General features: G+C 33.5%; 5 protein-coding genes across 5 annotated transcripts in view; 4 read left to right on the top strand and 1 right to left on the bottom strand.

Annotated features, from left to right (window-relative positions):
* The window catches only part of LOC114746612 (glucuronoxylan 4-O-methyltransferase 3-like), a 1441-nt gene extending 789 nt beyond the window's left edge, over positions 1 to 652 (top strand). The window contains exon 1 of the mRNA XM_028934843.1: positions 1 to 652. This exon is cut by the window's left edge and continues 789 nt beyond it. Within this exon, the coding sequence (XP_028790676.1) occupies positions 1 to 321 (321 nt within the window). The 3' untranslated portion in view covers positions 322 to 652.
* Positions 653 to 16810: 16158 nt separating this feature from the next.
* LOC114746512 (uncharacterized) lies at positions 16811 to 22852 on the top strand. Its single transcript, XM_028934731.1, has 3 exons — positions 16811 to 17199; positions 21529 to 21643; positions 22573 to 22852. Exons 1-3 carry the CDS (start codon positions 16972 to 16974, stop codon positions 22644 to 22646), a joined length of 417 nt encoding a protein of 138 aa, XP_028790564.1. The 5' UTR covers positions 16811 to 16971; the 3' UTR covers positions 22647 to 22852.
* Positions 22853 to 27099: 4247 nt separating this feature from the next.
* On the top strand, positions 27100 to 30290 carry LOC114746637 (GDSL esterase/lipase At1g33811). Its single transcript, XM_028934872.1, has 5 exons — positions 27100 to 27365; positions 27836 to 27960; positions 28354 to 28602; positions 29017 to 29281; positions 30073 to 30290. Exons 1-5 carry the CDS (start codon positions 27101 to 27103, stop codon positions 30288 to 30290), a joined length of 1122 nt encoding a protein of 373 aa, XP_028790705.1. The 5' UTR covers position 27100.
* A 3883-nt stretch (positions 30291 to 34173) lies between these two features.
* LOC114746596 (MDIS1-interacting receptor like kinase 2-like) lies at positions 34174 to 37176 on the top strand. The gene is made up of 3 exons (XM_028934826.1): positions 34174 to 34444; positions 34532 to 36460; positions 36650 to 37176. Exons 1-3 carry the CDS (start codon positions 34174 to 34176, stop codon positions 36955 to 36957), a joined length of 2508 nt encoding a protein of 835 aa, XP_028790659.1. The 3' UTR covers positions 36958 to 37176.
* A 10289-nt stretch (positions 37177 to 47465) lies between these two features.
* Positions 47466 to 56799, bottom strand: LOC114746603 (uncharacterized). Its single transcript, XM_028934833.1, has 7 exons — positions 56769 to 56799; positions 56558 to 56672; positions 56284 to 56459; positions 55659 to 55938; positions 49611 to 49688; positions 49216 to 49379; positions 47466 to 47545 (listed from the first exon to the last, which is right to left on the bottom strand). Exons 1-7 carry the CDS (start codon positions 56797 to 56799, stop codon positions 47466 to 47468), a joined length of 924 nt encoding a protein of 307 aa, XP_028790666.1.
* Positions 56800 to 72089: the final 15290 nt, after the last annotated feature.

Below are 72089 nucleotides of genomic sequence, written 5' to 3' on the forward strand. Positions count from 1 at the left end.
AAATTGGCTCTAAAGGGGTTTCCGAGCGAGATATACGATATTGACTGGGATGTGATAATGGTGGACGCGCCGACGGGGTACTTCGACGGAGCTCCGGGGAGGATGACCGCGATTTACACGGCGGGGCTGATGGCAAGGAACAGAGAAGAAGGTGAGACTGACGTGTTTGTTCATGATGTGGATAGAGTCGTGGAAGATAAGTTTTCCAGAGGATTTCTGTGTGAAGGGTATTTGAGGGAACAAGAAGGAAGAATCAGGCACTTCACTATTCCAAGCCACAGGGCTCGCCTGGGTAGACCATTTTGCCCTCAGAAGAGGTAAGAAATTCCAGTTAAGAGGAGAGAGAGAAAGGTGGGACCCGTTTCAATACCTAGTCAAGATTTTTTATGTGTAAATTCAGTGGAGAGAGAAAGAGGAAGACAGAAGAAAGGTTGGCCTATTATTTTACTGTGTTTGGTTCTGATCTTAAGCGGACATGTGATTCACTTATTAGGTGGGGTCCACTAATCTTTTATGTTTCTTTCCTCATATTATATTATTACGGTGAGCGTCTGAGGTTTGGATCGAATGGGAATGGGAATGGGAATGGAGCTATCTATGTTTTAATACAATCTCTCCGCTCATTTAAGCGTTTGAACTTTGAACAAGTAGATTTCATTTACATATATGGGATTCATGTCTCATTGTCATTTCTTTCTGTAAAATACATAATTTGTCACCATGGTTCCTTGACAAATAAATTCATTTATTTCTCTTTTTGTATCTTCCCTTCAATGCTTCAATATATAGAAAAAAGGGTAAAAATGTATCCAATGCACTCATTTTATTTTTAATGCATCTAGCACTTCAAATATTAGGATATTGAATTTAACTAAAAAATAACGTCGGGTATACATTAGAAAAAATAAGATTAGACGTGATGAGGTTGGCTATCCAGATGCTGCATCAATTCCAACCCCTTATTGGCGTCATTCTGGAATGCCAGAATTGAGAATCTGACCAGAAAAACCAACAGAAGCTCATTCTTCGCTCCTTCAGACAATCTCCCCTCTCATTTAAGTGTTTGAAGTTTGAACAAGTAGATTTCATTTATATGTATATGGGATTCATATCTCATTCTCATTTCTTTCTGTGAAATACATATCAAGATTCTGATTATTTGTCACCACGGGTCTTTTGACAAGTAAATTCATTTATTTCTCTTTCTGTATCTTTCCTTCAATGCATGGATGGATACATTAAAAAAATAAGATTAGAATATTAAATATAGCATGACATGGCTGCATCAATTCCATCCCCTGAGTGGCGTCATCCCCAATAGAAGCTTATCCTTCGCTCCTTCAAACAATCTGGAGCTGCACATATATTCTGCACAAGATGGCACGCATGCCCTGCAATCAAGCTATGATTTTAGTTGTTAAGAATATTCATACTCTGCAATACTAAAAAATATTACATTTAATTGCGGAGTCATCATTTAAATTCGTTGAGTAGTTAGCATCTTCTGTAGTAAGATTAACCTTACTAATATTAATGAACTCAAAGTGTGTTTCGTTTGAGTGGAGGTCAGGAAAGGTGTTTTTAAATAGGAAAATTTGATAAAAATTATCTGTTTAAAAATTTTATTGGTTAAAAAAATGCAATTTTTTTTTGGTTGTGCGCAACATATCTTTAGCCATGACTTCTATTTTGATTACTTTTGCACATAATTAACATACAGTTAAAGAAACGTTATGCTTGCTTAAATTGAGGTCCTTTAAGCCAACAAAATTTTCACCCTCAAAGTTAATTCCTAGGAAAAAAGATGCAAATTCTCCAAAATAGGAATCCTAAATGCAAGGTAAAGTGAAATGATCCTCATTGCTAAACTCGTTGCTGGACTAAATTGTCATCTTATATAAATAAATAAGTCTGTTAAACATTTTTCAAAACAACACTAAATTGGAAAAACTGCATATACGGATGGTATGCATCACAAAACCCTTAAAATTCTACTAAAAATAATATTTTTCTACGAATAGCTCATGTATATTTTTGCCCAGAAAACATTTCAACAGGACAACAGTAAATGGAAAAACTACATAAACGGATGGAAGACTCAATACCTCACTGTTTCATGTTATCACCTTTTCTAGCTATTAATTTTATTCTTACTTTTTATTTTCTTTTTTTTCCCAATCAAAAGCCTTTTAATTTTATTTAGATAGGAACGTCAGGGGAAATCAAAGCCAATAGGTACAAAATGTGGTCTAAACATATATATATATATAGGGTTAATTTTCATCAAAAACTAATGCTTGTAGTTGCCCAATTTGAGTAGATTAAAAAATTAATTAAATTAATTATTTGTAATAAATATGTATTGTTTTTTTTTAAATATCCTTGCTAATCATGTGTATTAATTACATTTAATAAAATCCTTAACATGTGTAACTATTATAAAGACTTTTTTTTTTTGGTAGTAGTGTCATACGCAATAAGCAAATTAAACCATGATACAGGGATTGAAGTGGGAAATGGCATCAATGTGAAAACTTCCACTGCTATATCAAATGAAACTATCAATCAGCGAAGATAATTTCTTTTGCTATTGTGCTTCACATCTTTCTTTGACCCCAACCAAAAGATAGTTCCATTAGAAATGAATCCATTTTTCCCCATAACCCTTTGGTTAATGCATACACTTTGACTTGATTAACCAATTGCAAATAACCTCCAGAATCGAAACAGTTCACCATCTTGTAATCATTAACAACTGGGCTGAACCCAAATGCTATAGAAAAACACAAAGACTTATAATTAAGACATTTGGGCACTTGTCGGATTTCTCTAGTAGCCGGATTCCACAACCAAAAGGAATGTTGATTTTTCTTAAAGATTTCGACCCAAATCAAGCCAATGGACAATCCTCCTTGAAACCATTAAGGAATCATTATTGACGGGTGGATTCTGAAATTCAAGGAATTGTTTCTCAAGAGTCATCAAACGGAAGTGACAATGATTATTATATCCGAAGATATTATGACTATTCATGATTGCAATGGGCAAGAAGAAAAGGGTTTTGCTGAGTAGAACGGAGGAGGTGTTCTGCAATAAAAGCACTACAAAAAAAAAACTTTAGATGACGACTTTTTGTGGTGACAAAAAAAGCCACCGCTAAAAGTCCACTTTCAGTACACGACATTAAAAAGTCACTCTTAAAAGTAATAGTTTTAGTAGCGACAATCTTACTTTTAGCGGCAACAAAAATGTCACCACTAAATATAAGACCTTAAGTGGTGATGTCACCACTAAAGGGCTTACTTTCAATGGCAACTTTCTAGGACTACCACTGAAAGTAAACTTTCAGCAGCGACATTCTAGTATCATCGCTGAAAGTTGACTTTCAGTAGCAACTAAGGCTGCACAAAGACTGGACTGGACCGGGTTTGGTACCAGTCTGAAGTCTGGTCTGAAAAATGATCAAGTTGGACTTTTTGGTCCGTAGTCCTGTCCGGTCCGGTAAGACCCGGGACCAAGACCGGGTTGGACTTGGTCCACCGGGTTACTGGACCAGTCCAGGTTGATTCTACTTTTTTTTTAAAAAAATTAATACGTATTTACTCTGCTTTTTTTTAAAAAAAAAAACCTTTGTGACATATTTACTTTGCTGATCTTGTTGTAGATATTCTAAAATTAAACCTTTCCATTAAAGCTTTCCACTAGATAAATATTAACTTATTAATATAATATGACAATAATGTGGTCTGCCCTCTGCATATAAGAAAATAAATATTAAACATGATCATATTTAGGATCCTAGAAGAGACAACATGAGGAGAAAATTAAGGAAAAACAACAAGGAACAAAAGATTTGAATAACCAAACTTGTCTTTAAATTATCATTAGTCAATATTCATTCAACCTACATATCAAAATATGTCCTTAACCTGTAGGAGTTAAAAGGTCCGTTGCCTGTACAAAAATCCAGGTGAGTCAAGCTATACACCAATCCTAATTAGCTGGACAAGCCATTCATACAAAGTCACTGTCAAGCACTAATTATCATCAGCCAACTATATGGTAATTTTAACTAACTAACCAAAAGATCAACCTGCACAATTAAACCAGTCAAAAAAATCCAGCCATGTAGTCAAAAAACAAACTATCACCATCAAGCAACCAAAAGACTTTATATTCTAAGTCCAAAATATCTGAAACTGAAATGCTGAAAGTCATACATCCTCTCCAACATCAGTAACACTGGAATAATCTGAAAAGTATATAAAACATAAGTAGTCAATGACATTACAATAGTCATGGTAAAAATATGACATTACAATACAACATACACTAAGAAATGATTACAAACAACTGAAATTTATTTGAGCATTTATATAAAATATAAATAATCAATGGTATCACAACACATACCAGTCTTCACCACACCCTCTGTCTCCTGAAAGTTATCAAACTCTTGAAGCATGGATGTAAATTCAGAGAGAGATCTCCCGGGGAGTAGCCAATTTTGGGCACAGATAAGTGCTTCAGTCATTGTTGGTGATAGTGAACTCCTATAAGAGTCCACTATACGTCCTCCAGTGCTAAAGGCTGATTCAGAGGCCACTGTAGACACTGGCACAGCCAAGATATCACGTGCCATCCTAGAAAGTATTTTATATTTACTAGAATTGACTCTCCACCATGCTAATATATCAAAATCATCATCAACAGGGGTATCATCAGCTGAAGAAGATGAAAGATATCTATCTAATTCAGATTATGGGTCTTAGGAGCTTTTTTCTTTCTGGGATGCCAACCATCTGCGACCTGGATCTCCACTGCCTTGGCCTTGTAGCATAGTTGATGTTGATGATCTTGGGGGTACAGAAGAAACATTGCTTGAAGTACTACTAGTTGCTTGCCCCACAGAATACTCATCAAACATGCGATACAAAACATCTCTAATCTTAATTTTCATGGCCATACAAACTTCCACATCATGAAAAAGCTGATCAAAAATATGATATACATAAGCAAGCTTGTAGCGAGGATCCAAAATCACAGCAACAATGAGCAAAGGATTCATGTTCTCTGTTTGACCCCAATATTTTTCATATTTACTTCTCATGCTAAGGGACATCTCCATAAGTAAGGGATCGGCATTCACAATGTTCTCTTCCAACAACTCATGAATTAGAGCAATTTGGTGGAAACAAGTGTTAGAAGTGACATCTAGTGAACTTGAAAACATCAGAGTTATGTCATAGAACACCTTCAAGAATTTAAGAAACATCCTTGCCTTATTCCAATCACTAGCTTTAGGAGGGCCTTCATTCCTGGAACCTCTAGCAAAGTATGCGTCATAATCATCATCTTCATCTTCCAACCGTTCAAAAGCCTTTTGAAATTTCAAAGCAGATTCCAACATCAAATATGTTGAATTCCACCGAGTATTAACATCAAGACAAACAAGGCTGGTGGTGTCCACTTTCTCTAATTCAGCAATATTCTTGAACTTTTGGAGACGAGCTGGAGAAGAACGAACATATTTAACTGCATTACGGATTGAATCAAAGCTGTTCTTTAACTCCTTTAACCCATCATTAACCACCAAGTTAAGTATATGTGCAGAACATCTAAGATGAAGGTAGTCATCTCCACAAATCATGCCTTTCCAATTCTTAAGCCGCTTTTTCAGATATGACAAGGCAGTATCATTAGATGATGCATTGTCCATGGTTATGGTAAACACCTTCTCTATTCCCCACTCTAATAGGCACTTCTCAATGGTCTTCCCTATTGTATCGCCCCTATGATTTTCAATCATGCAGAAATTCAATATCCTCTTATGCAACTTCCAATCAGGATCAATAAAATGACAAGTCAAACACAAATAACTAAAGTTTTGAGTGGATGTCCAGCAATCAGTTGTTAAAGAAACACGATGTGCAGACTTTTTCAACACCTCTTTCAAGATCTTGATTTCTCCAAGGTATAGTTGCCAGCAATCTCTAGCAACTGTTGTCCGGGATGGAATTCGAAATCTTGGTTCTAGCTCTTTGACAAAAGTTCTAAACCCATGCTTCTCAACGATCCTAAATGGCATCTCATCACAAATAACAAATTCAGCCAATGCCCTTCTACATCGTTTTTGATTAAAAACGTGAGAGACTAAGCTTCCCCTTTGCCCACTTGGTGTCACATAGTTCAACATTGATTGCTTTGGTATTGTGTCAGCCCTGTTTGGGTTCTTGTGACATTTTGGAAAATGCCTCTTCAAAGATGTTGTGCCATGCTTATTTAGGTCACAAGCATAAATTGCATGACAATATTTGCAAGCAGCCTTAACTTCTCCATTTGTTTCTTCTAAAGGTAACTTCACAAAATGCTCCCAAACTTGTGATTTTGTGCTTTTCTTCTCAGGCTCTTTTCTCTTTCTACTCACATTGTCTCCACCTTCATCTTGTGTAATATTAGAAACAGGATCAGTAGTAGGAGGAGGAGGAGGAGGTACTGGTTCATCAGGAGGGGGCATTTCAGTTTCACCAATCCCCATTAATTGTGTTTGTGTAGACAAGGATTGATCAGTATAGCTGAAGTTTCATCCACCATTTCTAACATGCAAAATAAATAATCATGCATTAAAGATTGAACATATAAGATAATACAACTGGAAGATAATAAAAGTAAGCATATATATCATAACAGGAAGGTCAAAGTAAACTTTGATTGAATAAATGTCTCATAAATATATATATTCAAAGATAGTTGGTGATAATTTGCAAGGATTGTTGAACATCGAACAAGGACAACCCATTGACTAAAGAGGACAAAGAATTAGGCAATTAGCTATATAGTGAGAGGCATTCAGCAAGCACTTATATGAAGATAGCATAGACGGGTAAACATACAGGACCATAATATCATTAAAACTTGCCCTATTGGTGTTCCAAGACCAATGTTATGTAGTACTTACTGGTAGGAATTGAAGATTCAATTTGGAATTTGATTAATGAGTGTTCATATAATAACTATATTTTCAACGCAGAAAAAGTTCATAATTTCATCATTACCAAAAAAAAAATCATCATATACCTACCAAACAAATAAAGAGGGAATCATATAACAGTCATACTTAAATCCTACCTTCATCAGAAGATTAAGGCATTCAAATTATGAGTCTTTATTAGTCATATGCTCCTAATTATCTACTGGTCCCGACTATAATATGAGACCTTAACCTCCCCTTCAATTCACACTATCAATGCTGATTTAAATTAAAGAAACAGCTTATAAATACATATATATATATAAAATACAAATGTAATTTTTTTCACATTAGAATTGAAACTTGGGTTGCAACTTGCGACGTAGGTGAAGGAAATAACGATACAATTGGGGGGATTAATTATGCGTACACAGAGGCAATCACGACTTAAGAATCATAATCAGAAGCGGGAGATGACAAAACTGATTATAAATTGGCCAAACAAAGACAAGTCAAAAGCGAGCAGTTGCGTCCCAAAGAATAGTTTCAAACGAACCTTTTGAGGAGAAAAAGTTACTCTAATGTTGAAGAAGAAGCCAATCGAATGTTGATGGAAGCGAAGATGAACAGCAAGTCGGCAGACCGCAGCAACTATGGAAGCCTCAAAGAAAAAGGAGGAAAGAGCGGCAGAATAGAAAGGTTAGGGCACACAAAAGGGAAATTGAAAACTGAAAAGGGGAAAGACAAAAAGTGTCTTGGATTATTGGATTGGGCACTTGGGCTTGGGCTCATATTTTGCATTCTATTAAGTCATATATATTTGAATATGTAATAAAATTCCACCTGGACCGGGCCAGACTATATGGTCTGATGCATCAGTCTTTAACCCGGTCTTACCCTGTATTTTGTTCTAACCCGATTGGTCTAGTCTGCTCTTCGGGTTGTTTTTTACAGACCGGGTCGGTCCGGGTTCGTCCGGGTTGACCGGGTCCCGGGTTTTTTTGCACAGCCCTAGTAGCAACTATTAGTGTCACTACTTAAAGTCTTTTGGTTCTCAATTCAGTCTCAGACTTTTAGCAGTGACTTTAGAATGTCGCTACTGAAGGTATGACTCTCGGCGGTGACTTTCTAATATCACCATTAAAAGTATAATATAATAATATATATTTTATTTTACAATAATAACAAACAAATTCAATCCAGCTCAATAGGAAGAAAATTAAATACGAAAGGAGGTATTCACGAGTTCGAATCTTGAAGAAGACACATTTAAGGTGAAAATATTTGGACAGTGACATGGCGGGGAAGAGTGATGTGACATGAGAGTGGTGATGTGGTAACGGGGAGGTGGCCAGTGATGACGTGGTGACGGATTATCATCGCTAAAAGTAATTTTTGCAGTGACAAGAAGGTCACTACCAAAAGTATCTTTCAGTAACGACAAATGTTACCGCTGAAACTTATAAAAGTCATTGCTGAAAGTGTCTTTCAGCGACGATTTTTTTTGTCATCACTGAAAGTTTTCAACCACGATTGCTATGGCAATGACTTTTTAGGGGCGACACTTTTAGCAGCGGCTTTTATATTTTCAATGGCAACTTTTTGTCTTACTTGAAAGTCAATTTTTTTGTAATGAAGATTGGGTTTTGATCAAATTCTTCCAATCTTTACACACACATTGAAATCGGATTAGGGATTTCACTGGAAGTCATCCAAGAGTATCTCTGATGACTTCTAGGGGAAGATATGAGTCTCTCTTTCTCCATTAGTATCTGCTCCATGGTCCTCGACTGGGATAAAGGAATCTCACAGATGAATGGCTTCGCAACCAACAAGGACTATTAAGGTTAGGGACTAGAAGATTTTACATACACTTTTAAAACGTTGGAAGTTAGGTTTACACACACACCCACGTTTCTGAGATTTTTATTTTATTATGCATGATTTATATCCATTTTTAATGATTTTTCTTATGTTATAAATTATTTTAAAAATATTAATAACAAACTTCAAATAACAAAATTGGTGGGTGTGTTACTTTTCCGAAAAGAAATATAGAGATATAGCCGAATGAGGAACAAAATTCACTACTGAGTGCTGATTTAGGTATTGGAAAAAAAATCGTCATTGAAAAAATATTTCATCTTAATTATGAAAAATTCCATCTCATCAGAAGCAGCTCGTCCCTAATTGTTGGGATCCGACAGCTCGTCCCTAATTGTTGAAAATTTCCATCTCATCAGAAGTAGGAATATATATTCTATTTTCTAAAATAGAATATATATAAATTTTTAGGGAAAAATTATAGTGGATCAAGTTTTCCTTTTAAATTTATGTTCCAATTTGGTATGAAGTTTTTTTTTCAAAATTCACCTCTTGATTATAATGAAAATTTTTTATTTAATGTCTCTTGATTAGTAACGGACAACTTGAACAAAAAAATATCTCTGTTTCTATTTTCTAATCAATTAACTGAATTGGTATGTGTTGGCAAAAAAAAAGAAAAAAGAATTGATATGTGAAAGAATATAAGTAGTGTGCATTGTAATTGTTGACACCTAACCCTGTGAAAGTCATTTGTAATGCAAAAATGCAAATAGAGATGTAATTTTTGGTTGTTTTTGTGATGAATTAATCACACTAATTAAATCACTTTTCAAGAAACTATAATGAAAATGAAACAATTAATTCAAGCTTGTACAAGTGGTATGTAAGTTGTCCTTGTAAGTCTTGTAACTTTAGGACGTCAATTAAAAAAAAAAAAAACTAAAGCAAATATTGTTACCAAATTGACACAACACAACACCTTGCAGGATGAAAAACTCCTTACAGCATATTTGGCTAGGCTGTTGCCGTTCTTCGGAAACCAGCAAATTCTGTCGGGAAATTTTTAAAAAGAAAAAACTTATGTCAAGTTTTTTTAAATCATTATGTTTATTGTTCCAATTAGATTCTGTAATATTGAATGCTATTTTATTGACTTCAATACCTTCTTTTCAAAATTTCTTGCAATGTAATATATATATGTGTGTACAGTGGTAGAGAAATATCATAAAAAATTAAAAATACTTAATTAAAAAAATATTACAGTTTTTTTAAATATGAGAGCCCAATAAAACACACGAAAAACCCTCATTATTATATCATCTTTAGGGATGGAAATAAGCTAGGCAGCCTGTCAGGAGCTTATGGCCTGGCCTGTAAATGACCTGACCTGGCCTATTTAGATATCAAAACAGACTTAGACTTGTAAAAAGGCCTGTTCACTTTATCAAGCCAGGCTCATGCCTAATAGTAAGCCTGTTAGGCCTGTCAGGCGGCCTGGGCCTGTTATCTTTTTTTTTTTAGGTTAAAATTATAAATTGACAGGAGGGAATCTGTTATTCTAATTGGTTAATTGAGAAAACTCCGCCAACATAAACGTGTTATCTAGAGCCTATTGCATGCTTCATTTCATTTCCATTCTCCATAATAAAAATAATTGATGTATGTATAATGACACATATTTAAATAGAGAAAGAAAATATAAGTGCATTAAAAAAAATAAAAGCATCATTCATTTTTTTTGATCTATGCTTTTCATATTAATCTTATATAGAATATACATATATAGAATTGACCTATTATGTTTTAAACCGTATATATGTGCTCAATCTAATTCTTATTATAATAATTGCTTAATTAATTTAAATAAATAAATAAATAACAATAAATGTAACATTTTTTTTAAAACAACCATGTGTAACAACATGATCAAATATCATTTTGTTAGCAAATTGATTTGAATAAATGATAAATTTAAAATATAAAAAGGATTAAGGATGTTTCATATTTTAAACTAGATCTAGTCATCAACTAATTTTTATACTAAAGATGAGATGAAGTGATATTTTTATATCAGAATGAAATTATGTTTTCTAATAATTTTTCATATTAGATTTTTTTTGGGCCTAAAGGGACATGTTTTACAAATTGTGTTAATTTGATAACTTCATATTTTTTGTTTGTATTTTAGATAAATTAAATTGAATTATTGTAATTTTGAATTAATTTATATATGTTTAAACTTTGTTAAGAAAAACAAGCCATAGGCCAGGCTCAGGCCGATTAAAAGGCCTTTCACAAGCCGCAGGCTAGGCTCAGGCCAACAAGTCTCACCACAGGTCATGCCTGTTAAAGGTAAGACCTACCCTGGTTTGATCTGTTTCCACTCCTAATCATCTTCCATCTCCGACCACATGCTTCGACAGTCCGACAACCCCTTCTCCCTGATATTATTGTCCTCTTCGAACACCCAGCAGCCACTGCCGGCTCCTCTTTTTAAAATCGCATGTCCTCTTCCATCTCAATAATTATTTTACCTGTAAAGAAAAACTCCTTTGTTTCATATTTGTTAATCCCATCATCAGTCTTTGTTCTACGAAGAAAATTTTGGGGACTGTTCACTACTAGCCGTGTTTGAAGGGAAGGAAGAAGATTACAAATATAAAACAAACTACAAACCTTCACAGCATAATCCAAAAGAAAACATAACAGAAATGAAAAACATTGGAGACACTGATAAATTAGAAGCAACAACGCGTAAACGGGAAGAAACTGCTGAAGGGGAAGTGCCATATGAGATTGGGATATTGAAAAATCAGCAAGGCTATTTTTGTTTGGCAAAATATTTCTCTCCACTGCAAAACCCCCCCTTCCCCTGATTTGGGAGGGAAGAGAGATGAGGGGGAGAGGAAAAGCGCAATTTTTTAATGGGGAAATTTCACTGTAGGACCGCAGAAGGCAAATAATTTCAAAGAGCCCCCAAAACTTTCTGAAACCTCACTGCAGGACCAAGGGACCAATCTGATATTAATTTTTAGAGTGAGATTACAATAATACCCCTCCCTTTTTATTTTATTAAAAAATAAATATTTACCGGAGTTACTGTTCCGGCCACCGGAGGTCGGAGGTCCGGCCACCGGCGCTCAGGTGGCCGCCGTCGGGATCCGGTCACCGGTGGCCGGAACAGTAACTCCGGCGGGACCTCCGGTGGCCAGAGTTTTTTTGTTTAAAACAAAGTGGCCAAGGGAGGGTTTGAACCCAGGACCCCTTGGTACACCAAAAGACTTGTAACCACCAAGCCAAGCAACCCATTCAATCATAAAATGCAAATAAAACTACATATAACAAAATAAACGCAACAGTCCAAATGTAAGTGAACAAGTGAAATTAGACGATTTACAAGTGTAATTCAGCAATTTACAACAAAAATTAGACAATTTACAAATAACATAATAGAAGTCATAACCCCAAATGCAAGTGTTTAAGTGCAAATGAGCAAGTGAAATTTGAAGATTTACAATAAAATTTTATGAATTTACAACCCAAATTTGGTAAACACAAGAGAATTCACAACCCAAAATGTAAGTGTTTGAGTGTAAGTGAACAAGTGAAATTAGACGATTTACAAGTGGAATTTAGAAATTTACAACAAAAATTAGGCAATTTACAAATAACATAATAGAAGTCATAACCCCAAATGCAAGTGTTTAAGTGCAAATGAACAAGTGAAATTGTCGAATTTCACTTGTAACTCTATAAACTTTTGTTGTAAATCTTCAAATTTTATTTGTTCATTTACACTTAAACACTTGTATTTGGGATTATGAGTTCCATTATGTTATTTGTAAATTGCCTAATTTTTGTTGTAAATTGCTGAATTCCACTTGTAAATCATCTAATTTCACTTGCTCACTTACACTCAAACACTTACATTTTTTGTTGTGAATTCTCTTGTGTTTACCAAATTTGGGTTGTAAATCCATAAACTTTTATTGTAAATCTTCAAATTTTACTTGCTCATTTGCACTTAAACACTTGCATTTTGGGTTATGACTTCTATTATGTTATTTGTAAATTGCCTAACTTTTGTTGCAAATTTCTGAATTTCACTTGTAAATCGTCTAATTTCACTTGTTTACTTACATTTGGACTGTTGCGTTTATTTTGTTATATGTAGTTTTATTTGCATTTTATGATTGAATGGGTTGCTTGGCTTGGTGGTTACAAGTCTTTTGGTGTGCCAAGGGGTCCTGGGTTCAAACCCTCCCTTGGCCACTTTGTTTTAAACAAAAAAACTCCGGCCACCGGAGGTCCCGCCGGAGTTACTGTTCCGGCCACCGGTGACCGGACCCCGACGGCGGCCACCTGAGCGCCGGTGGCCGGACCTCCGACCTCCGGTGGTCGGAACAGTAACTCCGGTAAATATTTATTTTTTAATAAAATAAAAAGGGAGGGGTATTATTGTAATCTCACTCTAAAAATTAATATCAAATTGGTCCCTTGGTCCTGCAGTGAGGTTTCAGAAAGTTTTGAGGGCTCTTTGATATTTATTGTCTTCTGCGGTCCTACAGTGAAATTTTCCCTTTTTTAATTTCCTTTCTAGACAGAAGAGATATGAGAGGACAGAGGAAAAGGACAAAAATTTTTAATTTCCTTCTTCTCTGACAAACCCCACGCACCTCTTCCCTAAAAAAAAACCAACCACACACCGCCCCAAAAATAAAATGAAGAGACTTGTCAGAGAGAAAAAAGTGGAGAGAGCATTCGAGACGGGTTTGTACACACGGGGATTATCGGAGGTTTGATGGGGGTAGTGGAGTATTTTAAAATTTATATTTTACGATAAGATATTTTGAAATGAGGAAAAGACTTAGGTTAAATTCTTAAAATTCATTATACCAAATTCTTCAAAGAAAAGGACACATGTTTTATGCGATTGGAAAACTTAATATAATGATATAAATAACTTGATGTAAGTATTGCGCTTTGAATAATTATAATTTTTAATATTTTTTCTTATAAATATTATTTTGTCTAGTTCTTTTATTCTACGTTTAAAATTCATTCAGTATTTTGAAATTTTTTTTCATATAGTCCAATACCTCAAGGATGGTTCATTCAGCACTTTGAACTACTTTTCTCAATGCATCCAATGTTCTAAGATATTTAGTACTACCTCCTGTTTTTAATATAAGACCTCATTTGACTTTTATTTTGATCTTAAATATAAGAGTCCAATCCACTTTGTTTCTCATATTTATTCATTTTTTTAAGATAGTCTTTCTAATAATGATAGTTTTAGGCAATAAACTTGATTAGTAAGAATATTTATTTTATAATAAACTAACTTAACTTATTTTCTTAATCTACTCAAATGAGTTAACTAGCTCTTATATTTAAGATTGGAGGTAGTAATTTTTCAGCACCCTAAATTTTTTTTTTAAATGTGCATCCAATGTCATATATCTAAATCCTAAATTCTAAATTAGGGTGCTTAATGCAGCTAATACCTTAAGTTATTGGATGAAAACAAAATACTTTTGAGTGCTGATAATAAAGTCATTTAAAAAATATTTTAGGATATTGAATAAAAAATATATAGACTATTGATCGCACTTAAAAAATAGGGTTAACATAAATTTTAATCCCTTAAATTGGGGCCATTTTGATATTGGTCCCCGAAATTTAAAACCCATGGTATTGGTCCCTCAAATTGTATTTATTTCTGGCCGTTGGTCCCTAGTAGTATTAGGCCGTCAAAATCATCTGAGTTGGCACTAACTCAGTTATATTGATGATGTGTACATAGAAGCTGGCGTGTACGTGGATCTTATATGGAAAAAAGAAAAAAAAAAGTTAAATGCATGTTTTAAAACGTAGCGCAAATGCAAGGGAAATAAGTTACCTGAAGAAATTGACGCACTAGTCATTGAAAAAGAAAAGGGGAAGGGGCTAGGGACTTAGGGTTGAAGGGAAGGCCGTCGGTGACGACAAGAAAGATCCGACACCTACAGATAAGGTGATTAAGGAGAAAGATCCGGCAAAGGAATTTAAGATTAGACGAAGGCCATGAAGATTCGGCAATTGCAGGGAAGGGCAATTGGTATTTGGTAAGTTGTTGGTATAAGTTTTTAATTTTCTGCAACATCTCTCCTATCTCATCTTCTACTTATCTTCAACATCGGATTCAATGTAGGCTGTAGTGAGGTGGAATGGCTTCTAGTAGGAATTCATTGTTGTTAACCATGGGTAAACAGATGGCAAAAAGAGGGTCTAAAAAATGCAAATGTGGGGATGATGTTGTAGTTTGCACTTCATGGACTGAACAAAATTATGGTAGAAGATTTCTTAAGTGCCCAAATAACAAGGTTCATGGCTGATAATTTTTTCCTATCAAATTTGATTGAGTTTCTGGATTGATGAATTTATGTTTTTGTTTAATGGCTTCTGGATGTGCTTGGCTTTTATGAGCAATGGTCATGTAATTATTTTGATTGGATCGATGCACCGGTTGAGAATCCAACATTGGAGGAGTTAAAAAAGATGAAGAAAGACATATTATTTTTTCTTAAATATATATTAGAGAACTAGTCTTTTCAAATAAATATTCGAGAATTGGTCTTCTCAAATACATATTCTAGAACTGGTCTTTGGTCTTTCTTCTTCATATATTCGATCAATTTCTTCTTCATCACTTGACCTTTCCCCTTCAACAATTTCCTCAGACTCATGATCAAATAACAAGCTTAATATATTTCCCCCCCTTATTTCAACCATGTTATTTTGCCCTGTCTCATACATTTGGCACATCACTTACTCCCACATCAATGTATTCTGAGAAATAATCATCATCAATTTGCTCCTCTTTGTTGTTCTTCTCAGACCTTGAGTTCGTTTTACTCCCTCCCTCCCCACTATTTTCACAACTATTACTTCTCTCTTTCTCCCCATCCATATCTAACCTGTAGAGCAAAATAATAATCTAAAATAGAACACATGAACCAGAGCAACATAGCACATAAAGAATTAATGCCATTCCAGTTGATTATGCATAAAACAAAGCATATACATTGTCAACAAAGCAAAAAACCCATCATATTGATCCACAATAACACAATCAAAGCTCAAAGCAATAGGTTAATGCTCCAAAATACAACCACATGAAATAAAAATTCATCTAATCATCATATTGATGTCTTCCCATTCAAGAAATAAGAACAGAGCATATTTGAATACACAGTATGCAAGAACGACAACACCAAACGACTTAATAGGTAAAGATCAAATGCACTACACCTCTCAAATATATAGCAATCGAACAAAAATTAACAAAAACAAAGATGCAGAGCTCACTGAAACACTATCACGACTTTAACAAGCATAACTCGGTGACAAATCAACATTTGTTTTCTCACATTGCACGAGTTACTATCAGAACGCATTAACATATATGATAGATTCTCACCTTTCAACCAGCAAAACTTGTCAAAATTATTGTTACTGTTTCTTCCCCCGACTGTCGTAGATAAATCACGTTCCTCCGATGACGAACACATCACAGTTCTTTGGCGCTTTTTTTCCCATTGTTTATATGTACATGTCAGTAAGCCACATTATCAAACTATTGTCCACCTCATTCTCTTAAGTCTGTCACATCATAAGTTAACAGAGTTAGTTCCAACTTAGATGATTTTGACGGCCTAAAACTACCAGGGACCAACGGCCAGAAACGTATACAATTTGAGGGACCAATACTATAGGTTTTAAATTTCAAGGACCAATACTAAAATAGACCCAAATTTGAGGGACCAAAATTTATATTAACCCTAAAAAAATATTATTTTAATTCTAATTTTTCCTAAAATTATGTTTTTAAAAAGATTGTTTTTTTGGTGAAAATTAAAAAAAATATTTTTTTTTAAAAATTAATATTAACACAATATGTTTCATGGAGTTATTTTTGTAAAATATGAAGAGTCCAAAACCATAATTCCATATTTCCATGTTATCTCCTATGCTATCCGTATTCTATATTCGCTCCAAGGGCGACCAGACTCGACTCAGCAAACGCCCTCACACTGTGACTGCGAGAGTGCAAGGAACCTTATCTCTCACAAAGCCTCGCTTGAGTCTCACTCTGATAATTGAAGCGTTGTAGATTTTGAGCTTCTGGCAAAATGGTGAAGAGTAAGAAGCAACTATTGTCTTCAGCTCCATGGAGGGGCGAAGAAGATGATAAACCACAATTCCCAGACGCAAAGCTCAAAGTTACCAATCAACCCGGCGCCACTCCAACGATGCATGTCCCTAGCAAGAAGCCCAAGCGTGATAACGACTTCGATGACGACGATGAATCCCTTGAGCTTGATCCGGAGCTACGCTACAGCTTTCAGCGCAATTTCAAGGTTACCCTTGGCCTAACTTATTTGGATAAACATTATTTTCTTTGAACGATTCTGGGTTTCATACCCATATCTTCTTTTCTTTTATTATTTAAATTAATTGTCCATTGCTAGCATGGTTATCATGCTCTCCCTTTACAGGACAAGATTGTTCTATTAGTTTTACCGTTGCTTACTAAATCATCGCTTCCAGTATGATTTGTACAAATTCATTAACTTTTGTTTTTCTGCCTTGTAACTTGTGAAAGCTCGCTGATTTAGTGGTATTTTGGGATCATTTTGCAGTTTGCTCTGTATTCGCGTTTTGTGTAATTTGTACCTTTAGTTAAATTACTGACAATTGATATTTATTGTTCATCCGAAGAAAACTCTTCATGAATATATATTTTTCAATTAGCATCTCGAGTCAATTATCCTGTGCTTGCATAGCTATCCTGCTCTGTCCATTTTCAGATGGTTCTTGCTTGGTGCTCATGTATTTATCGAATGATATTGTTCCGTTAGTTCTCCCATTGGTTTTTCGTGGTGGTATTTCTTTATTTTGATGAACCGAATTATTTCTTCCTGAATGATTTTCACAAGTTCATTAATTTGTGTCTCTACCTTTATAGATAACTTGTGAAAGCTTGATGGTTAGGTGGTATTTTGGAATATTTCGCTGGTTTCATCTTTTCTATTCTCGCTTTGGATTGTCTGGAGTCTGTACTCTTAAATAGGTTACTGAAAAATTAATTTATTTTCTTCTGTAGACAACTTTTCATTTATCTAGATATAAGTTACTTCCCTTGCTTTATATTAACAAAGCTTGGAAAGCAAACCGATCTTCACTTGGGAATTTTATATCAGCACTTGATATTTGGTTTAGACTTAAGTGGATATAAGTATTTTCTTATTCAAGGCAACCTTTTCTTTTCTTTTATCTTTTCCGGTTATAACTTAGTCTATATTATAATGAACAATTAGTTTTGAAGGGGTGACAACTTAGTTTCCTCAGAGCTAGACATGCGGTTTTTATTTTTGGCCAACTTAATCAGTTTCATTTTGTTACCAATTTATATTTTATCCAGTTGGTATTTCTTCCTCTTAGAGGTGCTCGAGGCTTGCTTAAGTTGTGTAGATATGCTTATCTCTGCTCACTTCCCAGGGTCCATTTTAACTCGATTCATTGTTAATATTTGTATTGACTAACCCCATTTTATGCATGTTCCAGTGACAGAGCTTCTTGACTGTCATTTTTTTGTACAAGCATAAGGGAATGGATAAGAAATTGCTTATATTTGCTCTCCACTGAAATAATAATTTACCCAGCAGAAGGATTAAGGCTTGACTAGCTGAGGCTAAAATTTTCTAGATGTATTATGGGTAGAAAATTGTGAGATGATGTTTTACTGTTGGCAGACCTTTAAAGGAAGGAGGGCGTTTTAAATTTGATCATTGATTTCTGGCAGACCATTCTATCCGATCAAATATAGTTCTTGTTGCTTGGTTTCGTAGGGTTTGGATTAAGTTATCAAGAATTCAGACTTCTTTCTATACTATGAGAGCAATATGTAATTCTCGTAACTCTGGAAACACTAATGATGTAGGAGAGGAAAATTGAGAGGGAAGAGAAGAGAGAGATAGAAGGAGATGAATACCAGGGCATAGAGGATTTAGAAAACTGAATAGTACTTACTGGATCAGATTAAAAAGCAATGTGTTAGACCCTTGTGTCTTATTTATATATCCTATAGGCCTGTAACTAATTCTCACCTCCGTAACACTAACTAACTAAACTGCCTTATATTTGTTTATTTTTAATTATTCACATAACAGTTAATCAAAGAAAAGCCAAGCAAGCAAAGTTCTAAATGGAGCTTTATGTTATGCTATGGGCATTGAAACACTATTATCCTAGACCTAGTCATGAAGCTTCGTTGTAACTCTTAGATCTCTTTCAACATGAGTCAAAACTTATTCTTTGAAAATTTAGAAGAAGGTGTAACGTAAGTCTGCAGTAACAAGACAAGAGTGCATAAATCCTGCTGTTATCAGTAACTAAAGAAAAGACATAAAAGACCCAAATCTTAGACCTTGATTTTCTTAAAATGTTACATTGGAAAAAATCTTAACTCTCAACCTAGGTTTTATATTTTTAGTTCTTTGTCATTTGGTTGGCAGAGAAACTGCAAAGAACTTCATAGTGTGTTAAGATTGTGAGAGGTCATCCTTGTTGAAGGTATTGCTGGTAGCGGTGAACTGTTGATTCATAAACACATTCCATTTATATGAATCATGATGAAGATCACTCATTTGCATTTTTGCTTTTTTTTTTTTTTATTGTTGTTCTTTTCCTGGTAATAATGTTTATAGTTTTTTTCTGCGCGTTTTCTGGAGAAATCAGAACTCCTGATTTTAACACGATCACTTTCTGAAAATTCCTTCTCTCACTTATAGCCTGCAAGTTTTGCCATGCTTACTATCATACATGCTCAATCTCATAATTTCCCATGCACTCTGTCTTCGGAATTAAGAGTTTAATTCTACCAATAAAGGTTGGTCTAGTTTGTAAGAATGTAACTCATACCTTATAGGGATATAGATTTGAATCATATTGCCAAAGTGATGACCTTATTAGTGGGTAAGATAAGTACCTCTACAAACTACAAGCGCTCCTTGAACCATGAGAGTTGAGACTAGTCTTAATCTTAGCAAGCCTGCCCTTGGGACCTGATTCATCCAAACTTTTGGTTATAGAAAACAGAAAGGCATTTAGTTTTGATTGTGATGCAACTTTTGCATGTAGATGTAAAGCCAAAACTAGGAAGATAATAATAAATTAGATGATTTGTAGTTTCACAGTCCCATTCATTGATTAGGCAGATGAAACATGACAACAAAAGAAAATGGGGAATAAGAAGTGGCTGCCATATGCTCATCTATGAGTAGATCCCAAACACTTATGTCAATTCTTTCATTGATTTGAGCCTGTCTTTGACTGTCCATTTTGTTCTGAATACTTATTTGAGTCCACAACTGCTGGCTTGTGTGTAAATAGGGTATCCTTCTCCCTCAACTTTCACCCCTTTTTTTCCGTCGAATGGATCAGGCTTTTGCAAATTCAGATAAATTTAACCAACCAGTTCAACTATAGTACAACACTACATGATCTGTTTCCCATTGAAGCCCAACATGTTCTTGCAGCCATCAACAATGATGCATGTTTTTCCTTACTGACTTGACCTGGTTTTATGAAGATCTGGGATGTATAATGCAACTCACTTCGTTCAAGCCATATATCTGACGTAATTCTTTCTCAATGAGAAGTAATTGACGCATAGATCTGATGTAGTTGACTTGACTGATATATGAGTGCTTTATTTAGAACTTTTATCTTTGTCAACTTTAAAGTTTACTGTTCTTGAAATGGAACCATATCTTTTACTTTTGATTGCTCTGGTGAACTAGATAAGTGTTTTATTCATTACTACTTTCTCATCCGTCTTGTAAAATCCACTATTTTATTGACATGTGTATTGTTAGAAAGATAAGGGATTTCCTCTTATATAATGGATGTTATAGCCAACAGGTCTTCCTAATTATCATTTTCTTTCCCTGAGGAATCTTTATTCTTTGGGGTGAGGCCTATCTCTCTCCCGCCCACCTTCAAGATTGTTTCTTAGTTACGCAGAACCTGGTTCCGAGTGAGGTTCCTTAATTGCTTGGTGTTTGGTTTTAATATTCCAATGTTGTTTGTCCTTTCTGTTGGTTAGTTTCATTGCAGATTGGATAGTCGAATACAAGGCAGGCGTGGGGTTTTCGAAAATCATTAGTTGCCTACTGGCCTTCCCTTTATAGTGGTACTTCTATGGACTGTCAAATGATAGCTAGTGTGGTCCCCGGCAAACTGTTGATTTTTATTTGGAATTTTTTGTTTCCTTTGTCAGCTGTGTTTGTTTTAGTTTTTTCCCATGATGCATCTATGTCTGGGAAAGTCTGTTTGTATATTGACTCTGAAAGTTTAGATGATAGCAGAATGTGGTTAATTGTTCTCGTGATAAACTGTTTGGCAGGTGTGGAGCCTTAACTTTTCTAAGCATTCACCATTTAGATCATACATCTTAAATTGTAACACATTAAATTGGCTAACTTTCCCGTGATGAAGTTGTTGCAAAAGTCATGTGTTTGACACACATTGCAATTTGCATTCTTTTCTAACTGCATTATTTATGGCTGCTTTACTTCGTTCACTCTATGATTGCATATCTTTTTACTTTTCTTGGGCAACTAGCGGAGTATCTGCCTTCTTTCTTTCCAAGTTTTTAAATGAATATATATATTTTTTACTTGCAGTTTCTTCAACGAGTGTTTAGCATTGACACACTGGTGAAGCCTCTTCCGCCTGCCATGGCATACAATGCTTCTCGCAACTTGAATTTCTTCACTCGCATTTTTACACAATTCTTTGGTAAGTTGGATTCCTTTCATCTTGTTCCTGAGCGGATTAGTGAATGGTATGTCCAGCTGAGTAATTCTATGGAATTGTTGACCTCTCAGAAGGCTGGGATTTTCATAATTAGAAGCTTCTCAACATTATTGAATTGTAAATTCAAGAATTGACTGCGAATCCCCGGATGCATCCACTGAATTAACTAACTATAGTCAGTGTTCTTGTTTAATAGTTGGCAATTCTGTTTATAGCAACGATGAACATGTCCCAAGTTTATCTTCGATGTAGGAAGATCGGTTTTTCCTCTCTCACTAGTCTACTTTGATATTTACTGCCTTTAAGATATCCAGCATTAGGAGATGATGAACCTGAGTTGTCTGTTTTACAGTGCCGCCAAACTTCTGTTATGCATGCACGGCTAATATCAGTTACAGCAATTTTATTACTCCCTCCTATCCTTTATGTAGGAGCTAGATTACTAATTTATAGAAATTAAAAAAAATTAGTTCTCCGTCATAAATGTATGTTGGTTTCACCAAGGTTTAAATTGTCACTGGGGGAGATGCCCAAATTGTATCCGTCAGTACCTTAAACCTTAGTAAATCATTTGCATTGCAAACCACGCTTGTTAATAAAACAACCTTTAGTATGTTCAGTCAATACGATTGTGAAGGAAAAGACTTGTTAATTTGTGAGACAGATCTAATTAGGGTTGTATATTTAGAATGTTATTAGTAAATCCCTCAACTAGTTTTTACATTTAAAACCGAAGGGTGTATTTTCTGGGCAAATTTTTGTGCATTTGTGTAAATGTTCTAAACTAACACTTTTGAGATATCATATCATGATATTTGAAAACAGTGATGTGTATGGTAGTCAATCTCATTAAGGGCTAAAGTTGTTGCCCTGTATACTTAATATGGTTTCTGTGGTTTGCTACTCTGCAGACCCTGAAGGCATTGCAAATGCCCAGAAATCCCTTGGCATAGGACAGGAAGAGAAAGCCCGCCGTGTTCGGTGAAATACAACCGAGTTGGGGAAGGTGATGAAGAACGGAGAATGATGAAAAGAACGCAATAGTGGCAATGGATCCTGCATTCTGTGACTTATTTTCACTTTATTTTAAGACTTTGTGAACAGTCAAATTAGTTTTGTTTTTGTTAATTCAGTTAATGTAACATTACAAGCTGAGTGGCATTACAATTCGGTTAACCCATTTTCCTTAAAGTGACGCAGTGAGGGAAATATATTATTGCCCAAAGCGTAATGTATGCAATCTTTGGTTGCTGGTTGTTCTGTCAAAGCATTGCACTCCAGGAAACACTCAAGTAAAGGTTCCACTGTTGAAGAATGCTTTCCTGGCCTTGGAAATATCAATCATTATAACAATATGCTTCATCTAAGTTGGTTTTTGGAATTAATATGTAGATAATTTATGGCTATTTTTCTGAGTACTCCTGTTGTAATGATTAAAATTTAATGCAGTAATAAAGGCTTATCTTGTTAAGTGAGGTAGACCGTATGAATCACACAATGTTATTGTGGTCTATTCTCAATGGTCATATTTTCTAGTAGGTTATTAATTGAAAATTTTCACTTGATGTGCAGGGAAAAAGGATGTTCTAAAAGTTAGGGGTATTATGGAATAAAAAGTTTAATATAGGAGACAAGGATGACAAAAAAACAAATATAGGAGACCAAAGGAAATGTGACATTATATTTAGGGCAAAATCAAAATTTTCAAATGAATCTTATATTTATGACAAGACGGAGTAATTAATATATAATTAATAATTATTTTCTTTTAAAGTTATAGTCAATATTTGTTTTCTCCGAAATACAAAGTAGTGGTGCTAACCAAAAACAAAAAAACAGAAGATAAAAAATAAGGCCTCAAAAAGTAGCGGCGATACCACCCCATCCATAATGTAAGCAAAGTGAGCGAACCAATCTGTGAAATTGTATTGTGTCAGTTTCATTTTTGATTTTATTGCTTCAACGACCAATGCATCCAACAGAAAACTTGGAAGCCAATATATATATATATATATATATATATATATATGGGTTAATGTAATTTTCAATCCTTCAAATTTAAATTTAGACCCATTTTGGTATTAGTCTTTGGAATTTTAAATTTATGGTTTTGGTCTTTAAAATTTAGTACTTAGCAAACGTTAGTCCCTTACCGTTAAGATTTGCTAAGATGGCACAGACAGTGTTAGTTTACATGATGTGGATTTTGATTTAGCAACATCATCTCATTACGTGGCATGATGAGCTGACCGGACATATAGTTAAAGGCAAAGAAGCCTTTTCACAAAGCACGCACATGACAGGTTTGAAAGAGAGACGATAAAAACGACGTTGAAGAAAGATAAGAAAAGGGGAAAGGGGCCAGGTTAGAGGAAGAGGACCAGCATCACTGGAAAGATTGATGTGACCGTGGCCAGAGCAATAGGCTTGCCAGGGGCCATCTAGTGAAGAACTTGCACCCAGAAATTTATACAGGTCATTAGTATTTACAGAGAATAGGCTAGATGGAAAGAATGTGTTCCCTATTTATGAAAGAATATGCAAGACAACATGATAGAACATGCAGGATCACATTCAAAAACAAGAGGGAAACATATTGAGTGTTAAGGCATATTAATTTTAACTAGTCTCAAAGAATGCTCTGTTTACCTCTGTTCTTTTAACAAATAACAGAGGTAAACATCATGCTTTTACTGAGGAAACTAGAAAGCAATATATAGGTTAAGAATCTAATACCAAGCTTTGTGACTTCTCCACCATGTGCACAGGTTAAATATGTTAACTGCATATTATATGGAATGATTTTTCTAAAATTAACTTCCTTTTAATAATCTCACAACTTTATTAACTCAATTATCTTTGTCCATGAAGTTCCAACGGCCACCGATGACAAGTTTCTCCTAATCTGACTATCAGTGAATAGCTTTGATGTCTGTGTTTTCTTGTCCCTGTTAAAAATCTTCAACGAAGAAATCATCAGTAACTTGACCCACAAAATTTGCAGACTCAAATCAAAAAGTCACTTTGTTGTCAGAGAAAATCTAATCTCTTCAATAAACTAGATAACTCTACTTGGTGCAAATCTGGAAAATACACTAGTGTATTTCCTCTAACTCAACCTTTCTTGCTCGGCTTGGATTTCAATGCTCAAAACTCTGGCCATATCTACATCCGCTTGCTTTGCGTTTCCCTCTATGTGAGCAGTTCAACGACTTGTCTCCAGCATCTTCATCATTCACAGTATGCCAGCGTTGTAGGGATGGCTCCATCCACGAGAACTACTCAGTCGTGAAGAAGCCCATGCCAGCGATCATGATGGCCGTAACGTGAATAAGCTCCTTCCCCCCCCCCCCGTTCGTTTGTCCATATGTCCAGGTCAGCTGATCATGCCCCATAATTAGGTCATGTTAACAAGTTACAAGCCATGTCATTCAAACTAACGCCGTTTGTGCAGTGCCATGTCAGCAGAACTTAACAGGTTTTTTTTTTTTTAATCAAGGAGTAACGTTTGTTAACAGATTAAATTTTAAGGACCAAAACCACAACTTTAAAATTTCAGGAACCAATACCAAAATAGATCAAAATTTAAAGAGCTAAAAATTATATTAACCCTATATATATATATATATATATGAACATTATTATTATTAACGCAAGACATAAACACAAATTTTCGTGCCTGTATTTTAAGAATTTTACCCAAGTCACGTATCACGTCAAAAGGCATACAGTCTTCCTCTTACTTTTTGGCATGAATCATGTGATACAAATTTTCCAGATAACCGCATATAATTATAACACCAGAATCGATGAACCAAAAAGGAAAAGAAGCCACTAAATGAGCAAATAATGAGTGGTTTTCAAATGACAACAGAAACGAAAAAAAAAGTGGAAAAAATTATTTTACAGGGAAAACTGCTGAAAAAGATATATCACTTTTGTAAAAGAATTGCTTGTCAACAGGAAGTCCTCCTCCTTTTCTTTTCTTTACGTTTGCTTTTCGGGTCCTGATTGCCAACCGGAAGTCCCGTGATGCAAATGGCAGTCATGGAGGGAAAAGAAAACAACGTCGTTTTTTCCCCTCAAAATAAATAAACTTCTACCTCCAGTACTTAATATAAAAATTCATTTAACTTTTATTTTAATTCTAAAAATAAGATACCAGTCTACTTTGTCTTTCATATTTATCTATTTTTTTCTAAGGTAGTCTTTGTAATAATAGTAATTCTAGCCAAAACACTTTATTAGCAAGGATATTTTATAACAAACAATATTTATTTATTACAAATAACTAAATTGGTTTTCATAATTTACTCAAAGTAGTCAACTAGCTCTTATGTTAAAGACCAAAGGTAGTACTTTGCTAAATAAGGAAGGGAGGTTTGCTATAAAGTCAAATGAACATAATTACTAACAAATCTCATTAAAAATGGTGTAGCTTACAATGACAAGTTTTAATAAAGAAAATGACAATTGTTTATTTGTCATTAGGGTTCATTAGGATTCACTAGTGTTTTTTTTTTTTTTAGACCTCTCCCAATACGGGGGTTGGCAATGTTCCCTTATTTACTACTCCCTTTGGTCTTAAATACAAGACTTATTTTATAGAGTAATTTACACTACAAAATAAGTTTTATATTTAGGACCGGAGGAGTACTACATCATGATTTTAATATAAGAACTGGTTAAGAGTTGACTTTGATCTTAAATATAAAATTTAAATCAATTTTGGCTACCAAATTTATAATGTTTTATCTAAAATCTCCTTATTAATTGTACATAGTTCTCATTAATAAATGATTTCAATATACATTATTAAAGAGGATAGTTTAAGGAATTCAGGACCCATTTGTTACAGTTACAAAGGAGTATTCTCCCAAGAATACAGTGAGCAAAATTAAAGTTTTTGGATCAAACAATAAAGGCTCAATTTAAAAAAAAAATGTAAATCATATTCATAAGCACTTGATTCAAAACTCAAGTAAATAACTAAAACAACTTGTGTATTTATTTTTCCTATTTAAAGCATATAAAATGTATTTTCCAAAGGGAACACTTCCTATTCAAAATTGTAAAATCAATAATTCAAAGAAAATTGAACTCCAGTGAAATATATCAGGACATTAAATGTTTGCATTGATATGTCATATCAAATACTCAGCAACAAATAAAACCTGCTATGCCCCTGGTATATATGTTCCAGTAGTGATGAGTAATTTCCAGCCAATCAAATCACATGATTCAACCCAATTCAATAATCACCCATCCTAATTAATAACGTGAAACTCAACTAAAAAAGCTTCTTCTTCTTCCTCTTGTCATTCCCAAACCAACTAACATCTCATGAACTCTATTAATTCCTAACATATCCTCAAACGACAGCCTTATATGTATAAGAAGAGTCATGATCAGAGAACTTATGAGTATTAAGAGAAGATGATGATGAGAAAGATGGCTGTGGTTTTGTGTCTGGTTTTGAGTATGTGGGCTTGGCTAAGTGGGAGAGGGCTGTCACAGATCATCACTAACCCACCACAGCAGCAAGTTCCATGTTTCTTCATATTCGGAGACTCTCTGGTTGACAATGGCAATAACAATGGCATTCTCACTCTTGCTAGGGCCAATTATCGTCCTTATGGCATTGACTTCCCTCTTGGTCCCACTGGTCGCTTCACCAACGGTCGAACTTTTGTTGATGCCTTAGGTATGTACAACTTATGATTGTGTCTCATTCATTATAAGTAATCATTGTTTTAATTATGCATGTATGTGAGAAAATACAAAGTTGTGGGAGAAAGTTACTCTCAATGGTCAAATTCATAAGTTATTTATTCTCAGTGATTCTGAATTTACCACTCAGTGTGTAAATTTATTGGCCCAACTATGAGTAGTTTTTACTAAAATTAAGACAAAAAAAATTGCAAGTTAAATTATGGGTATTTGCTATTAGTTAGGAGTCCTAATGAGCAAATAATTTAATTATTAAGAATAATTTTTCCACGTTACAATTACTGTAGGTAACTTTTTTCTAAATGCTGCTTAGTTCACTGGCTTTAAAAGCTATCACAACAAAACATGCTATTTTTTTTGCGTATATAAAGATATAATTTTCTTCTTGCCAATTTTTAAAAAATAAACAAATCGTTTTTTCTTTTATGTATCTGAATGATACAGCTCAGCTTATGGGATTTCCAAATTACATTCCACCTTATTCAAGAACAAGGGGACCTCAACTATTAAGAGGGGCTAATTATGCTTCTGGAGCAGCTGGCATCAGAGATGAAACTGGCACCAATCTGGTACGTGCGTGCGTATATTCATATTTAGGATTCCATTTCACTTCAATTTATCCCCTAGTTTTATAGTTTTACACTCTCTCCTGTCGTAAACGTGAGAGTTGGATAATTCATTTGTAGAGATTAAAAAAATAGTTAAGTTAGTCATTTATAAAAAAAATGTGGGTTGATTTTTTTTAAAGTACTCTTATTAATTATTTGTATTGATACGTAACCACTCTCCCTTTTGATAGAAAGCCCAATCACTAGGAAGAATTTAAAAAAGAAATTATAAATTTAAAAGACAAAATTGATTGAGACTAAAGACCAAAATAATAAATTTTTCTGTTAACTCTTATGTTTAGAATCGGATGCTGACTGGGAAAACATGTCTAATAATAATGATATTTATTGCAGGGTGCTCACGCATCCATGAATGAGCAAGTGGCAAATTTTGGCAACACAGTGGGAGAGTTTAGTAGATTTTTCAGAGGAGACAACGCTTCACTAAATGACTACCTAAGCAAATGCATATTCTTTTCCGGCATGGGAAGCAACGATTACCTTAACAATTATTTCATGCCTGAGTTCTATGCAACCAGCTCTGATTATACTGCCAGAGCTTTTGCCAATCTCCTCCTTCAAGATTACTCTCGCCAGCTAACTGTAAGTAACTAATTTATCATTTTTGAGATGACTCATTTTAAGCCTAATAATTCGTTTTTAATTGCCAAATCATCTACTGGATTAAGTAACATCATATCTGTCATTTTGAAGGTTGGGTTAGAAGATGCCATGAGAGTCTTAAACAGTTAGGAGATTCACGCAGCTTAATCTTTCATTTTTAGTAGAAAATGCGTCATTTTTGGTTAGGAACGAATTGAAAGTTGAAACATAAAAACTGGATTAGATTGAAATATAAATCATGTATAGTCAATGTGTTAAAAGTCGGAGCGGACATCAAACCGGACAAAGTCTGATCAGTGGGTTTCGGTTTTCAAAATTCGACCGATCGATCATTAGCGAGGCTGTGAGGTAATTCAGTAGTGATTTGTGTTGTTGATTTGATTTGTTCATCAGCAATTGTACTCACTGGGAGCTCGCAAGGTGATAGTGACAGCAGTAGGGCAGATAGGGTGCATTCCATACCAGCTTGCTCGTTTCCGCAGCAACAACACAAGGGTCAGATGCAATGATAAGTTCAACAATGCCATCTCCTTCTTCAACTCTGGCCTTCGCAGTTTGGTTCAGACTTTCAATAACGGCAAACTTCCTGGATCCAAGTTTGTGTTCTTGGATTTCTACGAAACCAGTCAACAGTTGTATCTCAATGGATCATCATATGGTAATAATTAACTCTCTCTCTCTTCCGCCCCGCCCTCAACATGTCATTATTGGTTACTCTTAAGTTACATTTGTTTGTATTCGTAATGTGCTTGAAAGAATGAAATTTGAGAATATTGTAAGAAAATTATCGGCACTTTGATTTGGGTTACAGATAACGTGCATGATATGACATAGTTGTGAATCTCAAAATGTACGTTGTTGCTAATGAACATAGGTACTAACTGAGGCATGCTTCTTGTTCTCTTTTAATTATAGGCATTTAAATTTTTGAATATAGAAAGCCTGAATTAGATTCAATCAATCACCAAAGCAAGTGGATTTGGTGTGCATTTAATTTGAAATAGGTGAATTTTTCTTTGGATAATCCAGATGTAATTATTTTAATCATATTAAATTTTAGCAATTTTCCCTGAATGATGAATTGGAATGAATTGGAATGAAAAATAACTTTGAGAAGAAATAATAATATAACTAAAAATTGTAAAAGAATATAAAATTGAATATGTGAAGGCAAAAGGGTTACAAAGTGGTGCAAATAATGATTAATTATTGGTTAGAGTAATAACCTATCTAATGCTTTGGGTTGCCCTATCAGATATTGTTTAGTCTTATTGCATGAATTATTTTCACTCTCTCCCCCCGTGCATAAATAAGGGTGTTTTTGGAAGTTCCATTTTTTCATATATATATTTATTTTTTAACCAAATTTTCTTTTTGCATTTATAATTTAGTTATTTATATCTTATAAAAAGAATCCGCAGGAGTAATTAATTAACAAATAACGTGCAGGATTTGAAGTGATGGACAAGGGATGTTGTGGGGTAGGGAGAAACAATGGACAAATAACGTGTCTTCCTCTGCAACAACCATGTGAAGATAGAAACAAGTACTTGTTCTGGGATGCTTTTCATCCCACTGAGGTTGCCAACATTTTACTTGCTAAGATGTCTTACACTTCTCAATCCTACACTTATCCCATTAATATTCAACAATTGGTCATGTTATAATTAATTAATTAGCGTGAATCACCAATGCAGATTCAGATTAATAATAATGTTGTGCCTCAAGTTTAGTTTATGTGGTTGCAATTCTCTGATTTCATTAATTTCAATTTGTATGCTCTTCAATCGTTGTAGAATAATAGTAAGAATGTAATAAGGATATTATCTGTTTGCTTCTTATCACTCAATAATTATTGTATACTTTGATTTATTTCTAGTTCCTTTTCGTTATCTAACTTATTTAACTTGATACATATAAAGAATCAGCATCATGCACCATTTATTTAACGGTTATGAACTGTTGAGTATTTGTTTTGACTTTATATGAGGCATCATTAGTTGACGATTTGCAATAGTAAAATATGAGGGGGAAAAATAACCATCAGATATCTATAAGTATGTAATAGTAAAATTAACTAGTGAAAAGTCCTCATTTAATTTCTTTACAGCCAAACGTGTAGGTATCGTCCCCTACGCATCAACTCAAAGGGTCATTAAACGAATCTAATTTGTGGGAATGGCATTTAATTGGAGACCAAAAAAGAATCATGCATATATTTTAATTTCAATAAAAGACCAAAATATTTTAAACTTCCATTTAAGGATCAAAGGTCTTGAAATCATCAAAATTTGATTGTAAAATTATGTTAAAAAAACCCCTACCGACCTTCTTCATATTGCCTTATCATTCACAATACTAAACACATTTTCCGCTAATTATTTTTTAAAATATCTATTTCACGCTGAAAAAATAACGCAAATAAATAATAATTAATATTTTCTTTACCAATTGTAGAGCTTATTAAGTTCTGCATACTTTTACAGATCTTTCATCGGAGCAAAGAATACAAGTGAATGCCAAAAAGTTTCCATTGAAAAGTATTGGGCGGACAAAAATTGATTGAAATTTAATGTTTTGCTTGAATTGTTGATATAAGATTGTTTTTACCACATAATTGTCATGGTAGCTGCAAAATTTTTTCTCACATGAATTTAATGTTTGAGTGAATTTCTATAAGAATTTCTCTCGAAATAAATTTTATAAGAATAATTTTCATGATAGTTTCACTATTTTAATGGACATTAAGTGCTTTTTGTTAGGCATGTACTTTGAATATTTCAAATAGAGAATGTAAATATTCAAAATAAAATCGTGTTACTTTTATCATTCCATAACTTGTCATAATTCCCAGGGTTTTCCATACAAGGGGAAAAAAACTCAGATACAGAGTATATAGTAATTATAAGATACATTATATTTTTTTTAGCCTAGGATGATACACTGTATATTTAAAAATTAGAATAATTAAAAACGTATTTGAAACTAAAACCACCGACCTCATACTATAACCTTGCTTCTATCTGCACCATTTCACAATATTTTATTTCCTTATCGACGAGCAAAGCCTTCTGCCATGGGATTTGCAACTGGTCTAGTTGCGACTTTTTTAATCTATTTTCAGAAAATTTTACTTGACATGTAATAGGAATAACAACTTGCAAAATGAAAGTAACTGTTTGCACAATGCTTTTTGCCACCTGTTTAAACATATAATAGGAATTACAACCTGCGAAATGAAAAATTGACCATTTGAATCGTGGGTTTTGCAACTTTAATCTATTTACAAACAATTTTACTAAACAAATTTTGTAACATGTTTTGATGCATTTGCTGACTATTTTACACATAATGTAACAAGAATGACAACTTGCAAAATGAAATTGATCATTTGCATCACAAGATTTGTAACCTGTTTATTTACAACATTTTTTAAATCTATTTCTAGACAATTTTACTAAACGTATAATGGGAACAACAACTTATAAAATAAAAGTGACTATTTACATAACGCTTTTTGTAACATGTTTTAATACATTTGCAGACTATTTTACAAAACATATAATGAGAATGACAACTTACAAAATGAAATGGACTATTACAATAATGCTTGCTGCTGTGTGAAAACCTTTAGTTGTTTTTTCTCCTCACTTCAGGGGTGTTTTAGTCATTCCACGAAAACTTACAAATGCCAAATTCATACATTATGTGCGTTTGGTCATTTCAATTATTCGGATGCCTTTTTTGTCTTTTCTGAATTTCAATGAGTATTTTAGGGTTAATTTTCCAAGCTTTTCTCACAACTAAGATTTAAAAAAAAAATTTCTTTTTACCCTATAAAAATAGGATTAGAAGATTAAGATTATAAGAACATAAGTAGGATTGGATTGATGTGCATTTTAGGTTTTTAAGCTGAACTAAAAAAGTTATATGGGTTTTGGGCTGGCCCGAATTTGAGTCCGTTTTCGTATGCTATTATCAAAGCTAGGTCCAAAAATTCGTTTACGCTAAAAACTCCTGATTTTCAAGGCTCAACATTATAAAAATGGGGCTCATTCAAGTAGCCTGACATGTCTGAATCATATTAGAGACTCTAGTTATTAGGAGTATCTTTTGAACACCTGTTAGAATTGCAAAAATAAATATCTTAACCAAAGGTCTTGTAAGTAGCATCAATGCTTCTCTGGAGACCACCGGTTTGATTCTACTTGTAACCTTAGACTATTGATACCTACTTTTTAATTAAAAAAAAAAAATCTTATGAAAAGAGACAGTATATGTTTTAAAATTAAGCGAATATTTGGTTTTACTCATTTTAATCCATTTTGAATTGTATGAGATGAATGTATAGAAGAATTTTATTTTATAAAAAGCAAAAATGATTTTTTTTAAGAAGTTGTACAAACACCACTTAAGTTTTATTGGAGGCATGGAGAGCACTGACATCAGCTAATCCAATTGAAATTACCAAAATTGATATTTGATACTTGATATCTATGCATCTTTTTTTGTAATGGTTGATTAGATGGTCAACGTTTCTCTCCCACCTTTTGTGACTGGGAGCTTTGACCATAAAATTTTGATAAATTTTTTTTCTATCAATGCAACCACATGCATAACCCTTGAAAGTAGTTGAGTGATGACGAAATTCAATTAATAAACTAAGTAAATAATAGAAATGAAGCCAAATTGTCAATTTGTCATCATACCGTTGTCTGATGGGAATAGCAATTTCATTTATTAATTGAAGTTTCTTCTCATAAGGCCGACATATATCTCATTTATCATCAGATTTGTCCAAGAATCAAGATTAATAGTTCGGTTAGTTATTATTGCACGTCAATAATCTCTAACTACAAACTAATACTGCCATATGTTTAGGTTTGACAATAAATTAACATCACCTTTGACATTTGAAAGAGGCAATTGATTATATTTTATGTCAAAATCATCACATAACCTAAATAACAACCCGAAAATTTGTATATGATTTAAAATTTTTCAATTATTCAAAGGGAATCAAAGTCTTCTGGCCGTTGGAATATAAAATGTAAGCCTGCTTTGCATATATATACGAGAACATTCAGAAAAACAAGCCCAACCATATATGATTAAAAAACTCCGGAGATATGTATGATATATTTTTTTTTGGTAAAAAAAAATACATACGATTTTAACTATTCATTTTTTTTAAGGAGTTTAATCGACTATTCTTGCCAGTAATATACTCCTTCTGGTCCTAACTGTTAAAGAGAGAGGAGAAGTTAGCTTTGGTACAAAATGTAGGATCTTAATTTATTTTGTTTTCTAAATTTATAATTTTTTAATTGTCATTATTAATTGCACATATTAAAGGAGGATTTACATGAATGAGATTGTTTCCCATGAAAATAATTAGTAGGGTATTTTAATAAAACTAACACATTTTTTTTTACAAACTAGTTAATTTACCTAATTTTTTTAATATTTATAAAGTAATTCTCTAATTCCTTTGGGAGAAGTAATATAAAAAGCAACCCTCCTTGGAACATACATAACACATTCAGAAACATGGCCCAACATAACATTTTCATATTCTTTCTATTTCCTCTCCCTTGCTTAGTCTTTTTGCCACTGTGCTCCATCACTTCGGGACTTACAGAAACTGAAGCTCTTCTCAAGTGGAAACGAAGTCTCCCGAACCAAAAATTTTTGGATTCATGGGTCTCTCCACCACTAGCTAACTCTAGTAGAGCTCAAATCCCATGTTCATGGCGTGGAATTAGTTGTGATTCTTCAGGCAGCGTGATTGAACTAAACTTGAACAACACTGGTCTTCAAGGTAAGATTGAAAGCTTGAACTTCTCAGCATTACCAAATCTTCTTATTCTCAATCTTCAATCTAACAAACTCAGTGGCAATATACCAGAAAGCATTGGAGTGCTCTCAAAGCTCCAATTTCTGTCTCTAGATAAAAACAACTTTTCTGGGTCTATACCCCAATCTCTAGGTAACTGTACACATCTAAGTGTTCTCTCAGTGGCTTTAAACAATCTCTCAGGCATAATTCCACCTGGTATTGGCAGATTGACCAATCTAACTGATGTTCGCTTTCATCGTAACAATTTACATGGTGATTTGCCACAAGAGCTTGGAAATGTTTCATCTTTGATAGTAGTTCATCTATCCTACAACAACTTCAGTGGCCATTTACCACCTCAAGTGTGCAAAGGTGGTAAGCTTGTGAATTTCACTGCAGCCTATAATAGTCTCTCTGGTCCAATACCAATAAGTTTGAGAAACTGTTCATCTTTATACAGAGTTCAAATTCAACATAACAAGTTGACAGGTTATGCAGATCAGGATTTTGGAGTTTATCCAAATCTCACTTACATTGACATTAGTCTCAACAGAGTGCAAGGTGAGCTCTCTGCAAATTGGGGTGCCTGCAAAAGCTTAGAAGCTCTTATCATGGCTGGCAATTCAATCAAGGGAAATATTCCTGGTGAGGTGTTTCAATTGAAACAACTACAAAAGCTTGACTTGTCATCGAACCAAATATCCGGCGAGATTCCAACAGAAATCAGGAATGCCTCCATGTTATACCTTCTAAACTTAAATAGAAACAATATTTCAGGTATGATGCCTGCAAGCATTGGAAGTCTTTCTAATTTGGAGTCATTAGACCTGTCAATGAATAGGCTTAGTGGACCCATCGCTTATCAATTAGGGAATTGCTACAGGCTGCTCAATTTAAATTTGAGTCATAATGACTTCAATGGACGAATCCCAAATCAAATAGGGAATCTTTACTCCTTAGAAGATTTTCTGGACTTGAGTTTTAATTCACTTTCTGGAGAAATCCCTATTGATCTTAGTAAATTCAACAACTTGATAAGTCTGAATCTGTCTCATAATAATTTATCAGGTTCTATCCCTGATTCTCTTAGGACAATGTTGAGCTTGTCAAGCATCATCCTCTCTTACAACGATTTGGAGGGTCCTGTACCTAACGGTGGCATATTTAATAGTTCTTATCAATTAGATCTGAGTAATAACAAAGATCTATGTGGGAGAATCCAAGGTTTGAGACCTTGCAATATTTCAGTATCACACGGGGGAAGCAGCAAGGGCAAAGTTGTGATATCTATTGTTGCTTCTTTAGCAGGTGTACTACTTGTTTCATTGGTGTTAGTTGGGATTTTTGTTATTTGCTCAGAAAGAAACTCAAGAATTTTAGAACAGAATTCAGGAATCAAGAAGGAAAGCACATTTTCAATTTTACATTTTGATGGGAAAAATCTGTATGATGACATAATTGAAGCAACTGAGAACTTTGATGACAAGTATTGTATAGGGGAAGGAGCTTCTGGAAAAGTTTACAAAATGGTCATGCAAGGAGGTGAAAAATTTGCTATAAAGAAGTTTAGATGTGAAGAATATGAGTTAGATCTCGAGATTTTAAAAGCCTTCAAAAGTGAGATTGAAGCCATGACAGAAATCCGCCATCGAAACATTGTGAAGCTCCACGGGTTTTGCTCACAAAGATCACACACTTTTGCTGTTTATGAGTACATGGAAGGTGGGACTTTAGCCGATTTTCTGAAAAGTGACACAAAGGCATTAAAGTTAGATTGGCTTAAGAGGGTGGATATTGTCAAAGGTGTAGCACAAGCTTTATCATATATGCATCATGATTGTGATCCACCAATTATTCATAGAGACATATCAAGCAAAAATATATTATTATCTGCAAATCTTGAAGCCCATATCTCAGACTTTGGCACAGCAAGGTTCTTGAAGCTCAATTCATCAATTTGGACAGCGTTTGCTGGCACACGTGGCTATGCTGCTCCAGGTAATTTAATGCCATGTCGAACTCTACCAGAAACATTAAAGTTGTAGAAAACTATGTTGTCTTACTATTCATGAATATGAACTTAAAACTTTCTAGTTTCCAATTTTGTTACTTAGTCATACAAATTCATATCTAACTGGACTTACGTACAAATGTTTCAAGTGATCACTTACATTCTAATTGATGCAGAGCTAGCATACACAATGGCAGTGTCTGAGAAATGTGATGTGTTTAGCTTTGGTGTGTTGGCTTTTGAAATTCTCATGGGAAAGCATCCTGGTGATCTAATTTCTCATTTACAATCCTTTGATGATGTTCCAAATATGAACTTCAAAGAGATTCTAGACCCACGTCTATCACCTCCCAAAGAGCAGCAAAAGTTGATGAAGGAAGTGGTTTTGATTGCAAGTATTGCTATTTCATGTTTACAAACCAACCCTTCATCTCGACCAACCATGCGAAGCATTGCTGATCAGATGATTTCAAGTTTATGTTAGCTTGTTCTTATGATTATTGTTGTGTCAATAAAGGTTCTTATGTTCTTATGACTATTTGGAAACCATCATTTTGAAAATTTGAAATGATAAGGTAGTTTTGTTGATTTTAGGGGAGTTGAATAATCATTGATCAGTGTTTTCTTGTTCATGTTGCAATACTTTAATTTGTTATTAGAGTATACGGTAAATTAATAAGTTAAAGCTATTTCCTTCCGAACACGCAATTTAAAGCCATGTTCTATATTTCAATGGAAAGACCGGTTTATTTATGCATTTGAAATAATGACATTTTTATATAATTGAAAGCTTATTATTTCAAAGAACCACAGAGCAAAATGGCTCAAATGTCAAATAGATCCTTCATGAAATAATTAACGTTTCCCTTCCTACCAAGCAAAGATTCACATGTCAAATATATGAAAGGCTGACTTTTCTGCCGCAAAAATCGATGGAAAGCATGGCTATTCCATTAATGATACAGCAAAAGGCTCAAATGTCAACTATATGAAATCTGTCCCAGTTTGGGAGAATTATTGAGAGATCTCAAAAAAAAATATATAAATTACTAAAAAGTCTTAATAATAAGTTAGCAGCTAAAACATGTTCTTATTTTCTATACTAGAATTTGTCATGACATGATGCTCAGTTATCATGGGACTTTATAGTATTTATCTTTCTTCACTGGGAACTTATAATAATTCTCCCCAGATTTTATATGGCCAACAGATTCAAATGTCAACTACACAAATTAATGAACCTCACGGTCGGCAAGGGTGCCATTCCATAGCCATCAACGACTTCTGGCAAATGTACACACACACACAACAAAAGCTAATGCCCAATTAATAGCTGAAAGGGCTTCCACTGTAACTGGGCCCAAAACAGTGAGGCAAAATATATTTTAAGAAAAAAAAACTCAAAGATAAATTTAGCAAAAGAAGTCAGTTCCTCTCAATATAGCGAATCAATATTTAAATCCTCATTAAGAAATGTGCTTACATTTAATACCCAACAACATCTCGAATAGAATTGCCTCCGCTAGGATGATAAATGTGTATAGGAAAAAAAAATAAAGAAATGATTTTTTTTAAACAAGACAAATTTATTTAAACCAAGTAAAAAAATTTCAAATAAAAGGCCGACCCATTACACATGTTTGATTTAAGTAAAGCCCAATAAATTAAAAAACATAATTAACATAACATAAAGTTGAAATCAATAGACATCCCAGTCAAACGTAAAGATTTCGCAAGATAAAAGAAATTAAATTTACCATCCTTGTCCCTTCGTAACACTGGCCAATGAAAGAGAATGTACAATTTATAATCTCAATATAAAATATTTAAATTAATTTATTTTTTGACCCACCATTTAAACTTATTTATTGGAAGCAAAAAAAAAAAGAAAATAAATCTTCTTCATTATGTCATCCATGACTAGTCATAATTCATGGGCCATACATTACCACTCTAATAAAGGAAAGGAAAACAAAATTTTGATGCACTGTATACAATCAGATACATTGTATAGTTGAAAATTAGAATAAATAGATACATTGTGTATTTGAAATTAATCAAACCAGCATCCTTCAAAGTCTGAACCCTAACCTTATTCACATACACTGGCGTGTGTATACATACACGATTTTTTGAGGGTTTCACTCACAAGTCATTGATCGATTCTCCAGAGAGGAGATGGTATTCAAATTTCATGTAGGAGTGGTAGCGCACGATTAGGGTTGTGATTATAGAGATAGAAGCCTCCTCATTGAGGTTATAGTGGTGTCATTTTGGGAGTTCTTGGTTTTTAGTATCAGGTTTTTTCCAATAGGCGGGCCGACTAGGATTTTGTGCTTTTTCAGAGTTATTGTGCTTGTCTTGTGTTTACTCTTGCATTTTGTTTAGCTTAGTTTTCTTTTTACAAAAAGGTCTAGGTAAGTTGGGTTTTAAGGTTTAGTAGAACTAGGACGTGCCTGCAACTCCTGGTTTAAAGAGTGCTTACATTACAAAGACGCTTACAAATCACTCATTAACAAGGTTCTCATATCAATAGCAGAATTTGGGCTCATGACCTTGAAGGTTATGATATAAATCCTTACAAATTTGACCAATTTTTGTTGGCCTAGCCAGTAGTTTGATAAAAGACAATTAACTATGTTGGTATTTGTTTTCTCTTTCATATAGATAACCATGAAGTTTGAGAACTTGCTTGGAGAGATGATGAAGAAGATCAAGATCATAGAAAATATTACGTGAAGTTTTGTGTCATGTTGATCCAAATCAACGATATACCAAAGGTATATTAGTTAACATTAATATTCTATATATATATATATATATTCATTTATATGTGTCTGTATGTATATTTGTATATATATTTCAAATTTTTAGCAAAAGAAGGATAATAGAAGATAAAAGACATAATGGTAATAAAGAAAGAGAGAGACATAATTCAGAAATGACTTTGTATCATTTTTCATGTTTTGAACAGTGTCACTACAGGGGATATATATATAGAAAACTATTCAAGAATATTCCTAGAGCCAGCTGTACACAAACATGTACTGTGAGTTACAATTTCAATTTTCATGCGTGGTGCTGTGTTTGGGCTTCAGGTGTGTATATCTTGCACTGCTTGAGCTACTGTTTAGTGATAGATGTAATTGGGCTTGTTTGTGTTCTAACATCCCCCCACAAGTCGTATGGCACTGGTGTGACATTAAGACTTGACCTGAGTTGCATGAACTTGTTTGTGACAAGAGGCTTGGTGAGAATGTCAGCAATTTGATCTTTGGAAGAGGCAAGGGCAATACAAAGCTGTCTAGCTGCCACTCTTTCTCAAACAAAATATTAGTCCAGTGATATGTGTTTGGCATGAGAATGAAAGATAGGATTAGCAGCAAGGTAGGTGGCTCCTAAGTTGTCACAATAAAGCATTAGAGTCTGAGGGAGAGAGATGTTTAACTCGCTAAGTAGATTTTGAACCCACATAAGTTCACTGGTTGCGTTAGCAAGGGATCGATACTCTGCCCTCAATACTAGATCGGGAAACTGTTGGTTGTTTCTTTGAACTCCAAGATATAACATTAGGACCAAAATAGACAACAAAACCAGTAGTGGATTGTGAATCTATAGAGTAGCCACCCCAATCTGCATCATAATAAGTGCAGGTTTAGAAATAGCAGCAAATAACAAGGAGAAATTGGATGAACGTTTGAAAAGAAACCCATAATGAGCAGTAGCATACAAGTAGCGAGGGATTCGTATGACAACAGTCCAATGTTGTTCAGCAGGCTAGTGCATAAATTGACACACACGATTGACAGCATAGGAGATGTCTGGACGAGTGAAAGATAAATATTAGAGACTGCCTATGATGCTACAATAAAGGGTAGGATCAGAAAAGGAAGGACCAGTGGCATGAAGTTTTGTATTGACAGCCATCAAAGATGCCATAGAGTGAGCATTAGCCATGTTAGCACAGTTTGACAAGTCAATAATGTATTTGTGTTGAGACAGAATAAGACCAGTAGATATGTACTTCGACTCCAAGAAAACAATGTAAAGGCCCTAAGTCTTTAATAGGAAAGGTGGAACTGAGAGTTGCAATCAGAGCAGTAATAGCATCATCAGAAGAGCCAGTTAAGATAATATCATCCACATAGATGGGTACATACAGCTGACTGGAAGGAGAGTTAAAAGTAAATAATGAAGGATCAGATTTGGAACCTATGAACCCAAGTTGAGTAAGGTGTGTGCTAAGACAAGAGAACCAGGCTCGAGGATCCCGTTTGAGGCCATAAAAGGATCGATGGAGTTTATGGATAAAGTGAGGGTAGTCAGGATGAACAAAACCTGGAGGTTAAGTCATGTAGACCTTTTTTAGTGAGGGAACCATAGAGAAATGCATTCTAGACGTCAATTTTCTAAAGGGACCATCCTTATGAAACAGCTAGTGAGATGATTAGGCAGATGGTGACAGGTTTGACGACAGAGGAGAAGGTTTCGAAAAAATCAAGACCAACTTGTTGATGAAAGCCCTTGGCAACAAGGCGAGCTTTGAAGCGATCATACCGAATGGTGAGTATTTGATGTGAAAGATCCATTTACACCTGATGAGATTTTGAGAAGAATCAGGAGGGACCAAGGACTAGGTTTTAGTGTAGAAAGCACCTGAAATTCTTTGGCCATAACCTTGCGCCATAGTGGGTGTTTATGGGCTTCAGTGACAGAGGTAGGTATAGTGTTGGGAGTGGTGATGGCAGAAAGAGCTCAACGTGGGGACCACGGGATAGTACCATCAGAGAAGACTTTTAGTTTTGAGATGTGTGCATGGGATCTAGTAACCATTAGATGGAGAGGGACTGCACGAATTTGAGTTGCAGAGGGCAAAGGTGAGGGAGAGCTGGAGGAAGAAGATGACTCGTGAGAGGGAGAGGACGATGAGGTATGTGGTGTGGCAGGATCTAGGTTAGTGGGAAAGGAAGGTAAGTCATGTGAAAGGGAAAGGGGTGTGGCAGGTGGGTTTAGATTAGAAGCAATTGGGCTTGGAGAAATGAAAAATAGTGTGGTGGTAGATATAGGATTAGGCTAAGTAGCATTTTGAGTTAAGTAATGATAAGGAAAATGGGTTTCATCAAAGAGGACATCACGTGACAGATAAATTTGACCAGATTGAGGGTGTAAGTAGATGTAGCCCATGTGATTTGCACTATAGTCGAGGAAGACACAGAGTGGATCTTGGTTCCAATTTATTTTTAGTGTAGGGACACAAGTTGGGCCAACAGGTAGAGCCAAAAACCTTAAAAATTTGGTAATTAGGCTTGTGATGAAATAGTTTTTGGAACGGACTTAGGTTGTTAAGTGTGTGAGTAGGAAGTCTGTTGAGAGGGTACGTGGCTGTGGAGAAGGCGTAAGACTAGAATGTGCATGGGAGTGTAGCGTGGGGAAGAAGAGAAAGACCTATTTCAATGATTGTTTTGTGACGTCACTCAACCATTCCATTTTGTGTGTGAGTGTGAGGATAAGTTATCTGATGATGAATACTAAGGGAAGAGAAAAGTTTCTTAAGAGGGCGAGATTCACCACCCTAATCAGATTGGAAACTCTTGATTTTTCTATTAAGCAAGTTTTCTACAAGAGTTTGAAAGACAAAAAAGTAGGAACAACTTCATCCTTAGTTCTAATGGGGGAAAACCACATAAAACGAGAATTATCATCAACAAAACAGACATAATAACAGTAGCCATCGATAGAAATAACAAGGGAGGGACCCCAAACATCACAAAAAAAAGATCTAGAGGAGCAGATGATCGGTGTGGAGACAATGGTAAAGGTAGACGATGACTTTTGGGGACTCTACAGGCTGAACACTGATAGGGAACTGAAGTGGTTGAAACAGGTAGAGAGTTGGAAGAGACGATATGTTGAACTGTGTGAAAAGCAGGATGACCCAAATGATCATGCCATTGACTGAGAGAGGCACGAAGACCAAGACATGCAACAATAGATGAAGGCTGTTGTAATCCACGTAGAGGGTAAAGATTGTTATGGCTGGGACCTTGGAGTAGTGTTTGATGAGTTTTGGCATCCTTCACAATGAAACAATGAGCATGAAATTCAAAGAAAATAGTATTATCAACATAAAACTGAGAAACGGATAAAAGATTTTGAGAAATGTTAGGAACATGAAGAAGTTGAGTAAGAAGGTATTTGTCATTTTGTGCACTGATTCTTGACCTTGGTCTCTAGTACTTGTGTTTTGAATAGGGAGTGGAGCACCATTACCAACCTGCACTGATTCTTGACCTTGGTAAGGAGTGGAGTAGATATTCAGAATTGAGAAGTCTGCAATCATGTGATTAGTAGCTCCTGTATCAAGATACCAAAGTGTATCTTCCATATCAAAAGGGAATATAGAGTAATTTGCAGAATAAGAATTGGTGTGAGGAGGCTAAAAGTTATGATCATAGCGATGAGGGCAGGTAACCACTGTGTGACCATGTTCACGGCACAGTTGACAAATGTCAGTTATGGTGGTCAAGAAGAGAGAGGGTGTCGTACGACCACCATGTTGTCCATAAAAGTTTCTGCCATCTTTGTATCCACAACCTCTGTTGTTGAAAGCAAATCGTCCTTAACGACCTCTGTAGAAAGAGAAGCCACGTCCACCTCACTATGTAGGTGTGGGTAAGAAACCATCTGAAACTTTTGCAGTGTTGGTAGTAATGTGAGTGACTTGAGTGCCAATGTTTTGAGTTTGTCGAGCTTCATAAGAGAGATGACTGAGGATCTCTTCAAAGGAAAGGACATCTCGCCTTGTAGTAAGAGAGGTAACTATGGAATGGTAGTTAGAGCCAAGTCCACCAAGGAGATAAATATTAAAATCAACATCAAAGACTGGGTTTCCTGTAGTTGCCAGAGAATCAGCAAGAAGGGTTGCACGTTGATGATATTCAAAAATGGACTCACCGCCTTTCTTTAAATGAGTTGTTGGTGGAGCTGGAGATATTTAGGTTAACACTATTTAGAGAACATGGTTTCCAGAGCTATCCACATAACTTTGGATGTCTTGTGTCTCATGACTTGAGCAATAAGTTTTTTTGATAGAGATGAAATAAGGAGAGACAGCACCAATTGATCTTGCTCAAACAATTTGATATAGGCTAGATTGGGAGTGCCATCGGAGAGTTTGGTTGGAGGCTGTGGATTAAAACCATCAATGTAATAGAAGTAACGTTGGCCATAGAGATATAGTAACATTTGTGCCTTCCATATAAGATAATTTTCTTGGTTTAGTTTGACAGTGATGAAATGTGAGACATGAGGAGAATTGGAGAGAGTGGTTTGGGAAGTGACAGGGTCAGAAGTACTAGAGGAGGACGGGACCGGGCTTTTTGAGGGATCTATCATGGCAGTGACGCCTTACAGCTTTGATACCATTTTAGCAAAAGAAGAATAATAGAAGATAAAAGACATAATGGTAATAAAGAAAGAGAGAGACATAATTCAGAAATGACCTTGTATCATTTTTCATGTTTTGACAAGTGCCACTACAGGGATATATGTACAAAAAACTATTCTAATATATTTGTAGAGCCAGCTGTACATAGACATGTGCTGTGAGTTACAATTTCAATTTTCACGTGTGGTGCTATGTTTGGGCATCAGGTGTGTATATCTTGGGCTGCTTGGGCTGCTGTTTAGTGATAGATGTAATTGGGCTTATTTGTGTTCTAACACAGATCAAATGGTTAGACATTGCATAGCTCTTGATTCTTATCTACATATATAGTTAACTAGTTAATCATTGCTGTTGTTTTGTTGTCATATCCATTTGATTAATCTCAAACAAAATATCTGATTAGTTTCTTTATTGGTGGGCACAAAAGTGGTAGTGGGGGCTTCAAGAGAAAACATGTCCCATGAACTTCCAACCGTAAAAAACTAAGGACGCCATCACATGTGCCCCAAGGATTTTGGTTGGTGAAAGCCTTAGGAGCAAAATTCAGGTATTCTTTTTACAGCTCAACACAAACATACACACGTGGTCATTCAAAACTACGATCACATGCACTCTTTTTTATTATTTATTCATCTGTCCACCTTTAGCCTTTATCATTTTAGCTAGTATTCTTATTTTGTTAATTGATTAATTATGATTATTCAAAATTTCGTTCGTGGGCCCTGAAATCAGATCAAATAATGAAATTATTGCAATGTTGATTGATTATAAACAATGGTCAAAACTATTAATTGCCATAAATATGTTAATTAAATTGAAAGTTTAATTGGTGGATATACATCTCTAGCAATTCTTAAAGTAATTGACGCATAATGTTTGCTTTTCTGAAACATGATTTGTTCTTGTGTTGATCCTTAGATTATTAAAACAAATTAACAAATGACCAACGCCAAAATGTCAAAGTTTGAAATCACAGTCTGCCAAATTGATTGATGTTCAAAGCTGTGCTGATGAGTTACTAACTAAAGCAAAATCCTTGAGACAGCAAGTGATTTTTCTCATAGGCTAAAGTAGTCTACATTTTAAATACATACGTATTCCTACACGAGCACATAAGCAACGATGTTACATTATTCGCTTTGTTGGGTGCCTAATTATTTGGATTTATTCACAAATGGGGTTGCATTTCATGTCTAGTTTGGCTTTTGTTTTTTGGTTTGCTAATTAATGATCATCAAGTTTAGTGAAAGCATGTGCTGATTTGTTATCATTTGAATTAAAATCTATTACATATTCTCATGCTTTAAAGCAGCAATATGACACAAATAGACATGTAGTAATCATAACATAATTGTAAGGTAGGAAAGAACTACTACCTGATAAGTGTTCTTCTAAAACCAACCTTAATGTCCCATTTTATGGTGTTTTCTTGGCGAGCGCGGGCAAATATTAAAATCTATCATACTCATAAGAGTAGGTTAACATTTGATTGAATTATGGTTTATAAGTTAACTAACCTCCCTTAAATCCCAACTCTCTTTAACTCTACTCTTTCTTGATAGTTGATCATATTTCAAGACATTTAAAAATTTAAAAATGTCTTCCCTTTCTAAACCCTCACACTTTAATACGCGTTCGGTCTTTAATATATCACCTAATTATTAAGTTAGTTTTGGTTCTAAATATAAGACCTATTTTTCATATTTATCAATTTTTTTCTAAATTACCCTTATAAATACTCCTTCAACCATAATCAAGTAAGTGAGAGAGGAAGGATATTAAAAAAGATGATTATGATATTTTAGAAAAAAAACATGTCATATTTGTTATAGCTAACTAACTTACCTAACTTCCTCAATCTAATCAAATTAGTTAAATATGTCTTATATTAAGGATCAGAAGAGTACATACACACACATGTATATATATTCGCATATGCGTAACCAATATCAAAAGTAGCTTAATTTCCATTAACTTGAATCCTAGCTTTGCTCTCTTTATCTTATCTCTTATTTATAATTTCTTTTGTCACCATCCCTACACAATTTAGTCCTCTAAATTCATTGAAATCATCAAACTAAGCAAAATCCAACTTTAACCTCTGCAACAACATGTATGTTTATCTATTTTAGGTAACTATGATTCACTACAATACAACTAGCTCCTAGTTTCCTTTATTTCTTATATCCTTCGGCCAGGCACTTTTGAATGTTCATTGACATTATATTCCAATTAAGCAATTACTCTTTAATAACTTCTATAAATCTCCAATAAGATCAATAACCTTCTAAAGAAACTCAATCACTTCCTAGAGGTCCTCAGACATACTTCAAATATAAGGAAATGTTTTAGAATACTGGTCTCTTCTTTTGTAATTCTATAATATTTCCCTTAAATTTCAGCCTCCTGCACAAAATAAATTACACTTCCCAAAATAACTTGATCAGCAACGCGCGCGCGCGCGCGTCTCTTTATCTATCTATCTATATATATATATATATATATATATATTTATAGTGGTTAGTCATTATAATGAAGCTGCGGGTTTATTAATGGAAAGGAGATGTAACGTGTCGGTATAAAGGGGTGATGTATATAGGAGAAGGAAGAAAGAAAGCAATATATATATATATATATATATATATCATTTCACAGACAAAAGAATAAATTAAATACTCCCTCATGACAGCAACTTAGTAAATCCGAATAGCATCCCCCAACAAATCTAAATTCCATCTCCGAGTTCAAACACCCAAGATGATTCACGCACACACAAGCAACCATATATATATAGAGAGAGAGAGAGAGAGCATATGCATTCAACATTTGAAGTGCTTCTTTTTAGCAAAAGAACGACAATAGAAGATAAAAGACATAACGGTAATAAAAAAAGAGAGAAACATAATTCAGAAATCACGGTATCATTTTTCATGTTTTGAACAGTCCCACTAGAGGGGATATATATACAGAAAACTATTCTTGAGTATTCCTAGAGCCAGCTGTACACAGACATGTGCTGTGAGTTACAATTTCAATTTGGGCCTCAGGTGTGTATATCTTGGGCTGCGTGGGCTGCTGTTTAGTGATAGATGTAATTGGGCTTGTTTGGGTTCTAACACTTCCTGAGCAACAAAAGTCAGACAGCACCGGTCTTCGATCCTGTCTAGTTGTCCCGAGCAACTAAAGGAGTGTCTGCACTGACTCTTCGGGTGTTAAACCCAGTTGATGTAATTTTCCTTTAGGCCTTTGGCCTTCTTTCTTGCCAAAAAAAAAAAAAAATCGGACAGCGCCCTCTCCAACTAATTTTAGATTTTCTAACTCACATCCAATGACAACGCACCTACAAGAAATTTGGCTACTTAAAGCTTAAATTCATAAAACTTATTTACCGCTTTTAAAACATCACTTATATCAACATAATAATTAGAGGAATCCTCTTTGGTTAGCAATCGATCGACGCCCAATTAAACTCACATCATCCTATATATATCCTAACGTTACACACACATGTATATATATGCACACACCGAATAGCAATCCCATATTTAAATCGGTTCAAATTCAAAACCATCTAAACCTCCCTTATCAGTAACCAGAGTCACACCCTCATGAAAGAGTGCAGGCCCTGTTTCAGCGGACATGAACCAGAGCAATCAACGCAAATATTCAACATGCAATCATGAACCCATGTACTTCACATCTCCCCCTTCCAAATACACAAAAGCCGACACTATAACAGAATCAATTTGGACTCTGTTTCGACGGACGAAAATCAGAGAGAAAGGATTAAGCACATGCAATTCGAAAATCACCATAAAGCAGAACCAAAAACGCGTGCAGCGCCGTCTCCTGATGAACTAGCCTTAACCTTTTCGGCTATCCCATTTCCTTCACCTTAATCGAATATCAACAATCCCACAACCTCGAAATCATCCATCAAATGGCAGAACAAAGAGTAGAAGGAGGATTAGAAAGCTCACCTATACCAGAAACCTTGATTGCATGTAAAAGAACCTTTTCCGATCACCTTCTCCAGCAATAATGGTGCTCAAGCTTTCCCTTGGTCTCTCCCTCTTTTTTCTCTGATTGCAGGTGAAGAACGAAGAAGGGAAATGGGTTTTTGATAGGTTAATATATGAGGGGACGCGTGTGGAAATGAGCGAAATGTCCATTTTGCCCTTACACTCAATTCTTCTTTCAATTCTATCCTTTTTTTCTATTTTTCTGAAATTATAAAATAAATCCAGAAATTAATCATAATGTTTTATGTGGATTTTTCTTCTCTTCTTTGACTCATAAAATAGATCCTCCAGAAATTCAGAGTAAAAAATTAACTCCTACATATTTTTTGAATTTTTTAAGAAAATAGCCCTTAATTTCATAAATTAATCCTTAACACATTATAAGGATTTTGTGTCTTTTTTAGCTTTCCTAACTCACAAAATAATTATCTTAAAGATCTCAACTCAAAAATAATCCTCTAACTATTTTTCCTTAAATTTTCAAAAAAAAAAAGACCTCTTTAACTCTCAAAATTAACTTCAAAATTATATTACATAATTTTTCCAATTTTCTTATGAATTAAATAATTTTAATATTACTTGTCCTTATTAAAAGGTGACTTATAAATAGGATAAAAAAACTTTTTTTTCGTGCTTTATGAAGAGGACCGGATGAATAATTTACATATGAAATTGGTTTTTATTACAATCATCCAAAACCTATTCTACTCAAAATCATGACTTTTAATCAATTTTACTCAAAATCTATTCTCCCACCGATAATCGAAATATGAATGGTTTTGCCATGGAGAAGCTAATGATAGTTTAAACGTGAATCGGACATAGAGACGAGGAATCCCCCCGGGGGGGGGGGCATTGAATTGTTTAACTAAGGCAATCATGAAGAACTTTTGATCAAGCCCAGAACTTTAAACTCGGCATGCATTATACAAACTATCTCCCTGCAAGAGGCACTTGGTTGGGTCCTTCAATTTGGCCAATGGCACGAACAATCTTGAGCCCCAGGTCGGGTTCAACTTTGAGTAGTGCCTATAGACTGTAAAATGAGGCCAAAACAACAAATAAAATATCCTTCGGGTTATAAAATGCGCCGAGTGGTAAGCAACTTAAGTGACAACCCTTAAGAAAATATCTTATTTGAGCCTTGTGCAGCTATAGGGACACTTGAACCAAAATTAGATCATAGATTTGAAAGTCCGATAATAATTTGTTAAAGAAAAAAAAAGCAAGTAATTATATTGTAGTGCTCGATTCAAAATAGAGTCAATCTTACATTCACTTTCAACATGTTGATCACTGATTTGGTCCTTGGTTCGCAAGATGCAATGGACATATAGTTTTGTGTTTGGTGGAATGGACGAGACGTCTACAGACAGAAATAGGGAGATGCTATTCCCCAGGCCCTCTACGTTCCCGTTAGGGTAGAAAATGAGCTTCCTGGAAAATAACCAAAATCAATTATTTTTTCACATTCCATTGGAACATATTCTTCAACATCATAGACACATGGATGTAGAAAGAAAAAACAATCCATAATTTTCCCTTTTTCCCCTCTTTATCTCAGTTCAAATTCAAATGGTCTAAAGTCATTTTAATTGAGAAACAGACAATCCCAACAATTAGTAAGATGTAGAGACTGGAAAGTTTTAGGAAGGAGCATTAGCGTACCATTTGTAGTCCCCTGCGAGGAAAGTTTCAGATTCATACTTCTCAAGATTAGCTTTTGAAAAGTTATCAAATTTCCACCTATGGGAAAAAAGGAGGAGGTTCTTGTATCACTGATAGGATATATCCTCTAGAGGTGGCCCTGGCAATAAAAATTTCAGCTCCAAACGTGCAGGAATCATCCCTTAGGTATCCATTTATTGGGTCATTAAATGAGGCAAGGCCGATGAATTTGGCGATGCCCCATTCTGTTTGGAGTTCATGGAACCGCCTTATGCCTGCATCTGTAAGGGCCAATCTCAGATTTGATGTTATATACTACTAATTCTGATCCTTAATATAAGATATAGTTGACTAATTTAGAAAAACTAAAAAAAAATTACTAAATTACTTTAAAGTATTTTTATTTATTATTTTTCTCCAAACTAATTTGTTTTACACATAATCTAATAATTCACGTAAATATTTCAGAGAGATCAATTAAGTAATTTAATTAGTAACTTCTTTAATCTTTCAAAGTCTATCAACTAGACCTTATATTAAGTACCTAAGATAGTATGTCGATCAATACAACATAAAATACCTAAAAGTAGTCAATGAATTTAGTACCTTGAGCAGACAAATACTCATCGCGAAGAGAATCATAGACAAACAGGTTCACAATGGCATTGACCTCCTAACCAACAGGAAATAAATTTGAGTCTTGAGCTATCAAGTTCACATATATTGAGATATGATCACGTCCATCTCTTTTCTCATTTCCGGTTGGGTATATAGATAGAGTCCTACGACAAAAACAAGTTTATCATTTTCTACAGGCAAATATATGGAAATCAAAAGCCTAAGTTCAAACCATTTATATTAGGAAAGTGCATGAGAAAATACCATTGGTATCCCCCTGCTTCAAATACTTCCGAGGTGTATTTTTCTACTGAAGTCTTTGAAAGCAAAGAGAAGGAATTGATTGTGAACAAGCAATGACTAGGCGGTGCTTTTCTTCCTGAAACATTTTTTTCATCACAAAAGTACAACAAAATAACTTAGTTCATTTGGAAGCTTTTGATGAACTCGAATTGAAGACCATATAATATAGGTATATTTATTTACCTGTACAAGGGAAGCAACCGCAAATCTTCATTATTTCTGTCTCAGGCATGGTAACAGGTCACTTTACACGCTATGTTTGAGATTGCGTGGTTTTCGAAGGTCTCTCTTGTTGGAAAAACTGTCTATTTTCATTTCAATTATAATGTGGGAAGGAGCGGGGAACTAGGACGTGATCACGTGAAATCAGTGAAACAGAGGTTGTTTGATTTTGAAAATTTAATCAAATTAATTATAATCAGCTCGGTCCTTGATTAGTGCTCTTGACGGAATGAGCAGATTTATTTTTTTTATTTTTTTAAGATAATTATTTTTAATAGATATAGGATCTAAAAAATATATCATACTATCATTTTTCTTAAAAATAATTTTTATTTAAAAATAAATAATTACAATTTTTAAATATAGATCATTCAAATCTAATTTAAACAGTTTAGATCTAATAAGCTTGGATACTCACAAACCGGATCCATTCTAAACTAGCACATATGACATAATTTATCTATTAATTTGTTTAAAAGTATAAAAAATTGTTTAGTAGGATTTATTCTCTTCATTTTTCATGGGCATGAATAATAGAGATTTTTATAGATACTACATTGGTCCTTATTATAAGTCGCAACATTGGGTATTAATTATAATTTATCAATATTACGCCCTTTAAAATCATATAATTTTAAATGAACCTCATAATTCTTTTATTTTTGGGTGTAAAAGGACCTCCAAGGTTGTCATCGAGGAAAAAAAAAAAAAAAGGACCTCAAAGGTTTATGAACCTCATAATTCTAAATGCATAAACTCCCCTCCAATTTACATACTTAAAACATACCCGATGAATTTAGCATGTCTATCTCTGCTTCATTGCCTTTTCCTCTCAAATTTTTTGTCACGTGATGGTCACTAACGCTGCAAAAACTTTTCCCACATAAACTTAATGTTCATTTGAATGTTGCGGGAATCACTCTTGGAAATAGATTTCATAAGAATAATTTTTCACAAGAATTTCATTAATTTAATGTGCATTGAAAATTTTTGATAGGGTGCAATTTTTTCTAGAAGTTCCCTTCTTCGAATTGTGATGGTGTCATATTACTCTTTATATCCTTTTGGGTCTTTTTGGTTTTTAGTATTGGGGTTGTTCTGATATGTAGGGTCACATAGGATTTTGTGTTGTTTCATTGTGCTTGCACTTTTATTTCCTCTTGTACTTTGTTTAGCTTAACTTGATACAAAACAATTAATTGACTTCGTTGGTATTTGTTTTCTCTTACATAGTTAACCATGAAGTTTGAGAAAGCTGTGGCCAATCATAAACATCAAGAGGATAAAAACTACTACTACTTCATATTAAGTTTTGTTCCATGTTGATTATTGTCTATCAGATCAATGGAATACCAAAAGTATATTATTAGTGAGTATTAGTATTCTGTAACCGTGCGTGCGTGCGTGTGTATTTCAAACAAGATATGTTTATAGCATTGATATATAAGTTTCTCTATTGATAGACACAGAATGGGCAATCTTTTTAGCATTTGTTATCAAGTTTGCTAGTAAAAATAGCAATGACTAAATGTTTTTCTAAACGTTAATATATATATATATATATGTATATGTATATGGTTTCTAAAATCTATTTTCCCATGCACCACTTTGACTATAGCTATTTCTTCATCTAATCCAACTTTAGCCCTTGTTATTTTAGCCAGTTCTTCCATTCCTAATTTATTATAGTTATTCAAAATACTGTTCATAGCCATGAAATTATATGGAAAAAAAATGAAATTATTAAAACATTGATTGATTATAAACAATGGTGAAAACCATTGAATTAACATAAATATCTCGAATTGAAAGCTCATTAGTGGATACTGGGGCATTTTTTGAAGGCACTCCTCCTTCAGTCATTCTAACTTATTCTAATATGCTTGATAGCAATTTACACACTTTTTTTTTTTAACATTTCTTAAAACATGTTTTGGATCTTATGTTGAAGCTTAGTTTATTAAAGATTTTAACAAATGACCATTATATCATTCATTAATTTTTCTTTAGTCAATTCATGTTTCAAATTCTGCAACATTTATATCTGAACATAGTCTGCTTTTGCAGGCTAAGCATGACCTTCTACGTTCACAAGTTGAAACCTGTGAAAATGAGAAGCATTCTTTGCAAATTGAGAGGCTGGTCCGTAAAATACCATCCATTCATATAGCGAAAGGAATAATACGAAAAGGTGACAAATCTCTTGACACTATCATGAGGATTTTATATTTAAAATGTGGAAACATAAGATATCTTGAATGAATTTCGTCAACACACATCTATAGAAGAAGTTTCTGAGTTGAACTATTAATAGAACTTCATATATATATATATATATATATATATATATGCATATATATTGATCGACTTGTCTCGACTCTTCAACTTATAGCTCCTCATATGAATAAGAGTTTTTTTTTTTTTTTTCCTGAGGCTTTGTTTTATTGCTTTTCAGCTGAGATTGGAAAGAACAAAGGTGAAGTGAACAAGCAGTATACGAACTCCTGAGAATAGGCAAGAGGAAAAGCTAAGACTTATGCTTGTTTGGTGATGATCATGGCCATGAAGTGCATAAAGTCTATGCAACTTCATTCCCTTGCTTAAAGTCTAGCACATGATAAAACGTAATCTAAGAGCATAGCCAGACAAATAATAATTACAAGCAAAGATTCCTAAGGAATCTAGACACTAGATCTGAATCCTCACTTAGATTCTTCAATGCTGCTTATGTTTTGATCCAGTTGTAGTGTATCAGCATTTTCACTACTACCTCCGATCTTTAATGTAAAAGCTAATTTGATTTTTAATTTGATAAAACCTCAATCCACTTTATTTATCATATTTATTTATTTTTTTCAATGTAATTATTGTAGTAGTTGCACAGATTAAATAATTCATCAAATGTTAAAGCTAACACACTTGACTAGTAAGGATATTTTAGTATTTATTACAAATAACTAACTTAACAAATTTTCTTAATTTATTTAAATTAGTCAACTAGCTCTTATATTAACAACTGAATATAGTACATAATTTCTTTGAAGCTTTCATAAGTTCTAGCCTCCTAGAATTCTAGCTTCAACATTGATGCGATCAATTCAGGACATTCTTCATCATCTTGATAATAAGACAGCCTTTCCATTTTTGACACAGTTGTTTCCAATTATTTACTAGATTTACATCAACAATTATAGTTTCTAGTGACATAAAAATTGCTTCATGCTCCGTTCCATATGTGTCCTTGAAAAGAGGATACCATATCATCAATATTTCACCTCTTTTTTCTTATATATTTTTGTCTTACAATCATTGATGTTTTGCTTTCCTTATGAACTAATATTTTTTGTAAGGAAAAAATCTATCTAGATTTGATTGTCCATATTTACTTCAGAAATTGCGTAAATTTCAAGAGACATGCACCATTTTCAAATCCTAAAATTAATTAATTAATTATTCGGCTAGAACCCTAATATATGGATAAGATATTGAAATCAGCTTATGGATTCTCAATTCTCAACATTAGAGTAATAATGGCCGTCATAAATGCATAAATCAACTAAATACCTCGTTTATTTGTAACTTGAGAAAACATCACATTAAATTGTATCCTTTTAAGAATTTACACATGGAAAAAAAAGTAATTTGTAAGTATAACCATCAAAATATTTTTAATTCTATCAACATAACTTCTCAGAAAACTAAAATCCAAAAATTATCTTATCATTACAAAATCTCTTAAAATCATTATATTTAACCAATTTTCTCCAAAATCTATCCTCCCACTACTAACTCAAACACACCCCACCGGTAGTTCTTGCCATGGAGAATCTAATGATAACTTTAATGCGAATGGCACATAACGAAGAGTCTTGAGAAAACATCGAATTGTTTAGCGACGGCTTAGTCATCAAAAACTTCGAACGAAGCCCAGAACTCTAAACTCGGCATCAAATATACAACTATCTCCTTGGATGAAGCCTTTGGTTGGGTCCTTCAGTTTGACCAATGGCACGAACAATCTTGAGCCCCGGGACGGGTTTAGCTTTGAGTAATGCTCATAGACTGTAAAATGAGGGCGAAACAACAAATGAAATATCTTTTGGATTTAATTGAAGTGCTCACTTCAAAACAGACCCAATCTTACATTCACGTTCAGCGTGTTGATAACTGATTTGGTCTCTGGCTCGCAAAGTGCAATGCACATATAATTTAGCGTTTGGTGGAATGGACGAGACATCTATAGTTAGAAACAGGGAGATACAATTCCCCTTGCCCTCTAGTTGCCCGTTAGGGTAGAAAGTGAGCTTCCTGGAACATAACCGAAATCTATTATTTTCTCACATTCAATTGAAATACATTCTTCAACGTCAAAAAATATAACTTTTTTGGCAAAAGCATACTTTTAATCCTTTAATTTTGTACAAGGTTTTAATTTGGTCTGTTAACTTTAGAAAACACATTTTTTAAAGTTACAAGACCAAATTAAAACTTTATATAAAGTTAGAGACTAAAAAAGGTTAATACAGTTTTTGGTTTTCTAAATTTGTCTTCTTTTTAGTTTTGGTCTTTCAAGTTTCAAATAATAGATTTTAATCCCTCAAGTTTCTTCCTATCTCAAACATTGATTCTTATAATTTAATAAAAATTTGGACTACTTTGCCCTTTAAAAGACCAAAACCTCCTGTTTGATACTTGAGGGACCACAAGCAAAATGAGTGTAAACTTGAGGACCAAATATTGTATTAACACAAGTAAAAAAGACCAAATATATACTTTTACCTAATTTTTCTTTTCCCCTCTTTATCTCAATTCAAAAAGATGGCCTAAAGTCATTTTAATTGAGAAATAGAGAGGATCCCAACAATTAGTAAGTTGTAAAGACTAGGAAGTTTTAGGAAGCAGTACCATTTGTAGTCCCCAGCGAGGAAAGGTTCAGACTCGTACTTTTCAAGATAAGCTTTTGAAAAGTTACTAAATTCCCACCTATAAGAAAGAGGAGGAGGTGCCGGTATCATTGATAGGCAATATCCTTTATAGGTGGCCTTGACAATAAAAATTTCAGCTCCAAACGTGCAGCAATCATCCCTTAGATATCCATTTGAAGGGTCTTTAAATGAGGCAAGGTCTATGAATTTTGCGATGCCCCATTCTCTTTGAAGTTCATGGAACCGCCTTATGCTCCCATCTGCAAGGGCCAGTCTCAAATTCCAATCTATATACTATCTTTGGTTTTTAATATAAAACCTTGTTAACTAATTTGAAAAGATTAAGAAAATTACTAAATTATTTTATAGTATTTATATTTATCATTTTTCTCCAAACTAATTTGCCTCATTTAAAAATTAATATGCAATCTAATGGTATACGTAAATATTTTAGAGAGATCATATAATATATATTAATAATTAAGTAATTAAGTAACTTTTTTAATTTCTTCAAATTAATCAGCTGGGTTTTATATTAAGAATCAAGGATAGTACTATGTCAATACAACAAAAATGCCTAAAAGTAGACAATGAATTTAAAGTACCTTGAGTAGAAAAATACTCATCGCGAAGAGAATCATAGACAAACAAATTCACAATGGCATTGACCTCCCAACTGACAGGAAACAAACTTGAGTCTCGAACTATCAAGTTCAGATAAATTGAGATATGATCACGCCCATCTCTTTTCTCATTCCCAGTTGGGTATATTGATAGGGTCCTACCATAACAATAGGTTTATCATTTTTCACAAGCAAATGTGGAAATAAAAAATCAAAATTTGAATGCAAAAGAGCATAAGAAACATATATACCATACCATTGATATCCCCCTGCTTCAAATACTTCCGAGGTGTATTTTTCTCCTGAAGCCTTTGAAAGCAAAGAGAAGGAATTGATTGTGAACAAGCAATGACTAGGCGATGCTTTTCTTCCTGAAACATTTTTTCACCAGAAAAATACAGTTAGATAATTTAGTTCATTTGGCTGCATTTGAACTTGAATTGAAGACTATAGGTATATTTATTTACCTGTACAAGGGAAGCAACGACAGATCTTCATTATTTTTGTCCCAAGCATTACAACATGTCACTTTAAGCTCTGTTCGACATTGTGTTTTCCATAGACACAAAAACACTCTACAAAATAAACATCTTTTTACAAAGTCTCTAAACTATCCAAAAATCGCATTTTTTTTTTCACTTTAAAATAAGCCGGTCTTTTATTCAAAATTAGAATCCAAATGAAATCTGACATAATATTAGTTATCAAAAAAATTAATTCTAATTATTTTAAATTTAAATTTAAAATCACGTCCAAACAAATTTACATTGAAAACTTCCCGTTTGAATTGGAAATTTATCATCTCTTCTAACACATAAAATCGGGTGTTCTTGCAAGATTCATCACAATATTTACAGTTCTTTCAACGAGTCCTCTGAAACCATCCAAAGAAACAAGAACTCAAGAAGCACCTTTTCCCCTTTCTTTCCGTCAAAGTCTACCCATTGAAGAAAAAACTAATATCACAGAACAATTCAAACAGGCTTCATCAACAATGAGAATGGATTATCCAAACATCTATTAAATTGAGAACAGTAATTCATGAGAATAAAAGCATTTGTTAACACTTTACGCAATTACTTGTCAAATATCAAAGAATAGCAGGGGAAAAACACAATAGAAGAGGGGGAACAAGAAAGAAAGGAGACGAACAAAGCAATATCTCTAGATGATCAAGTCGATAACAACACACTAACCTTTAACACATGCTTGAACAGATCCAAAAACCACGCTAACATCAGTAAAACAACCCTTAAAGTGAAGAACTTACGGCAAAATCGAAGGAACAAATGCCACTCGAAGTCGACTTCCTAGTGAATGCTTCTGGCTCCTCGATGGTGGTGAACACAGACGGTCAAGTCTTGTGTAGTTTCCAATGCTCTCTCTCGTTGCGAAGGGTCAATTTCATTTCAAAAGTCGCATGTAGTTTTCGTTTGGAAATTTTAATCAATTATAATCTGAAACTAAAACTAGTACTCTTTTTTATTCTGTTTATAAGATAGAAACAAAATAGTCATATTTTTATTGGTACTATTTTTTCATCAAATTTTTAGCGTAAATATATTATTTTGTCATTTATTTATTATAGTATAGATTATTATTTTTTATTTTGAAAGACATATATATTAATGTTTTTCTAATTTATGTGAAGCATGCTACAAGTGCCTCATAAGTAGAAGCACATGACCATTTTCCATGGCACTTAAGTGTGTGGCTGTTTGGTAAGGCGTTTGATGGAAGAAAAAGTAACTTATAAGTGTGATAAATCAATTTGTAAATTTGAAAAGTGTTTGTCACAACTTTTGGCTAATGATTGCTTTGGCAAAAAAAAAAGATTGCAAAAGCATCTAAAACTTATTTATGACTTATGCAAAAGCAGCTTTTTAAAATTAAAAGATATTTTTATCCTTATATTTATGTTGTTCTTATTCTTCTCTCTCTATATATTCTTTGTACTTTCTAATCAGTTTTTAGTTATTTATTTTTAACTAAAAACTGATTAGAAAATAATTTTTAACAGTTTTTATAATATTTTTAATTTTTAATAATATTTTTAATTTTATATTTACATAAATTATGCGAAGTATATTATCCAATTAATTATGTAGCATTATTTTGTTCAAAAATTTTCACATTACTATGATTTCTAATTTAAATATATTTTATTGATTAAATAGAACTTCTTCCTATTATAGAAATTTAAAATTATTATATTTTGTAAGTTTATATTTTTAATCATTTTTTGTTATTTACTAAAAGTCGTACTCATTTTGGTTATTCTACTAGCTAAACTTACTTATTCAATCATAATCCAAACAATTTTTTTACTTTACAAACTAACTTTTATAAAAGTCAATCAAAGTATAAACTATATTACCCAATCTAAATTTTCTATATGCGGGTTAAAAATAAATTATTTTTTCTACCACCAATCCGAACCGACCTAGTAACACCTTCACACCGCTTTGGATTCCTGTTATTCCCTCTGTTTCTGTTTACAAGAATTTTTTTTGAATAATAACTTATTCTTTTCAGAAATATCCTTGTTTAAGGGAGAATATGGGGCGGAGAAAATTTTTGGCAGCTGTGTGATAATAAATGGGAGTAAAACGAAAAAATGAATGAAAAAGGTTAAGGGAATCAAGGAATATAAAACACCACCACCCATCTCACCCACTGTAACTAGACATCAAACTCCGTGGAATGTACGGAGGCGCCAGGTATTTTCAACGATATTTAATTTTGTTATTATATCTTTTGTAATACTTTTAATGCACTACATTTATCGTTGCAAAAAAAAAAAAAAAATACTCCTCTAGTCTATTTACAAGACACTTCCAGCATATTTCACACAGATAAAAAAAAATCTTAAACTTCATTAACTCTCATTTAAAATTTAGTAACTTTTCAACTTTATCCCTATTTAATGTATATTATATCTCATGTAAACAAAGTCAACACAATAATAAATGAGGGGCAAAATTATACATCTATATAAAAAATTTCTCTCAATACCCTATAAATATGACTAAAAATTATCTTCTCTTTCTGCTTTATAAACAGAACCACCAGAGGAGTACCCTACATTTTATTGCCTTTTCTTTTTGTCTTTTTCACTCAAGATCGTCATTTACAGTACTTGTAATTAGGTCAAATCTGGGAAGCCTGAAAATAAAGTTGGGCCTGATTAGATATGACCACTGTTTATAATCTTTTCAGATTCAATTAGATATGATGTTTTTAGCAGAAAAAAATAGATGTCATTAATGCGTACCCCAAGAATCCAAAAAAAAAAAAAAACAGATATCATTATTAAGCATAAAATTAATAACCAACAAGTGTTTGCTCAAACTGGTAGGACATGTTTAGAACAGCTTATAAGTAGTTTATAAGTAGATTTTAATAGTATTTTACGAAATACGAGACAAGTATGGGAGATGAGTTTTGTCTCGACTTATGTGAAACATGCTTATAGGAGATTTCCACCACTATCCCACACAAACACTACCAACTTAAGTTGAAGTTCTGAGTATAACTGAAAAAAGTATAAAATTAATATATTGAAGGGAAAGATTCGGGAAAAAAAACCTGAAATTATCATTTCCCAAGCACTTAAAGTTGAAACTAATAAGAAAAGAAGTGATGCATGATCTGATATTTTACAAATGTAGTTAAATGACTATCAAACTTGTTATTATCAATACACATTTTGTTATTGGCTATTAACACTTGTCATTGTTAGTTTACAACCTGTTAGTAGATAACTTGTCATTGCCAACACATTTCTTATCATTTGTTATTCAGTATTTATGATTGCCAACTTAGAACTTGTTAATAAACTTTTTTATATAAGGACATTTTAATCATTTAACTGTATTTACAGAATATCATATTAAACAATACTTCCTTCTATGTTATTTTTAACTCTTAAATGCTTGATTTAAAATATTATATTTTTTAACTTCTTTATTTATCATTTTTCCTATACTGAAATTGATAGATGTGTTATTATAGAATACATTTATATCCATTAGAATGAAGTTCGCCCACAAAACAGATCACCATAACGGCTAGTTGTTTACATCGATCATCGTCTCATGAACTCAAAACAAAACTTTCACCACTAAAAAAAAGATCATGTTCGTATGTCCTAGAAGTCCTTTTTCGTCTGTTTAATGGGGGACGTGGATGAATAAGACGTAGAAAGAAGTCATATACGCATCAGTTGAAAACAGACGAATATAGGACATCAGTTAATTTATGTGACATAAGATTAAGAAAATAAAACAACAGTAAATGGTAGAGTAACGGTAGAGTAATCATCCAAATGAAGATGTTGACCGTCAACTTTAATTTAAGTCTGCCTCCTTTTTTTTTGCTCCCAGCAATTAAGGTCTCGTTGATGTTCCTGTTTGTCAAACAAACTATATCTTTTAGGAACTTGTGAATTTTTTTATGGTTTTTTGTGCCAAAGATTTTTTTTCCAAATGGTTGATCTGCCACGATAACTTGTCAGGACATTTTGAAGTGATCTTGAATAATTGAAGCGTTGAAATCAAATAACAATACATTATTTTTTATTCTTAATATAAAAACTAGTTAAATAATTGGAGTAAATTATAAAAATTAGTTAAGTTAGTTATTTGTAATAAATAGGTATTGTCTTTCCTAAAATATCTTTGTTAATCAAGTGTATTGACTAAAACTACTATTATTACAAGGATTATCTTATATTAAGAATTAAAGGTAGTATAACATATTGAAATATTTTCATAGAGTATTAGAGTGTATGTAATTAATTAAAGGAATTAATGTATCATTATTATATATTACCTCTGGTTTTTAATACAAGAGTTTATTTGACTTTTATTTTTATTCTAAATATAAGAATATAATCTATTTTTTTCAAAATAGTCTTTATAATAATAGTAATTATAGCGAATACATTTAATTAGCTTTTATTTATTATAAATAAATAATTTAATTAATTTTTTTAATTTATTCAAATTAATCTAACTAGGTTTTAATACTGAGGCAGTATACATATGTTTGAAGTTTGGTTAACATCCAGGACAAAACGAATCCAGTATCTTCATTATTTAAAATATAGCACCTTAAAGTATACCTTCACGTACCAGATCTTATCAGCGAGGTCCGTATTCGGTGCTTATCAAGTGATGAGCACCCAGCACTTGTTACTTGATGAGTAATCTGGATAGTCCAGATCTAATCTGAACGGTTCGTATTTAATATTTTTAAATAATTCTTTTAAAATAAAAAATTTATTTTTAAAAAAATAATAATTAAGAGATTATCTTTATTTTTTATTATATTTTATAAAAATAAAAATAAAAATACCAATGCGAATCAGCGTCCGTTTTCTCCTTATCCCTTAGAAGCTCTAAATTATATCCGTCCAATCAATCGAAGGGATCACAAAAAGACACATCATCTAGCTTTTAAAATTTTATCTCGGCCGTCCAATAGATTATAATAGCCGTCCGTTCAAATCCTGTTTTTGCCAAACCCCAACGATCTGTTCTCCCGCACTCGCGACATTCCGTTCTCCTTCACAGCCCTCTGCGGCTTCATCTTCTCCGTCTCCCACTTCGTCACTCGAAGCACGGCATCTCTTACTCTTCCGTTCACCTACTCAGATCAATTCTAGTTAGCATGTGAAGCAGTTGCAGGCCTTTTGCGATCCCTAGCTTCAGTCGATCTATACAGGAATTCGGTCAGAGAGCGGAGCAATAGAAGAGATAAATAGATTGCTGCGGCAGTCTTCCTCGGCTCCTGAGGTACAGGAATAGGTATATGACCACTTGCATTTATTCATATTTTTTTCCGTAGATTATGGAGGAATATGTGGACGTCATTTCCATTGGTAAAGGAGCAGGGTGTGAGTGCATCGTGGAATTTATCTGCGGATGAGAAGCTCCGCATTAAACTTGCTAAGAGTGATTTCCTGCCATTAAGTACCTTGAAGACGAGGATGTAAAAGTGAAGAAGCTGCAAGAGGTATGTTGGCAATTTAGCTTTGAGCCACAGCATTTTGGTTGAAGCAGGGTCATATAAAATTGGCTAGACTTCCCTAACTTTACATAGTATTAAAAAGATGGTTATTTCTATAATAAATTATTGGCATGACATGCTGGTTTTATATGGAGGCATGTAAATCCCGTCAACATTAAATTCACTAAAACCCCATAAGAATATTGGAGGGAGGGCCGAATGAAAGAATGGTTATGGGTTTTGTGGTGTAAGACTATTATTCTTCATATATATAGGACCATGCTGATGATTTGGAATTGGTTCTCTCCTCTCGTCATGTCTATATACAATTATACATGCATATTTTGAGCGACGAGCATTTACAGGCTTGACGTATAATTGTAATATAATGAAAGAATTGAGTTCAAACACCACAAACATTCCATGTTTGAGCCCTATCTGTCTATCTCATTTCAGATTTCTCGCAGCACAAAGGCAGTCAACTGCAAACAGGGAAAGTGTAGATTTTACCTGGAATAGTACTTAACCCGTGAAAGTAAGTAAAATGTTCCATTGGTTATTTTGTTTCTGATAAAATTTGCAGAAGACCGACGTCATGTTCGCAATTGAGGGTTCAGGGCGTTTTAAAGAGCAACAAAATTAAACGGCGACGATGTAATAAATTAATGGCTCAAATGAACTTCTGAGGGATACTGAGAAAAAACGCCGCTGAGGGAATCTGCTCCCTTTTTCATGTACCCAATCTAAATTATTGTTTTGGGTGTCGCGAGTGTTTCCGTTCATTCTCCTGTCTCTGTCGCCTCCCTCAACCAAGCAACTTCTTGTTCTGTTTCGCGACGCTCTCTTGCGTGTGATTGTACGAGCAGAACTTCGAATATACTCTCTTATTTTGGTCCAAAAAAAGAAAAAATCTGCTCTCTGATGCTTTGCTGGTGTAGGTAAGCTCGAAACCCCTCCTCCTTCCTCGCTTCTGTTTAACTTCCATGTGTGTTGGGTGTCCTAAGCTTCGGCCCTTCTTCCTTTTGTTTCTGCTAGAATGATTTGGGGTTTTTTTGGGGGGGGGGGGGGTTGGTTAAAATCTTTCCTTTCCGCAGCTGGACGTTGCAAATTAGCGGGAAAATTTGAGGGTTTATTAACCATTTGAACAGGAGTTTTACTCACAGGTAGAGCTGGAAACAGGCCAGGCATGTGGTGAGGTTTATTGGCTTGAGCCTGATCTGTGGCATGTGAAAGGCTTTTTATTTAGTTTGGGCCTGGCTTGTGGCCTGTTAAAAAGCCTGCATTTTTAACAAATTGCAAACATATATAAGTCAACTCAAAATTACAATAACTTAATTCAAATTATCCAAAATACAAACAAAAAATATGAAATAATCAAATTAACATAATTTTCTTGTTACAATTACAACAAATCATCAAACAGCAAAGCATTAAATCTTCAACACAATTTCTTCTTCTTGTTCAAACACATGAGAAGAAGCAATCAAATATATATTAGATCATAACAAAATTTAATAACTAATAAATATAAGACATGGTATTATTTTTAGAATTCAAAATTTGTACCTTTGGTTTCTTTTTCAAACCATACTTATTGCGAAGCCAATCCCCATCACAAATAAGGGCTTCAAATTCTAACACCTGTGAATTTAAAATTTTAACTTAAAAAAAATAATAATAGGCCCAGGCCGCCTGACAAGCCTAATAGACTTATTATCAGGCCTGAACCTAGCTTGATAAGGTAAACAGATCTTTTTACAAGCCTAAGCCTGTTCTGATAGTTAAATAAGCCAGGCTAGATTAGGTCATTTACAGGCTAGGCCATTTATAGGTCAGGCCACATGCTCATGACAGACTGTTTGGCCTATTTCTACCCTTACTTATAGGTATTTCAAAGTTTTTTCATTAATTCTAAGATGGATTTGAATGCCGTTTTATTGTGTTTATAAGTTGGATTTTGTTAGAGATCGAATTGAGGAAATTTCGTAAAACTTCAGTATGTATCTTTGTGAATGCCCACAAGATGTTTGAGAAAATGTGTGAAAGAGAAATTAAAGGAGGTGTTGTAAAAATTGAGGAACTCACTTTGCTTGCTTGAGTCAAGTGTGCTAAATAGATTTGATGAAAGATATTTTTTCATCGAGGGTATTAATTACAAGCCTAAGATTATGTGAAAGGGGGTGCAATGAATGATAAGTCCAGATTTAACGAAGAATTTAATTGATTTATGTCTATTTTAGACCATGGATGGTTTTAATCCTATCTTGGGTTAAATTCAATGTGAACTAAGTATATGGCTTTAAATCGAGCATTAGCCATCCATTTCCTTTCATGGACTAATGTGGCTATGGAAAATTTTTGAAGGGCTTTATTAATAAATCATTTATTAGTTGTCAAGAAAAGGAGGTATGGCCGAAATATGGAGGTATAATTGAAATCATTTTTTGGCAAAAAAAGATTGAAATCATTTTTTTGTTAACCGCATTATGTTTAAAAAGACTGAAAAGCATTTTGAAAAAATTGAGGGATCAAAATAAAACTTTATGTGAAGTCAAAAGAATGTTCTTTTTTGAAATATAACAAGAACTAAGAGCACACTTTAACCTTTTTTATTTAACGATTTGTATAACTCTTAATTATTTTACAACATTAAAGTTTAGAAGTTAGATTTAATCGTGATGCAATTATTATATATATATGTATATTTATATTTTATATATACGGAATAATTGTCTTCGTGAAGTTATTTTGGTTTATGAAGTATGTACTCTTGTTATTTTAGTTTGTAGTTGTAGTACTATTATTCATCCCTTTTTATTCTTGCAAATTTGTATTAGGACATTATTTAAGGGGCTTTATTGTTGAATTGAAGTTGAAGCAATATATGTGGAAAAACTTGTCTAAATACAAACTTTCGTGTTTACTTTTATAATTTTGGTGATTGACGTAGATTGGAGATAGCATCTTGATCTCATTTATATTTTATATATCTATTAGCATGGAGCGGGGCTCCTTTTTAATTCAATGATGTTGATTTTGTTATTGTGGAACTTTTGGAAAATCCCATTTATAGGGTTTGCTTTACCAAAATTTTTACAGTAAGATTTTGGCCTGTTTTCAACATGAAATATATCAAAGATTTTTACTCTGCTATTTAAATGTGTCTGCAAACATGCATGAGGCATTTTTTATAGGAGAAAACTTAGGTCAAGTATGTCCATGACTCCAATCATATTCTGCCATTTGTATTATTTTGCCCCATCAATATTTAACCCCCAAAACCCCGTTAAACCGCCGTTACCTTTTGGGAAGTCCAGAAAAATGTTTTTTTTTTAATAATTAAACGATTGACCCATATCCTCTTTCCCAGTCTCTCCTCTCCATTTCGTGTTACTATTCATCCTCGCATTTAAAATCAATAAAACTTGCTCAGGCCACTAAAATCAACAAAATCTACTAGATTTGTGGACAATATATTTCAGAATTTGAAATCCATAATCAAAATCAACATCATCAATTTGGTTTCAATGTTTCATGATTAATAAAAACATATTTGTAGAGCAACACCAATGAATCTGGAGAAACAAACTTCGATTCAATTATCTGTATCAATGTCGAAGGTAAGGTTGGGCGTAATTTGGAAAAAGCACGAGCGAAGCATATTAATAGACACATACAAGCTCATGTCTTTCACAAGACATGATTTTGTTATCTAAATTTTTAGAAACCAAACCTGATTGAAGCACAAAACAAGATTGTTGGAATCTGGAGAAAAAATGGCTCATTTTGCTTGAAAATTTTTGTCTTGCGGGGCTCGTTACGAAATCTGGCAAAGGAACTATTAACCCACAATATCACCGCCATCGCTTCTGAAGTATGCTTAGCTTGTCGCTGCCACCGTCGCTAACAAAGAAGATGAATCTAACGGGTGTGTAGTAGCCTTTTCTTTGGGTCTTCTATGGAAGAAGACGGTAGAGTTAGTGAATGCTCGCCGTTGTGTACTCGCTAGAAAAGATGAAGGTGGTGAAGAATGAAAAGAGGGGTTGCTCCCCGGAGAAGAAGGCAATGTCAGATGGCAGGAAGGGTGCTTGCTAGAGAAGAAGAAGAAGAAGAAGCAGCAGCAGCAGTTCCTGGGGCAAAAAGTAACACCGGCTTAACGGGATTTTGGGGGTTAAATGCTAATCGGGCAAAATAATACAGGTGGCAGAATATGATTAGACTCATGGACATACTTAATCTAATTAACTTGACCTAAGTTTAGTCTTTTTTTATATATTCAACGTTTAAGGAAGGTTTTCTCATATTTTAGGCCAATCACACCTTAATTTTTAGTTGTGACAGTATATTTAAAAAAATGGACACTTTTTTAAGATAAATAAATAATTAATTTAACTTTTTTTTAAATTTTTATAAATTTGTTATCCATTTTTTTTTGGAGAATAGAAGTATTTAACGTGATATTCTGGTGCTAAATATGAAAGCTAGTTCTTTATTATATTTCAAAATTCTGACTGGAGTCTGGACTGGCTGGTTTGAATGGGAAATGGGCGACCGGGGCACTTGGCCGGTCCGGGCAAGGAACGAACTCGGAGTAAAAACCAAACGGTATGACCTGGTAACAACCTGGAGGAAACTGGATAAACCGTTAGGTTGTATGGGTCATCGGGTTACTTTTTTTTGGGGGGGGGGGACAGAAGAAGAAGAAGGAGAGGACGCTGGATTACAGGTTCAGTACTTCTTTCTAGAGCTTCCTCCTGGATGCTTTGCTCGGTAGATATAGTTAAATGGCAATGCCTCTAGTTTCAAGTGTAAACTCGAAACACTATAGAAGAAGAAGCAGAATGAGAAATAAAAACAAGATGAAAGAGAAAGTAAAAGATGAAGAACCAAGCCGAAGATGAAGAAGACGGGAGACAAAAGAGAAAGAAAAGAGATGAATAAAAGCATAAGACGAAGGTGCAAGAAAATTGAATAGAACTTTGAAATAAAGTAGCTTAACATTCAAAAAGCCATGGATATTTGTAGTTTTAAAAGCACTAATTAATGCATCGAGCCATGTGAATGAAAAGCCGCTCTTTTCCTTTGGTAAAGGGTGGGAACCGTTTATGGGGATTGCCAATATCCATCCCAGTGTTTAAATAGCCGGTCCGATAGGCTGAACTGCTGACCGGATACTCTTTCGGCTCAGTTTAAGTGAAAAACTCGTTCCAAAGGTTAAACCGGATTTACCCGGCATTAGGCTGCTATTAAGCCGTTAACCATTAAAAACCTGGGAACCGGAGTGGCTAGGTAAAAGCTGTCCGGCCAGAACCAGTCCAAACTTCCACCTCCAGAGTCCACTTGTAACTTCCGTCAAAGAAAATCCAATACCTCAAAACTAGTTTGGAAATGTTGATTACATGTCCCCAGCAACCACTCTTTTCTCTATCATGGGTATGGAAAAGAGGAGGAGTAGAAGAGAGCGTAAAGAAGAGAAGGAAGAAGAAGAAGAAAGAAAAGGAGAAGAAGAATGTCTCACGAGATTAGCACTGATTATATCCAAAACTATCAGATCAACAACAAAAAAGTCTAAGATGATAGATTGGAGAGAAAAAATAACGAGCGTCATCTTAGTCATTATGAAGTTCAAAGCATTCTAAAATACCGGAGAGAACTATAAGAAGAAATTTTGACAGCACATGCTTGAGCTGAGAAGCTAAAAGAGTTTGAATACCCAGAAAGTTAAAAACTGAAAAGTAAAAGTTGATGCGGCGTTTCAGACATATTACTCAGACTCTTTAATTTTTATTTTAAAAAGATAAAAATTGCCTTAATTTTTATTCATCTCCACCGTCTATATCAATTTAATCTTGTTTTTCTACTATTTTTTTCAGCGGCCAACACACTCCCAATACTGAACACAGAAGAATTGTAATTATAGCACCCTATGTACTAGCTACTAGGCATCAGGTGATGTACAGCTAAGGAGCAAAATAATCCCTTATTTTAGATTAAAAAAATTGATTATGAGTGCATATATATATATATTCTACCATAAATATTTTTTATATTTGTATGCAATAATATGATATTTAATTTAATTATTACATTATCGATCTAACCATATGGTCTAACCGATCCAACCGTTTAAACCGTGACCTGCTAGTCTTTCCGGTCTTATGTTCGGTCCGGCTTTTAAAACATTGATTCATCCTTGCAAAATATTACTCCTTGGTCCTATTTATAGACCAGAAAGAGAATGTAATTTTTTAATCATATTTATAAGGTATTAAGAGAAATTTTTTGTATAGATGTACAATTTTATTCTTTATTTATTATTGTATGACTTTGTTTATGTGAAATATAATGTATATTAAATAGGATAAAGTTGGAATGTCATTAAATTTTAAATGAGAGTTAATGAAATTTAAGATTTTTCTTGGTTTGTGTGAAACATACTGGAAATGCCTTATAAATAGGACCAGAAGAGTATATATAAATTATTATTTAGCATTTATCTTTAAAAATTATTTTAGTATTACTTCATGTAAAATAATTAATATATATTAAAAAGATATTATTTTGGTCATAATTGGTTTAGTTTCGAGTTGATTCCGATTTGAGCCAGTTTCTTGATTAATCTAATAACCGATTCGGTTCTTAGTATCTCGGTTTTTTAAAACAAGAGATCCTAGTATTAATGTTAGTTTGTTATTTTGAAGTTAATATAATTTTTGGTTTTTTAGGATTACACGAATTTTAGTTTTAGTCTTTTAAATTTTAAACTATAGATTTATTCCTAAAAAAATAAAATAGTATAACTCGTTATTAAATTAGAGGAATCATTATTTTAAATGGAAACAAATTTAAAAGACTTAAAAAAATAACAGCTTAAAACCTTAAAAAATTAAAATTAAAATTAAAATATGAATAAAATTGAGGACTAAAATTATTAATTTTTTTGATAATAGTTGATTTGATGGTCAAAGCTTATTGCCGCCTTTGTTCACTTTTTGACCATGATTTTTTTTGATCTGACTTTTTGACCATGATTAGGAACCTTGACAAAAACCTTTTTTTTCCATGATTGCGGCAACACGCATCTTGATTAAAAGTAAACTAACTAAATAATAATAAATGCCATATTGTCAAAATTTTTATTTATTAATTGAAGTTTCTTTTCACACTATTAGAAAAAAGATTTTTAACGTCATTAAATAACGACGGTTAAGAAAAAAAATACCGTGAAAAGAAAAAGCGGTGACATTTTCATAAAAAAGTGTTGTGATGGTTGATTTTTCACTAAGGTTATTTAGAAAACCGCTGTCAAAAGTGTTTTTCACGATGGTTATTTAGAAAACCATTGTGAAAAGTTTTAAAATAATCTTACTAGAAGTTCAGTTTCTTTCATTTTCACAATTTTATTTCAGGGCGTCGTAGTCCCTCTCTATCCCACCACTAATGACCTTCCATTACCGGCCATTCCCCCCCTTTTCCCTACTGTTTAAACTCCTCCATTTAGCTTGTGGTTTCTTGATGCCGTCCGCCGTCTTTTGAACGTGCTTCTTTTCGCATTTGAATTGTCTCTACTGAGTGAGTACTCTCTTCTTTTATTCTTTTAAATTGTTTTGGTTTTTGAATGTTTTGACCATAAAAATCTGTTGTATTTTAAATGGGTTTGTTAGTTTTACATTGTGGTTGGCTTGCATTGTTGATTTTATGTTTTTTTATGTACTTGAGGTGTTACTTCGTGGCATTTGGTGTGAGAAAACTCAATTCCTTCCTATATATAGTATTAGAAACATGTTTAAATGTTTGAAGTTGATTCATTTTGAAGTTTTTGATTTTTTTATAATTTTTTTATATTTATTTCGAATTTTTGGTAATTTTTTTGTAATAAATCTGAATAAATAATCTGTTAAGTGTTTTGTGAATTTTTTTTTCGTTATGAACTTTGATTGATGATAAAGTGTTGTTTAAAATTTCATTGCCAATAAATATCATTCGTTTCCATTTTAGATTCAGAAGTTTTAGCTTTAAGAATCTTTATTTATTAAATTGGTTTGAAATTAAATTTTTATTTTTATTTTATTTGTTATATTTTTTCAAATTTATCCTGTCTTTAATTTGTTTATTACATTGTAAAGTTGATTTGGTTGATTGATTGATTTGTCTATATTTTAAATAATTTAAGATTTGTTATAGGAAAAATTAGAATAGAGGACTTGAATAATATTTTTACAAAAATTTACTTTTTAAGTATATATGTGGTTTAATTTATTTTTACAAAAAGCTAAATTTTATATACAAATCTATTTTTATTTTTTTTCTATAACTTTAAATTAGAAACAAGTGTTTGAAAAGAAATTATATTAAATTAATTGAATATTTTTATAAAATTTTATGCATGTTGAAATATGTTATGAAGAATAGTTTTAATGTTGATTAAAATAATTTTTGTTTAACTATTTTACATAACTTATATATGTTTGTTTGATTTTTTATTTTTATCAACATTTTCGCTCATTCACTATATATACCAATTTTTAAGAAATTACTTAATCTAATTTTTAAAAGTAATTATATATTTCATTTTTTTTATTTTTAAAAAAAGACATTCTCTTTAACTTGTAATTAAGTGTTAGTCAATTTTAATTTATTGATTAACATTTAATTATTTAATATTTAAATTAAGAAGTTAGAATTAAGCTTGACAACTATATTTGTTGACTAGTAAAATAATAGATCGTAGTTGAAAAAGAAAAGAATTAGCAAAGAATATGAGGATTGGGTTGAAAGGTTTCTTGAGTTTGCTCAAAGAAATGTCCCTAGTAAAAGAGATAGATTGTACTATTGTCCTTGTGTCAAATGCTTAAACAATAGTCGGCGGAGTATTTCTGAGATAAAAGAGCATCTTATCTATGATGGGATAAATTTGAGGTATACAAATTGGATATGGTATGGAGAAATTAGAAAGACTACACTGTCTAGAAAGGAGAAGGTTGTAAATGAAGACTCTCGTGATAGAGTTTTAGATATGTTTTGAGCTAAATATATACTTTTAAATATTTTTCAATAATTGAAGTTAATATTTATAATCAAAATCTAATATTCAATTTTATATTTCATTTTGTTAGTACCGCTGTCAACAAGGGTATGTTGAATGTGGATATTATGTCATCTGCTACATAAATGACATCATTGAGACAGGGGCGACTGAGAAATTAGATGAGGTAAATTAAGATAAGTTACATTGCATGTCATTCCTCAATTCATTTCATATTTTTGATTAAGTTCACTATGTTATTTTTTATTTATTTACAGGTATTTCAAAATGCTGCGCCATATCCTATGGATGACATCATGTTGTTGAGGGACACTTTGTCAATAACATTGCTACAAAATTTTGAGCATATTTGAAATAGTTAGGTCATTCCTCAAAAAATTCCTTATTAGATTTTTTTTCTTAGTTCCTATACATGTTCCTTACTTCTATTATATAGACGAATTCAATTGTTACTTTTCTTTGAAGATGCAGACTCTACTTTGCCTCTCAAAGCTTTTGTGCCTATATTAAAAAGAAATTTCAATGCTTGATGTATATGTTAACTAGCTATTTGATATTCATATGGTTTTGTTTTGCATATTCTGTGCTGCCTACATTTATTTGGAACTGTAAACTGTAGGCAGTTGAAAAGAAAGTCACGCATTATTTTAAGAAAGTTGTGTTTTTAACGGCTGTTATTTTAATAACCACTGTTAAAAAAAATTTTCACAGTGGTTATTAACTAAACCAC

The sequence above is a fragment of the Neltuma alba genome, unplaced genomic scaffold (genome assembly GCF_004799145.2).
Source record: "Neltuma alba isolate B1F8T4 unplaced genomic scaffold, ASM479914v2 tig00000834_pilon, whole genome shotgun sequence".
Lineage (NCBI taxonomy): Eukaryota > Viridiplantae > Streptophyta > Magnoliopsida > Fabales > Fabaceae > Neltuma > Neltuma alba.

Excerpts from the sequence above, each read along its gene's own strand:
- LOC114746603 (XM_028934833.1), bottom strand. The coding sequence starts at position 56,799 with ATGAAGATCTGTCGTTGCTTCCCTTGTACAG. Across the intron at positions 49,689-55,658 it reads CTCGCTGGGGACTACAAATG|GTGGAAATTTGATAACTTTT; the intron begins GTACTGCTTCCT and ends TTTTTCCCATAG. Across the intron at positions 49,380-49,610 it reads CTCGCAGGGGACTACAAATG|GAAGCTCATTTTCTACCCTA; the intron begins GTACGCTAATGC and ends GTTATTTTCCAG.
- LOC114746637 (XM_028934872.1), top strand. The coding sequence starts at position 27,101 with ATGATGAGAAAGATGGCTGTGGTTTTGTGTCTGGTTTTGAGTATGTGG. Across the intron at positions 27,366-27,835 it reads AACTTTTGTTGATGCCTTAG|CTCAGCTTATGGGATTTCCA; the intron begins GTATGTACAACT and ends TGAATGATACAG. Across the intron at positions 28,603-29,016 it reads ATTACTCTCGCCAGCTAACT|CAATTGTACTCACTGGGAGC; the intron begins GTAAGTAACTAA and ends TTTGTTCATCAG.
- LOC114746512 (XM_028934731.1), top strand. The coding sequence starts at position 16,972 with ATGGTGAAGAGTAAGAAGCAACTATTGTCTTCAGCTCCATGGAGGGGC. Across the intron at positions 17,200-21,528 it reads GCTTTCAGCGCAATTTCAAG|TTTCTTCAACGAGTGTTTAG; the intron begins GTTACCCTTGGC and ends TTTTACTTGCAG. Across the intron at positions 21,644-22,572 it reads CATTTTTACACAATTCTTTG|ACCCTGAAGGCATTGCAAAT; the intron begins GTAAGTTGGATT and ends GCTACTCTGCAG.
- LOC114746596 (XM_028934826.1), top strand. The coding sequence starts at position 34,174 with ATGGCCCAACATAACATTTTCATATTCTTTCTATTTCCTCTCCCTTGC. Across the intron at positions 34,445-34,531 it reads GAACAACACTGGTCTTCAAG|AAAGCATTGGAGTGCTCTCA; the intron begins GTAAGATTGAAA and ends GCAATATACCAG. Across the intron at positions 36,461-36,649 it reads ACGTGGCTATGCTGCTCCAG|AGCTAGCATACACAATGGCA; the intron begins GTAATTTAATGC and ends TAATTGATGCAG.